Here is a 71,867-nt window from a genome sequence, read left to right on the forward strand (position 1 = left end):
CAGGGTGCGTTAGGTGGCCCAGTTGCCTTGAAGGAGGGAGGGCACGCAGGTGGGCCTGACAAAATCAGGTGAGCCCTTAAAAGGGACAGGGCTCTTCCAGGTATGAGAGATTCAAGTATGAGAGGGAAAGGACAAGAAAGAGGCTCTCCACTGCTGGCCCTGAAGATGGGGGTGCCACATGGCAGCAGATAGCAGATGACCTCTAGGAATCAAGAGTGACCCCTGGCTGACAGCCAGCAAGAAGACTGTTCTCAGTCTTCCGGCCTTAAGGAACTAGATTCTGCCAACCACCAGATCGAGTTTGGAAGTCGGTTCTTCCCCAGGGCTTCAGCTGGAACACAACTGGCGATGCCATGAATGTGGGAGACCCTGAGCAGGTAATCCAGCCAGGCCGTACCCAGACTTCAGACCCACAGAACCGTGAGCTGTTGTTTCCAGCTATTAAACTGCGGTAATTTGTTATGCAGTGAAGATGACTGATACATTAAGAGATGTCCTGTCCAGGTGGGAAGGAATAAATTAGGAGTTCGAGATTTGCAGATACTAACTACCATATATAAAATAGATAAACAAGTTTCTACTGTATGGCACAGGGAACTATAGTCAATATCTGATAGTAATCTACAATGAAAAAGATTATGAAAACAAATATATGTATGTATATGAATAATTGAAACATTATGCTCTGCACCAGAAATTGACACAACATTGTAAACTGACCAGACTTCAATAAAACAAAAGAAGAGAGACTTCCCATCCACCTAGAGCGAGTCCCTTGGCCCCACGCTGGTCTTGATACCTTCACTGGGAGAGTCAGAGCCGACGCCTGACACTCAGAGTCGGATGAGCCCCTCCCAGCCTCCACACACCCACAGTTGGAGCAGGAGGCACAGAAAAACTCCTCAGGCCCTGAGCAAGGCCACCCCTCTCCTGGCCTCCTGACCCCACCCCCAGACCTCTGCGCCAGCCCTGTGAGTTCCCAGACTTTCACCTGCTTCTCCACCTTCGGGCTGCTGGGACCCGCGTCACCACATCCTTCTCTGTTTGTCTGTCCGTACCCAGGGCTCAGGACTGCTGTCAGTCTCTGCCCCCCCAGACCCAGATCTCAGGAAGTTCTCTTCACCCTCCTCTTCTGATCCTACCTCCTGCCCCTCCCAACACCCAAGGCCGTCGACTGTGCCTTTGAAGCCCACGGTCAGCCATTGACCAAGTCTCCTGAATCCCCCCTTTCTCCTGAATGGAACCTTCCTTCACCTTTGAATGTGTACTAGTTCTCCCTGGGTGACCCTGACTCCCCACCAGGGCATCACCCCGAGGCTGGCAGACGGTTCTGTCTCTTCCTTTTCCTTGTCTCCCATGCCGGCCGTCTGTCTCCCTCTTCCCTTGAAAACCCCTTCAGCGGACCACTCCCCCTGCAGCCTCTGCCCTGCAGACCCCGGACCCCAGCAGAGTGCCTGGGCACACCCCCGCTTTCCAGGGGGCTGTTTAGCTCCTGGCTTTCTGTCCCTCTCTCCAGCGTGACTCTTGTGAATTTTGGTGATTGTCATAGGTCTGGAGTAGGTTCTTGAGTGCCCCCAGGAAGCATGTCCTATTTTCCCGAGCCACGCACGTCTCAATTCCCCTGGTCTTTCTGCATCCCCCTCCCTCTTTACACCCGCAGCCCTTCCCTCAGAAGTCACTCTCAGCTGAGCATGCGGCTTCCTATATCATTGAGAAAACAGGAGAAAGCAGAAGATTTTCCATGTCCCCAGCATCACCCCCGCCCCCCGCCCCCTGTGTCTGCCTTTCTTCCCGCGCATAACCCACGTCTACTTCCTTTGCCATGAAAGGCTGGCTGTGCTCCGAGCAGTGACCACCTGCCCTGGACCAGGTCCCGCCCTCCCTCTGTACCTGGACCCCCTTCTCCTCTGCTCACGGACACGGCTACAGACTTCCTCCCCACTGCCAGGTGGCACAGTTTCGTCCCTTCCTTTGGACTGTTTCTCTTCGCACGCAGACATGCTCTTTCTTCTCTCCTCTTAAGAAGAACCATCTCTTGATCAGAATGCCCTTTAAGCTACTGCCCTGCGCCTTTCCTTCTCCACACAGCGAAACTCTTCAAAGGAGCTGTGTGCACTTGTCCTCAAAAGTCTCCCCGCTGCAGCTCTCTCCCGAGCCCACTTCAGTCGGCTCTGGCCCTCCCCTGTCCCCGGAATCGCCCCACTACGGCCAAAAGTCAACTGTGTGGTGCCGAACGCAATGGCCAGTGGGATGGTTGATTTTATGTGTTAACTACACTGGCCCTGGGCGCCCAGATATGTGTTTAAACATTATTTCAGGTGAGATGAGCACTGGAATCTGTGGATTCAGTAAAGAAGATTCCCCTCCCCCCCACTGACTCCCCCCTCCCTTCTGCCTGACTGCAGAGCTGGGACAGCAGTGTCCTGCCCTCGGACTGGCACTTGTACTGTCAGCTCCCCTGGTTCTTAGGACTTTGCCACTAGCTTTCCTGGATGTCCAGCCCACCCGTGACTGCCTTTCTTACTTTCTGCAGATCATGTGACTTAGCCTCTAAAATCATATGGACAATACCTCAAGTATGTCTCTTTCTATCTCTTGATAGAGATAGAGATTTGTAAAAATCTATCTGTCTGTCTATCTATCTGCCTATCTATCTATCTATCCATCCATCGATCCATCCATCCATCCATCCATCATGTCCTGCTGTTTCTGCCTCTGGTCAATAATCACGCAGTGCTGAACTAAATGCTGTTTTCAGTCTTTGTGTCTCTTGATTTATCAGCAGAGCTGAATTCAACACTGACTCTTCTCTTCTGAAAACACTTTCTTGACTTGGTTTTCAGAACCAGTCCTCTCTTGGATGTTGTCCCCTCTTGACCCCTCCCCACTTCCCTTTAGGTTCCACCCCCTCCTGACGGCCCCCTCCCTTTGACTCTGCCTCTGGGACCTCCCGCGTGGGTCCCTCCTTAGCGACGTGACCTCTTATCACTTGGGTGACCAACACCCAGACCGGGAGCTCTCCTCCTCCTTTTTTCTATTTATGCTCACTCTCATGGTGCTCCCATCGGCTTTACGTAACATCTGTGTGTTGATGACTCCACGTCCACGTCCCCAGCTGGACATCTCCAGAACTCTGGACCTTTCTGTCTAGTTCCTGACTTCTCATGTCTACTTGGATGTTCAGCAGCTGTCTCAAGACCTGAGTCCTGATCTCCGTTTCCATCTATAAGGACTGTTTCCCTTTATTCTGTCATTCAGCTCTACCCTCCCAGGTTCTGCGGCCAGTGTGTTTTCCCAGGCTGTTTTACGCCATTTGACACACCCCCTTTCTGGGATAGGTTCTCCTCACGTCTTTTGTGGCGCCCCGTGCTTTCCCCTTTTCTGTCTTCTTTGCAGGCCCCCTTTGTCTATCCAGAAATAAAGGTGGGAGGGATTCCCTCATGGTTCACGCTGGCCCCTCTCCCCTTCTCACCCCAGACAGTCTTGTTCATCACCAGCCATTCAACCCACACAACATCCCAAACCTCTCTTCTCAACTTCAGGCTCTCTAACTGATCACTCCTTGAAATGCCTCCTTGGGTGTTGCCAAGTCACCTCACCTCCAGATGGAAGCTCGTGATGGGTCCCTCCCATTCTCATTTTCTTGCCACTTCTCTTCCCGTGTTAAAGGCACCTCAGGGGGTCCTGGGAGTCGTCCTTGAGAACGTCCCACCCCATCCTCCCTCTCTAACCAAAGTTCAAGTCCTGGTGGATCTGCCCTCTAAATGTCTCCTGAACCTCTCATTCCTCTCCAACCCTACCAGCACCTGTGTCTAAGTGGCCATCCCATCTCACACTGGCCCCCCTGTAGACACCTGCACTTGGCCCCTTTCCATGTCTCTCTCCATGTGTAACCAGTGGGATCTCTTTAAAAAAAACTCAACTCTGATCTCATCTGTACAGCCTGAACCTCATCAGTGGTGCTTTACAGTGAAGACAAAATCCTCTCCAGGCTCCTCTCCCACCTTGTTCCCTGGCTGCCGTGCTCTGGACGCACTGGACTTCTTTTCAGGGCCCTGGACTGCACATCTCCCACCTCAATAGACCCCTCTTACATGCTGACCTCTCAGATTGCACCTGTTTCCTCCCTGCTTTCCTAAATCATGCTCACTCATCTTCCAGCTCCCACGCCTCCTGCCCCTTCCTCAAGGAAGCTGTGTTATTTTCTTAGGGCCACTGTAGCAAAACACCATAAATTGAGCAGCTTGAACAACAGAAGTTGACTGTCTCACAGCTCTGGAGGCTACAAGTCTGAGATCAAGGTGTCGGTAGTAGGTTCCATCTGAGGCTGGGAGGGAGAATCTGTTCCAGGAGCCTCTCCCAGCTTCCGGTGGCTTGGCTGCAAGTTCTGGCACTCCTTGGATTTGTAGAAGCATCACCCAAACCTCTGCCTTCATCTTCACAAGAGGTCCTTCCTGTGTGTGTGTCTGTGTCCAAATTTTCTCCTTCTATAAGGACCCTAGTCATTGAATTAGAGCCTGCCCTCCTCCAGCGTAACCTCATCTTAACTTTCTAATTACATCTGCAACAACCCTATTTCCAAATAAGTTCACACTGGGAGATACTGGGGGTCAGGACTTCAGCGTGTGAATTTGGAAGGAAGCGGGGGCACGATTACACCCATAGCAGAAGCTGACCGCTGACCACTCTGTCTGGGCTGGAGCCCTTGTGCCGGGCGCTCCCGGCACCATTTATGTTGCACGAGCACTTGGCATTATCGTCCTTGTATGTTGGTTTGTGTGGCTGTTTGATGCCTCGCTCTCTCTTCCAACTGGACCTGCCTGTTCTTGCTTCCTGCTGTATCCCTGTCACACCATAACAGCTCACTGAAGGTTTTTTCAAGTAAAAGTGATCATTTACAGACCTAGTCCCATAGTTTCTACTCTTGTCCCTTGAAATCTCTGTATTATTAGGTATTTAAACGTATGTCCATGGCACATGAGAGCACTGTGATTGTCCTAAATAGTTTTAGAACAGCACAGGGGTCTAGCCACAAAGCCAACAATGAATAATATTAATTCCTGCAGGAAACACAAGGTCAAGGAGTTCTTCTCTGCTTGAGTCTGTCATCATATCCCACTGACTGACGTGGAATTTGCAGAAAGCAGAGACAGGCAGTGTGGGCAGTGGGCATCTGCGTCCCCGCCCACAGAGTCCCCATGATGTTGCCCCCCAGGACGCACACTGGTTCCTTCAGGAACAGACACCGACATCACTGTACAGAGGCTTCAGCATCAAGACCTGTGCCCAGCTGGCGACCGACACTTCGATGTGGACTTGTTGAACTTGGTCCGCTTGGTCACTCCCATTCATCGCGAAGGAGGCAGAAATAAACACTCCCGGCAGAGGGTCCGCAGTGATGGTGGCTGAGGTGTTGAGGGCTTTCCTTGTGCTGTGTACCCACTGCCTGGTGAGAACACTATGATGTCAGTACTGTAAACTCACACGTGCATCCACAAGGAGACCAGGGGGTGGTTAAGCTGAGTGGCTTGCATAGGCAGCTGCGGCCAGTGGCCAAGTGGCGTCTTGAACCTGGTTCGTGTCCTCAGTAGACCCTGCAGTGTGCACGATGTGGTTTCTTTTATCATTGAACTTACCCTTGAGATTAAGTCTGGCTTTCTCAGCAAACCACCTCCTCCCTTGCATCATTGCTGAGACATGATAAACCCAACAACCGAAGACGCCACCTTTAATTCAACAGTTGTTCAGTGAGTTCCTGCTACATGCACGCCAAGCACAGCTCTTGGCACTGGGAAACAACAGCAAAGAAATCAACATCCCCATTTTCATGGTGTACATTCTAGTAGAGTTCAGCAAGCCATCCACAAAACAAATAAGCAAAATATATAGGGTTTTAGCTGCGGGTGCTATGAGAAAAATGAAACAGGGGCAGGGTTTGGAAGCTGCACTGGGAAGAGGGATCAGTTATAAGTAGGGGGGTGGGGTAATGCCTCACTGAGCCCAGACCTGCAGGAGATGAAGCTGTGCTGCTGGGCTAGGAGGGAGGTGGGTGGAGAGGGCTCCTAGCAGTGGGACCAGCAGGTGCAAAGGCCCTGGGGTGAGAATGTGCCCAGTGGTTTCACGTGGAGTGACCTAAGCAATGGAGGAAAGAGTAGAAGAAGTTTGAGGAGGAGTGAGGGGCAGGACCAATGGGGTCTTGTAGGTCACTTGGGACTATGAGTTTGGCTGAGTGAGATGAGAAGCTTCTGGAAGGTCTTAGCTAAGAGGCAGTACACCTGTCATCATGCTTGCCCTCCTCTGACCTGCAGAGCGCTCCGTCTGGGTCCCTTCCAGATTAACCACCTGTGCATTATTCACGTTTGTCTAACAGCTCCACTCAGAGGGCATGGGCTCAAGAGGAGAGATTTACAGCCACTTCAATCTGTACCAGCTGTGGCCGGGGCCACGTGTGGACATGGCCGTGGCATGGAGGGCCATGGCATGTGCAGTCACGGCAGCAGCAGGGAGGAAGCCTCATGCGCACCTTCTCCTTCTGTTTTCTAGTTGCTCTGTCTGGTTGCATCCCAGGCCAGCAGGAAGATGGGTCCTGCAGTGACGGAGGAGTAGAGGTGAAAAAATGCTGATCTGCTGCCATGATCCTTGGGGGACTGACTTTTTTCCCCAAAGAGAAATTGCACTCTCTCAGCCCACTCAAGACAGAATCTAGAACAGCAACCAGCTGGCTTCTGGAGATCTGCAGCTGGGAGGAGGTGCTAACTGCCCCTCAGGATTGAGTTTGATTTGAGAGGGCTTCTGGCAGCCAGATTCAGAGCTGCGGGCTTGTGCGGTCCCCTGAGGCTGTGCACAGCACGTCTGCCATGTCTCAGGGTCTGAGGGATGCTGAGACGGTCAGCTGTGCTCTTACAAGATGCTCAAGTGTATATTCATGAGCAAATTGGCCAACCAACCATCACATGCGCAACTTCAATGGAGACACCACACTGGGGAGGGAAGGAGGGCTGCAGGCGGGCAGGCCTGAGCATGGGGAGCTGGACAGAGCCGCGCGTGAGTGCTGCCGGGTCTACCTCCCAGCGGGGTGGAAACAGGGCGCAACTCAGGGCCTCGAGGAGCCTTTTCTGTAAAGCTGATGAAGATGCAAGCTGACTCTCTCCTTTGTGGAGTTTTCTGGGTGCTCGATCCATGCTCAAGTGAAGAAACTTAGGCTCTTCATCCATGATTGAATTAATCTCTTAGTTGCATTATCCCAACAATACGTGGGCTTTTCTGTCACAGCACATCGTCGTGTAACAGGGAAGAACAAACCTGGCTCCACGTTAGGTCTGCTCCTCTGGCTCTAACCCTGGGCTCTGTGTCCTGGGCTCAGTCCTGCTGGTGCTGCAGCTTTTGTAAAAGAACGTTGCCTCCAGCCTGAGATACACAGGGCAGCCCGTTCCCAGGGCTCTGACTTTAAGGGTGTAACACTTTTCCATTCATACAGAGATAAAACGTTGCAGAATAGAAAACAATACTTGTTTTGTTGGAGGTTTACAGGGATACCTGGCCCACGTGGACAGCTGCAAGAACAAAGGATTCTGACACCAAGAAGTTTGCAACAACCAACCACATGACGTCCCCCTTTTTAGTATAAAAGGAGCCTGAATTCTGACTTGTGTAAGATGATTCTCCAGGACATGAGTCCCCCATCTTCTTGGACTGCCAGCTTTCTGAATGAAGTTGTTATTCCATGCCCCAACACCTTATTCCCTGATTTATTGGCCTGTCATGCAGTGAACAGAATGAGTCTGGACTCAGTACCAGTTGGAGAAAAGCTTTGGTGGACGAGGAAGATGGATAAGGCCTGTGCATCTGCCTCATGGAGGCAGGTGGAGGATGGACTAGGCAGAGGCAGTGCAGGGCTCAGACTTCCAGAGCCACCAGGAAGCTCTCCTGGGTCCAGGAGAGGCCAGCATGAGTCAGGTGGGTCTTTCTTGGCAGGATGAGATAGGACCAGTGGGACCTCAGGGTCCGAAAGAAAGCAGAGATTCCGAGAAAGGTGTCTGGTTTCATGTGAACCACAGGCTGAGTCAGTTTGTTTGGGGAGCTGGTCGCCCCTGCTCAGCCCCAGGGGAGCTCCAGGGCCCTGATGCTTGCTTCCCAGGAGGGACACAGCGGACAGAGAGAGAGGCCAGAAGTCACAGTATCCCAGGTGGGGCCTCCTCGCGGCCCCTGTTTTTCTGGGAGGACAAGCACAGCTGTCAGGGAGGAAGGGGCCCCTGCACCTGCACGGTGGTGGAAGAGCAGCCGGGGCCCACTCTCAGCCCAGTTTTGTCAGTGCAGAGTGACAGGACGCGTGTCACTGATACAGAGTGTGGACTGTGGGTGTTGATGCTTCTTTCCCACGACTGGAAGTCTATCCAAAGACGTTAGCACTTGCATCCACTTTTCCACAATAATTAAGTTCAAAACAAGCCGGAGAGCCCTGGCAACGCTACAGACACCATCTCTCACCAACTCCCGAGTTAGGGTCGGGGCCCTCCCCAAGGAGACCAGACACACCCGTTGTCTTCCTCACGACATCAAATCATCCGCTGCCCTTGCTCCTGATCCCAAGTCCCCCCTCAGTCCTCACTCTGCCGTGAACCCAGCCGGCCTTGAGCCCATAGCATCCTCAGGGCTGAACCTAGCTCCCTCCCCACTCCTGACTTAACGCAGGGGCCCCAGCGTCCATGCCCTTTCTCTACCCCCCTCGAAGAAGGGCCTTTGTGCTTTCTGCGTGTTGTCCCCACTCCCATCTCTCACTGATTGTTATCAATTTCCTGCACACAGTCTCTTTTTACACATTGCTTTCATTATTGTTTCTCCCTTCAAATTATCCCCATAGGCCCCAAATATTTCTTGAGCACCTACTGTGTGCCAGCTGTCATTCTAGGCCTGAGGACACAGGCATGAACAAGAAAGATTAAACCCCCTCCCCATGCAGTGAATTCTCTCCTGGGGCGAAGGGGAGAGGAAATGACTGATTACCTATTAGACACTTTATATGAGCAACCAGATAACGAGGTAATACAGTGGAGCATCCGTGTGTATCATATAAATTATATAAATGACTAAATATAATACTGAGAATTTAAAATTATGTACATTTACATGTTTTCATATGTATAAAAATATGTAATATACCACATAATATAATAGTGTATCAATTATACATACCAATATATATTATAAAACTCAATATATCAAAATGTGTTATAGTTGATGTCAATACATGAATTATACAGCTCAGAAACTATGGATCATGTTAGAAGGTGATTTGGGGGTGTGGGTACAATTTCTAACAAGGTGATCAGGCACGTGCAATGTTGGCTGTTTACTCACTGTATTTTATTATTTATGTATGTATATATGTATTTATTTTTTATTGAAGTACAGTCAGTTACAACGTGTCCATTTCTGGTGTACAGCACAGTGTCCCAGCCATGCATATACATACATATATTCATTTTCACATTCTTTTTCATTAAAGGTTCATTACAAGATACTAAATATGGTTCGCTGTGCTATGCAGAAGAAATTTGTTTTTTATCTATTTTTATATCTAGTAATTAATATTTGCAAATCTTGAATTCTGAATTCATCCCTTCCCATTCTTGCAGTAACCATAAGATTGTTTACTATGTCTCAAGTATGTTTCTGTTTTGTAGATGAGTTCATTAGTGTCCTCTTTTTTTCCTTTTTTAGATTCCACATATGAGTGATATCATATGGTATTTTTCTTTCTCTTTCTGGCTTACTTCACTTAAAATGACTATTTCCAGGTCCATCCATGTTGCTGCAAATGACATTATTTTATTCTTTTTAATGGCTGAGTAGTATTCCATTATATAAATATACCACAACTTCTTTATCCAGTCACCTATCAGTGGACATTGAAGCTGTTTTCATGTCTTGGCTATTATCAGTAGTGCTGCTATGAACATTGGGGTGCATATACCTTTTCTAATTAGAGTTCCCTCTAGATATATGCCCAGGAGTGGAATTGCTGGATCTTATGGTAAGTCTCTCGCTGCATTTTAAATCATTTTTTGAGTAGTGTGTCCATTCCGTCCAATACTCCAGCACCAGACCTTTGGTGTTTGAATCTCAGCTCTGACTCTTGGGCAAGTTACTGGGTTGTGAGTCAGTCTCCTGATCTGTGAGATGGGAAGGATGCTTCACATACAGAACCAGGGCCTCCCTCAACCTGATGTCAAGCACTCGGAACACGGGGCCTCCAGGGAGTGCCCATGCATGCTGGCTCTCACACATTCTCTGCCTTTGTCCCTGCTGCTGTCACTCTCGCCCCTACTCCTCCGTGTGCCACTCTGTGGCAGGTGCTTTTCTGTGTGGGTACCGCTTCCTTCCCCTGCTTGTTGATTTGGGATACAGAGGTGCAACCTTCTCTCCTGCAGATCCCTAAACATCAACACCATCGACTAACTGGACATTGGCTGGTGCAGCCTGCAGGTCAGTTCCGACTACAGGAGAAGTTGGGACGGACAGAATGGGCTGAGGGCTTGTAGGCAGCTCGGCTGGGGAGAGCCCTGGTGCCGCCCAGCCTGACCTGAGGATGAGGGGCATCCAGCTCTGCGCGGTGGGACCCCTCACCCACCTGGGGCTGTTTGTTCTTAGGTGGCAAAGGCAGGTCCGAAGGGAGAGAGGGCGCTCGGGGACTGAGCAGAGGCAGGGATACTCAGGTTTCACACCCAGGAGCCCCCCCATGTACCTCTGTCACCCACCGCCCACCCCATCCTCCTGCCAGAATTATCTGCTTGGCCAGAGGGGACCTGGGATTGGGTGCCTGGGTTGAGAGCTCTGTGGCCGTCGTGTAAGCCAGCTTGGGACCCAACCTGGGCTGTCGTCGGGCTCCTTAGGGAGAACCTGCAGGGTCACCAGGCCCCAAGGGCACTGGGCACGGGTGGGGCCAACAGCCGGCCAGTGGACCCAGCGGGGCTCCAGAAGGGGGACCTGGGCAAGGCTGCTGGAAGAGAGTCTGTCACTCCAGACAGTCTTTCTCTCTGAGATTTAATCTTTGGTGATGGGCTTTTCTTATGCAACTCATGTGCAACCATGAGGCGGGCACACGCCCCAGGCCCTGTCACTGGCATCCGTGCCCTCAGGGCTGCTTTCTCTGTGTCCCCTGCCCACACCTTTGTCACACTGCATCAGGGCTGACGGCTCCTGCCCCCTCCTGCCCCCTCCCGCCCTCTGTGCTCTGTGCTCCTGGGGGCCGGGAGCACCTGCTCACCCTCCTTTCCCGAACCACTCGGTTCTCTTACTTGAACAGAAGAGGACAAATCTTCCTGTGACGGGCAGTGCCCCTCCCCAGCTGCATGTGGGGTTCCCGGAGAGCCCGCAACCACACTTCCTCCCCAGCAGACACCGCGTCCAGGACCAGAGCTCCATCCCCAGAGGCGGGTTGTTTATCTGCCCCTCCCCCAGCCTGCGAGCCTCACCCCTGGGGTATCCGCCATCTTTGGTCAAGCGTCTACCCTCAGTGCTCAGACAGTGTCAGGGGCACCGCGGGTCCTCTGTGTTGTCTGGATGAGGGCAAATCTAGAGGCCTGGGCTCTGGCCCAGTTCTGCAGGGACTTCGTGGCCTGGTCCTAGGAGGTCCCAGTCCCTCCCCCTGTCTTCTCACTTGCAAACCCAAAGACCAGGTGATGGATGGTCACATAGGGCTCTTGCTTCCAGGACAACCTGGGGAGGAGGTGCTGGGCTGGCGGGTGGGGCGCAAACCGCAGACAGCTGGGCAGGGAAGGGGACAAGGGAAACTTTTGTTCAGGGACCCCCTCCCTTGTCTCCACTTGCTGCTCTACAAGTGGGTGGTTCTCGGATGCCTTCCAGACTCCCTGGGGGTGGCTGGGGCTCGTTCCCCGCCCGCCGCTCAGCATCTCATGGGCATTGGGAAGCCCCCCGGGGTTTGTCACTGGCGTTCCTGGCCTTGCATTCTCGTGTTCTCCCCAGTCCCCCCTGGCCATTCCTGCATTAAATTACAAGTTCTCCATGTTCCCCGATGCAACTCTCTATCCCTTCAGAGCTCCCCGGCCTTGGGTCCATTTTGCACAGAAGACAGTTAAAGGATGTGCTGCCCTAATTGATTCCTCTTGGCTGCGTTTCCACTTTGATTTCACCCCGGGAACCATAGACCCGAAACGGAGCTCATGCACCTGCTGGGCATCATGCTCCGTCACCGATCTTTCTCTGAGCTGTCTGCATTTCACCTCTGGATGGAGATGCTGCATCTGCTTATTTGCTGACTCTCGTCTGCGACTCAAGGGCAACGGCCCCCGTTGGCCCATAGTCCCTGGGTCTGGCCACGGTGGGTGGTGAGGGGCTCCTAAAAACGCACGTGCCCCTCTGCAGCATCCCGCTCCTGAACCTGGTGTGGCCCTATTCCTTCCTCCCACCAGCTCCAGCCCTGGCCTGGCCTCTGCAGCTGTGGTGGCTCCGAATCTCCGTGTGCTCAGTTCTGCTTGGGGCTGGAGTGGGGCTTCTGCCCAAGGGACGTGGCTGAGTGTGACAGGATCACTGCAGCTGCCCCCGGGACGGCAACACTTGTCAGAGTCATGGTGCAACAAGAGGGTCCCCTAACCTTCGGTTCACTTGTGGGTAGAAGAATTGGGGCTGGGATTATGGGATGAAAATGGAACTACACAGCTGATCATCTGACGCCGACGGAGGCTGAGACGTGGGCTACGGGAGGGGTCAGCAGAAGTTGAGGGGACAGAGTCGTGAGCTTTGAGTGGATCCTTGATGGAGATGCTGTGTTGTGTTTTCCCCAAGTTTGTCTCCTTGGCTCTCAAGCCTTCTACAGGGGAAGCTCTGAGTGTCACGAGCTTATATAGCCTGCCCGAGTCCCCTCAGGTAGGGGGTGGGAGAGACAGGATTCACATCCAGCACCGCGGACCCCGTGTCTGAGCAGGAGCTGGCCGCCCTGGGAGACCCAGGGACTTACTGGAAATGCCAAGTCCATGGCCTTCTCAGGCAAGGAGAGGAGACCCCAGGACAGCTTCTAAGAAACACCCAGGAGCTGCTGTGGCGGTCTAGCCTGAGAGATGTCACCACACACGACTGAGTGACAGAGAGGAGAGGCTTCTGGGGGCGGGTGTGCACAGGTGCGCTCATAGTGAGGTCAGTTCTGCGTGTGGTGCTGGAGGAAGTCGCTCTGGAGAAACTCCAGGACTCTTCCTAATGAAAGTCATCACTCTCCTAATTGCTTTGGTCATTGGCATCTTTCTCTGTTAGGGCTCCTGAAGATGGGCCCCCAGCGTGGAAGTCCCCGCCCCCCGTTTCCCCCCTTCTCCCCCCTCCTCTTGGCTTCCCAGTTCCCTTGCTGGGCGCTCACTCCTCTGGCTCCGGCTGGGTCAGCTTTCCGGCGAGGTGAGACAATAGAAAGCCTCTCTCCCAAGAGGGCTTGCCCCAGCTTAACCTGGAGGATTCAAAACAGAGTAAGAACTGGGTCCTGGCCTTGGGGAGCATGGTATAGAGCTGCAAGGGGAAAAAAAGAGCACTCACAAAGCTGCGTGTGTGGCAGTCCTGGAAAACACCTGCACACGCAGAGTGTGGGATGACCACGGAGTCTCGCAGGAGATGGAGCAGCTGTAGGGGTGGCGAGCAAGCCCCTGGCTGCGTCCAAGGTCGGTAAGGTGTGAAGGGGGCATTGGACTTGGGTTTTGGAAAACAGTGTTTCCCCGATGATGGGGGTGCGGGGGAGGAATCTCATGCTAACCCCTGGTAGAAATTACCAGATAAAAAGTCAAGCATGAAGTGAACTCCCAGCCTGGACGGCTGTGTCAGAAATGTTCAAGGACCACCATCCTTCCCCTTCAAGGATGCCTTTTCCAAATGTTTGGGGACCTGTGCCCCCTGCCGCAGCCCCACCCCCATTCCAGGACCTGTAAGTAACTCCATGTGTATTATTACTCATTCACGTTGATAAATAGGCAATAAAAATGCACAGAGAACTCAGCCGGATCAATTTATTTCCATTCTCTTGACACAGTCGAGGTAGCGGTTGAGATGGAGACTGCCAGAGACACCACTTCCACGCAGGAGCGGCGCGGCATCGGGTGTAAATTACCCTTAAATGTCACATGCTAATGAGCTGCGTCTTCCATCATTTATCTCTTCCTTTCTTACCCGGCAGACACTCCCAGCCGGCAATCAGGCTGGGCAGCGATCATGACACAACCTTTACAGTATGAAAAACGTCCCGGAAAATTTATGAGAGACGCTGCCTGATGGCTTCATGAGGGCTCTACGTTTACAGAACTTCCTTCTCGAGGTTTCAGATGAAGAAAGGTGGGTCTGCAAAAAGGGGTAGAAGTGAGTGTGGGGCTCGGGGAGTGACAAGGAGGCTCTCGACATCCCAGGGACGGCATCTGTGCTTCCAAACCTTTTATGCGGACTTTTCTGCTGTTGGCGGCATGTCCACCTTGGTTTTCCAGAAGGGAGCAAGGTCCCTGGGAGCTCAGGCTGTAGCCGGCTGTGAAGTGTCAGCAATGAGATTCCACTCTGGAGCTGGAGGTGGAGCTGGTCGCAAGGCTAGCGGTGCAGCCTGGCGCCTTTGGTGTCATCGCGTCACCTCCAATGACCAATAATGCCACCTGCAGTGCGGGGTGAAGCCAGCTAAGAGGAGGCAGCAGGAGCCCCCACCCCAACCTCCACTCCAGCCGTCTTGCAGGGGGCCTTCCTAAGGCCACACCCCGTGGACACCTGCGATGGTTGCGCCAGCTCTGCAGGCGACACAGAATTGTCTTAAACTCTTCCCTCTGGCTCACAGCGGCGCACACCCTCACCCCACGTCTGGGCTTCTCACGTCCAGCTGACCCTCCAGCAGGGCCTCACTGCTGTGATGAGCAGATCACCTGGGGTTGATTTGGGGGCGGTATCTAAGCCAGCAGCACCAGGCTTTGCAGGAAGTCAAATGGACAATGGACTCAACGTTCGGCGTGAAATGTGCTTCCTGCGAGCACAGCTGGTGTCCTGAACATCCCAGGCTACGGCGGTTCTGGAAGGCTCTGCTCCCCCGAGACAGAGCAGAGCTCTTACACCCCCGACTGGTGACAACCCAGCCACGACTCCGTGGAGGAACATCAGTTCTCACCGTTTAGGGCTGCCATGAACCTGCCGTCTCTCCTGAGCAGGGGCATTAACTCCAACACAAATTGAAATCACCGTTCGTGTCTCTTGGTGGAAATTCAACAAGCAGAGAGCTGTCTGAAAGTGAATTAGCTGTCCACTGAGAAATCAGAAAGCTCTGGCTTGGCAAAGTGAGAGGAAATGTCTGACCTTTGGGGGACGGCTTTCTTCCCCACTCTTCTGGGGGCCTCCCCCCTCCCCGCCCCGCTGGCGGAGGGCTGACGGCTGAGAGCCCTTCTCCACCTGTGCCGTTAATGGGAATTCCCGGGGCTCCCCTGTCCATTCGGTTTGCAGTGTCTTCATCTCAGAGGGAAGTTCCTTGATCTTCTCCTGACCTGTCTGTGCCCATTTCCCTGGCTCATTCCCACCAGGGTTTCACCAGTTGGGGGGTGGCGCTGACCCCCCTGGGCTCAGGCTGGAGGCCACTGAGGACCATTTGAGGGGATGCCTTGCTCCCCTCAAGCCCCACCCCAGGGCTGCTTCTCACCCACACTCAGCCCAGTTTGGGGAGGAAGCGTGCAGCCCTGCTGTTCATTTGTGCATCCATCCTCTGAGCCCGCACGTACTGTAAGAGGGAAGGACAAATCTGACTCCTTATTAGATCTGTTCCTTAGCTCTCACTCTGTGCTCCATTTCCTGGGCTGGTTCTGCACCTTTTGTAAAAAATGTTGCCTCTAGCCTGACAGGAGAGCCCATTCTCAAGGCTCTGCCCTTTAAGGGTGTAACACTTTCCCATTCATACAGAGAGAAAAAGTTGCAGAACACAGAATAACATTTGTCTTGTTGGAGGTTTACAGGAACATCCTGACCTGACCCAGGTGGACAGCTGCAAGAACAAAGGATTCTGACACCAAGAAGTTTGCAACAACCAACCACACCCCCTCCCCTTTTTAGTATAAAAGGAGCCTGAATTCTGACTTGGGGAAGATGTTTCTTCAGGACATGAGTCTCCCATCTCCTCAGTCTGCCAGCTTTCTGAATAAAGTCATTATTCCTTGCCCCAACACCTCGTCTCCCAATTTATTGGACTGTCACGTGGTGAGCAGAACGAGTTTGGACTCGTTAACAATATCTATTGGGTGCCTACTACTCGCCATGCGCTGGGTGGGGAGCTGGGTCTGTAACAGCGAACAGAACAGACAGAACACTTGCCCTGCAGAGTTTACAGTCCAGCAGGGGCCTGGGCAGGAAGGGAGTCACCAAAAACATCGTTGTAGATGATGCTGTCATCTGCTAAAGGGCTCCCTGTGTGTTGTGATAAAGGACCCCGGGGAAGTGAAGGGACCTCTTCCTCCCAGCCCGCCTTGGACACCTGAGGGCTGCATATGTGCCTCGGGAAGGTGGTGCTCCCTCCGGACGGAGCGCCTGGGACACTCACCGACATGGGCAACTGATGGGTCCTGTCTGTCCTGCGCTGCAGTGGTAGCTGGCTCTCCCCGGGCAGGCACTGCTCCGGGGGCCTTGTCACCCCTCCTGTGAGGGAGGACTTACGACCACCTCCACTTCTCAGGGAAGCTTCATCCACCGGAGCTTGGCCACAGGGCCGGTAGGGAGCAGGCTGGGGCCACACCTGCCGCCCCCCACTAGGGGTGCAGCCAGTGTGTATTAGTTTCCTGCTGCTGCTGTAACAGATGACCACATGCGGCTTAAAACATCACACACGTACTATTCTGTGGTTCTGGCGGTCAGACGTCAGAAATGGGTCCCACTGGGCTGTATCAAGTGTCAGCAGGGCTGGTTCCTTTGGAGGCTCTGCAGGGAGCACCCACTTCTTGCTTTTGCCAGCTTCTGGAGATGCCCGTCTTCGTTGACTCGCAGCTCCTTCCTCCGTCTGCAAAGCTGGCGGTGCGACACCCTCCAATCTCTCTCTGACTCCGACTCTCCCGCCTCTCTCTTATAAGGGCCGTTGGGATTGTACTGGACCCACCTGAACAAGCCAGGATGGTCCCCCTTCTCAAGGTCCTTAACTCAATCACACTGCAAAGTCCCTTTGTCCTATAAAGTGGCACGTTCGCAGGTCTGGGGATCAGGATGTGGGCGTCTCTGGGGGCTGTTTCTCTGCTCACCACTGTCAGCGCTCCGTGGTGCCTGCTCCCTGTCCTGAGCCGTCTGGGGCTCCCACCTGCCCCTCTCTGCCCCACGCCCTCCATGGTGATGGGCAGGGGCCGTGGGGTCAGGAGGCCCCCACTCTGCCATGAGCAGTTGTGCGACCTGATGTCAGTCAACCTTGGTTTCCCCACCCATGACCTGGCCATGACCACAGGTGCTCTGGTGATAAATCCACGAAGACGAAGCACTCACTGCAGGATGTGGCCCAGAAACGCCCGCGCTTTCTTCAGCATCACGACCACCTTCCACGCCCGGAACAGGAGGCAGCCAGTGAGGCGAAGTGCGGGGGCCGGAGCCTGACCTCCCGGGATGACACGGAGCTGGTGGACGCCGAGGGGCCGCTGCCCTGTTTTTAAAACAAACGTCATCACCGAGGAGCCTTCTGTGCCTGTGTTTAATTTTCCTGCTCAAATGTGTGTTTGAGAATGTGCTGAATTCATTTCCCAGTCAGCCCTCCCGTCGCCCCTGGGGGTTCGGGCTTCTGCGACCCACTGACACTGGGACCTGAAGGAGGAACAGCCGCCCTGCCTCCCTCCCCGCCGCCCAGCAAGGGCAGCAGGCGCTGCTGGTTCTCGACCACAGGGTGATGATAATCGACTTTCCCTGAAGACTCTACACTGGGCGGCAAATGTCCTCATTACTCGACGACAAGGACATAGAACATTTACTGGAGCACCGTCCAGCCCCGTCCGCACAGTAACTCACTGGGTCACCTAAGGCACAATCGTACTCACGCATCACAGCAGTGTCATTGGGTAACAGAAAGAGACAACACTCCAATCTTACAGCTCAGAGAGCGGGAGGGACCTGGTTGAGGTGGCTTAGCCCCCAGGGGTCAGACGAGGACGGGCTCGGTCCGTCCAAGGCTGGCCTGGGGTTGGTGCAGGAGGAGGCTTATTTTAATAGGTCCGGATGGATCCTGCCCTCATCCTGAGGCAAGAAATCCCCTTAGAAGGAGCAAAACCTTCCCTCCCATTGTTAGGACTCTGGGTTTAAACTGAATGTCAATTTGCACATGAGCTAGAAGAGTTCTGACGCTGATAACAGGGCCCGGATGAGGCGTAAGCAGAAAGGCAGGTGACGGCCGCCGTCCCCAAACCTTAACCTTCCTCTGTGTGTCCGCTCAACTCCACGGCCTCCCAACCTCTGTTGATTTGACTTCCTTTCCAGAAAAGGAGGGACTCTCCAGGTCGTGTGGGGGTCTTAAGGGGAGCAGTACAGCCAAGACCCCCTCACCTGGGGTTGCGCCCCCACCCACAGGTACCTGAGCGTGCAGAGCGGCCCTGCTGGGCTCACTTCCGCTCAGACTCCCTGACGCACCGTTCCTCTGCCCCGGCGGTCCGGCACGTCTCTGGAGCCTCGCCCCCACACCCTGCCCTCCCTCCCCACACTGTCTGATTTAAGGGGTGCTCAGTGCCCCACAGTCCCCGGCCCCCACTGACCCGCATCGTGCCCTTCGTCACATCTCACTCTAACATCGCGTCCCCTTGTCGGTCTGTTCCGCCAGCCGCCGAGGTCTCTTCCATCTCTGCATCCCCAGGGCCCCGCGGAGGGATGTTTGCCCAAAAGCGCTCGGCTGCACCTTGCTGAACGAAGCCCTTTCCACACAGAGTGCGTCCCAGCCTGTCTGCGGCGGCCGGGAGCCTGGCCCTCGGGAGTGACTTCTGCGGTGGCTCACATGAGCTTGCTGAGGACTTCCAAACAGAGGACGCTCTGTTTGTTCCGTACCTCAAACAGATCAGAGAAACTGGGGTGAGAAGAGTGAAGCTGGAAAGAGCAGGCGTGTCAGCACCCCCAGACCCCCCCCCATCAGTCCCTCCCTGCTGGTGTCACCCCTCAGACACGTCCGGGCGCAGGGAACGCTGCGCGTTTAGGTCTTTCCTGCAGTTTGGGGCGAGGAGTTGGCCTCCATTGCCTTCACGGTAGCAGCTCCTTCAGAGTAACGTGGTGCTGACGAAGGACGTGGGCGTGACACGTGAACGGGCTGCCAGTGAGATGTCGCCGTTGAGTCTGCCGGGATGTGACGGGTGCCAAGCGCTGACACATCCTCCCTGGGGTGGACCGCTGAACCCAGGGGAGGAGACGGAATCTGCCCTCTCCTCTGCTCCTGCGTCAGGTGCCACCTGGGAGAGTCTGGCGCCGAGGGCCGAGCCTCCCCTTGACAGTGTTAGCAGAACGAGGATGCACTGGGTTGACTGGAATGAGCCTGCATGTCTGGCCGCAGGGAGGCGTTCGGCGACTCTGCTTCAGGAAGGAGGGTCCAGGCAGGTGTTCGATGCCCTGGCTGCCCTCTGGCAGGTCCCACCACACCTGGAGAGGGGGCCCAGGTATTGAAGGCGCTTTGATCTGAGCGAGTCCGCCTGGGTCGGGGGGAATCCTAGCAGGGCTCTGGGCGCTCCTGACCTGGGCTTCGGAGCTCCGCGGCAGGGGGAGCTGCCCTACCCGGGAAACTTCCCGGAAGCGAGCGGGGCGCGCGGGAAGCCTAGGGAAGGACCGCAGCCGCCCGTGTGTGTCTGCTTGTGTCTGAGTCCGGGGAACTCCCAGGTACGAGGCATGGACGCTGCTCACGCTGGATGGCAGAGCTCCAGCCCTTCCTCCTTCGAGTGTTTTACAGACACCCTGGAATGACTTTCTGTCAGCTTCCCAGCCACGTGCTCACTTGGGATTTCCAGCGAGTTGATATTGGTTTTCCATCATCCGGGAGGATTTGCCACGTTCAATACACGGATGGAAATCCGAGCTGCTGGTCGGCCCAGCTGTGCATGAGTCACAGCGATGTCCTGTGCTGGTGTTGGGGTCTGCAGTCACTGGGTGCGTTTTCTGGCCGTGGGCCCCTGGCTACGCTTTTCCAACCACCTAGATTCCATGTCAGACTTGCTGTTGACATGCCTGTTAGGCTCGGTGCCGGCACAGTCTCCTTGAAGAGATCCGAGCAAGGGCTGCTCTTTATCTCCAGTGCACACCCACACCTCCCAGTGTCGGGCTCAAAGGCACAGACCCACGTTCTCAGAAAGGCGTCTCAAGACAATTTCTTAGTAACCATCTGCTGCCTCTTGGGATAATTCTCCAGGCAAAATAATGACAATGCTGGTAACAACAGCAGTCATAGCCATAACAGCAAATGTTTAAAGGGAAATTTAGAAACATGTCAGGGCGCTGAGCCTCTAATAATGATGCGAGATTCACTTTCCCCAGTGGCTCGCATCCAGGGTGTGAGAGGCATTTATAGACAGTTGTAAATTGTCAGATCATCAGAAGCATTTTATTTTGCCCCTCTACTTTGGTTTTATTTTCCATTCATTAACAAAGACAAAATTGTTACCTAACTGACATGCAAACAATCCAAACAGAACCCAAAGTTCAGCCTGCTGTGTGTGGAGGCATCTTGAACGTGTCAACCCTGCTTTAGTCGGGTGCTAACCAGAGTCGCCGGGGCAGATCAGACACAGGTCCACAAATGCACGTACGCACGCACGCACACAGGCATGCACGCACACACATGTGGGATTGGTGTGCACTCCAAATGGCTGATGCACGGAAGACCTCGGAAGTCCTGCTTGTGAAGGTCAGCCCGGACGCTGGGGGGGAATCCAGCTGGCTGAAAGTTACCAGCTGGCCGGTGTGGAGCCCCCTGACCTTCAGAACAGTGCGGGCTGGCTTCGTATCATTGTGCTATTTTTGCAAGAGCGTCCATCCCAAGAGGGGAAGGCGCAGGGGGCAAAGGCCTCTAGAAGCTGGAGACTTTTATTTTCTTATCCCTATTCTCAGATGTTGCAGGCTGAAAAAAGGCAAGATCTGAGATAACATCTCATTTTGAATTGAGGGGGCACCGAGGAGGAGAATTCAAGTAGGCAGTAGCATATGAAAAATGGCAAGATTTTCCCCAAGTAGTACGTCTAAATTTCAGTATGTCTAAAGAGCGACCGTATTATGCTCCATAATGATCTGTGCGTGTGCGTTCCGCCTTCTGATTTGTACTTTAACCACGAAATTACTTTGTCAGCGAGAACGGAGGACTTCGCTAGTTTCGATCTATTTAGCGGATACTTTATGAAGGCACTCCCAGGAAGTCAATTAAACCCTTCCAATGGACTGCAGATAATGATTTAGAAGCCATAAGAGTTTCTGAAAATACAACTTTGAACACATCTAAATGGTGGGGAACTTCTGACAATATCATTGTCTTTTCACGAATATGAATGCTCCCAATTCAGAAATCAATTACTGCCCTGCTACAAAGAGTTTCATTTAAGGACCTCGCACAAGGAGTTATTTGGGACCTCCACGGATCCCAGAGCCGGGCGCGAGCGAAGTCTCACCCGTGGGGAGCCTGGAGGGAGGAGGGCGGGGCTCGTGCATGAGCAGGTGCATCCGTGGGCAATGTGGAACTCAGAACAGGCAGCATCGTCAAGGTCGGCAGAACTCGTTCTCTCTCCTTCCTGACGTTCAACTCAACAAACCGTAATTAGGGACCTACTGTGCGCTGGGGAGGGGATACAGTTTAATGATTCAGAAGGTAATTTCTGGAGCCCAGATGCCTGTGCTCAAATCCCAGCCCTGCCACGTAGCTCTTTTTTTATTTTTCCAGCTTTATTGAGATGTAATTGACATATTACATTGTGTAAATTTCAGGTCTATAACATGATGATTAATATACCATCTGTTATGAAATGATTTCCACAAAAAGGTTAGTTAGCTCATCCGTCATCCCACTTGGCTATCTGTGTATGTGTGTGTGTGTGTGGTGACAGCATTGCACTTTCTCATCAGCCTTCAGGTGACGATGCAGTATTGTTAACTATAGTCGCCCTGCAGTGCATTGGACCCTCACAGCGTATTCGTCTTGTAACTGGAAGTTGGGACCCTTTGACCAACATCTTTCCATTTCCCCCACCCCCCAGCCCCCCAGTAACCAGCGATCTACTCTCTGTTTCTGAGTTCAGCTTTTCCAGATCCCACATGTAAGTGAGATCGTAAAGTACCTGTCTTCCTCTGTCTGACTTGGCATAATGTCCTCAAGTTTCATTTCTGTTCTTGCAAATGGCAGGCTTTCCTTCCTTTTTGTGGCTGAACAATATTGCATTTCATATTCCATACGCACACCACATTTCTTTGTTTATCAGTCAGCGGACACGTAGGTTGTTCCCTTGACTTGACTTTTGTGAATCGGTCTGCAGTGAACCCAGGGGGGCAGACATCTCTTCCAGAGGCTGATTTCATTTCCTTCAGATCACTGCCCAGAAGTGGGGCTGCTGGCTCACAGGGCTGGACTGTTCTTGATGTGTGTGTGTATTTTCCTTTTTCTTTGTATTAAAGTGTAGGCAGTTACAATGTGTCAGTTTCTGGTGCACAGCATCATGTTTCAGTCATATATATACACACATATATTCATTTTCATGTTATTTTTCATTATAGGTTATTACAAGATACTGAATCAAGTTCCCTAGGCTATACAGAAGAAATTTGTTTTTTTAATCTATTTTATATACAGTAGTTAATATTCTTGATTTTTTGAGAATCTACCGTCCTGACTTCCAGTGGCTGTGTGGTGTCATTGCTCTTTGACACTGGGTGGCGTATACTCTCTCATTCTGCCTCAGTTCCTTCATGTGCAAAATGAGTTGATTAAAGAAGCAGAAGGGCTATGGAGAGGATTAGGACCCAGTGCACTGAATACTAGGTCTTTCTGCTTCTGGTGTAGAAAAGCAGACAGCGTGTCACTTTTCCTGTAATAAGATAAAACCAGAAAAACTGCATGGAGGTCACAGGGAAACCAACTAGCCTGAAATCCCAGGGCAAGCAAGCCCCCAAGGAGGTCTCCCCTCCCCCTCCCCCACCATCCCCTCCACTGTCCCCTCCCCCCTGCCACAGTCCCCTCCCCCTCCCCTCCATTCCCCCTCCACCCTCCCCTCCACTGTCCCCTCCCCCTTCCCCTCCATTCCCCCTCGGTCCTCCCCTCCACTGTCTCCCCTCCACCCTCCCTTCCACCCTCCCCCAGCCACCTCTGACCTCCCTCCTTCTGTGTCTCTGCACAGCCCTTCTCATCATCTCACTTGCTAATATAACTTACTTACCCGTTTCTTTTTTGCCTCCTCCCCTCATGTTCTCCCCACGAGAGGACGGGGAGAAGTCCTTTCAGCTCGCTGTGTACCCAGTCGTAGACCAGCCCTGCCCTTGGTGGATGCCATCCGTGGCACCTAAAGGAATGAAGGCATCTGCATCAGGTACTCAGAAGTGGCTGTCATCACGGCTGTCACAGAGGAGGGCCCCGAGGTGGATAGTCCTGTGGAACAAGCCAGCGATGGGCGTCTCGGCCCCCAGGGAGACAATCAAGGGACAGACAACTATGTGTGAATAAGCAGAGCGACAGACTCTGCATCCCCAGCCACCTTTGGAATACTGGAGGCAACCCCAGGTCAGAAGTGGGGAGACTGAGGGTGAGCGATGCTGTCTGCCCCTCCAGAGGCGGGTTTCTGCGGCCCCGGGCAGCCCTCCCACCTGCTCCTCAATGCGTGCGGGTCAAGACGTCCCAGCATGTACGTCCCAGCATGTGCACGGTCAGCAGCTCAGGGACGGAGACACAGACACAGCCAACGACACGCGGGCAAAGCTCGGCAGCGCTTTCCTGCTGTCGGGCAGGAGCTGCAGTCTCACCAGTCGGAGGCGCCCGCGGACAGCCGGGCTCCGGGTGGGGGTGCTGGCGGGAGGAGCCGGCTCCTTGTCACCTGGGCCTCTAACTGGATGTGGTCCACGGGGGTTGGTGCGCGTGCGGCCAGATCCGGCAGGCGGAAGGGGGGACGGTCTCAGAGGGTGGCACGTTTATTCTGGAGGAGGCTTCAGGGCCGCGCTAACTCCTTAACCCCCGTGAGGAGCAGCAGGCCGCGCGCGCACCCCTGCTGGGCCAGTGTGCCACCGGCTAAATAATGAACAGCCATTCACGTGGTCACTCAGGTCCCCGGCAGCCGGGCTCCTTGACGCTGGCTCCCACCTGTGTGGCCCCTTGCACAGGGCTCCGGGAAGCTCCTGAGCCAGCTGCCTGGCAAGTCCCCTGTGCCTGCTCTGCCCGACTCCCAGCCATCCATGTTCTTGCAGGAAAGACCCTCTAGTTTCCAGGGTCTCATGTGCAGTTAAAGGGCCATTAGGACTTTGCTTCAGTGGGCACTTTGCAGCCCTGTAAAGGGCGCCAGCATCCTGCCCTGCTAGGTGTTCCCCCCTGGGATGTGGAAGGAGATGAAAGAAGTTTAGGAGGATGATTCAGGTGACTTTCCTGGCTGGATGCAGGGCACTGGGGTCTCGGCTTCAAGGGGGCGTTACGCGAAGGCCAGCCATTTGCACTGCGTCAACTCCAAAGGTGTGCAGGGAGCAGGGCCGGCCTGAAGCTGGCTTTTCAAGGGCAGGAGAGGACAAAAGGCTTAGAAGTCAGGGGTCGGCACTTTGAGAAGCACAGAGCCAACCCGCCAGCCATGCTCACCCCTTCCTCAAAAGAACAGGCCTAGGATGGCCCAAGGTGCTGTCTTCCGAGGAGCAGGAGCCAGACTCCAGCTGGGATGATAGAGGATAAGGATGGGACTCGGCCCCAGCCCGCTTTGATCCTGAGCAGGCCTTGGGTGGGGACCCAAAACAGGGCCTCTCCTTGAGTTTCAGACTTGCTCCCCCTTCAAGCTCGGCAAAGATGTTAAGGCATTGTCGGTTTCACAGCATGTCTTTAATTTTTCCCTCCTTTGCATTACAGAACTGTATTAAGAAGTCAAGTTCTCTGAGAGAGCTGAAGCCAGCAGAGGAGCCCTGCGGGAAGGTAGCTGTTGTCGGAGATGGGGGGTGGTGACGGGAACATCTCCTGCTCTTCTGTAATACTGACCCTGGGCAGAACTTTTTTATTAAACTAAATTACCCCTTAAGGGAAGTCTTTATCCAACACTCAGCTTTTGCAGTAAAATTACAATTATTATCCAGACACAGAAATCAAAGCCCAGGGTAACCCGTGTAATCTGGAACAATTCTCCGGCAAGACCGTTATCAGCATTTTCCCTCCCTGCCGTCCCCGACTTCGCGCGAGCACTTTCCTCCCCTCGCTCTCCCAGTTGGTGTGTCATCCCCAGAATGCAATACAATAAAACTCCTGATCTGTGATATTAAGTAGGTCATAAAAATGTCAGCAAGAATAACTTATTTTTCGAGCTGTCATTAAAAATGATATACAATTAAGGTGGACCGTAAACAATGATGAAGATCGCACATCTATAAATCCCAGGGGTTGTGTTCTCGCCGTTGTGGGCAGACTGGTAACGGCAGACGTGCGTTCCGCGAGGGGGGATCATTTCAGAAGGGACAAGCTGGAAACATATTATGAGATTCTGCATAAACCAGATTTGTCTTTTACAAGATAATGAGGAGCATGTGGAGCTGCTGGGAGGGGAGCACTTAGGGGAGAAACCCCTGCGTCTAGCTGAAGGTTCTTCTAAAGGCTGGAGACTGTGATTCATTCATCTGGCAAACTTCACCACCCCCACCCCAGTCCATTATGGGACTTGCATGTGACAGGCGTTTAGTCATCTGTCCAGGCTCAGAAAGCAGAGGCCACACCGCTTTGTGAATCTGAGGGGTCTGTACAGGGAGGGAGGGGCTTTGTGGGCTGAGGCATCCCAGGGGGTGACTGTATGAGGTGCTCAGAGCACAGTGCTGAAGCCCCTCCCTCCGCAGAGCTGTCATGTCACCGCGTTGCACGCGGCCTGACCATCCGCCAGGCTCGTGCTGGCTCCGTGGTCTCCTTGGGCACCGTGATGGGCGCTGTGCCTGCCCACATGCCTGCAGGCAGAGACAACACAGGCGGAGCACGATGACACAGCAGGGACAGCTCCCCCAGGGACCCCAGGCTGGGCAGGTGGCTCAGTGGAGGCTCCCGGCTGAGAGACCAGATCAGCCGGGAAGGGAAGCTGAGACATCCAGACCAACATCAAATGCTTTTGGAAAGACTGGCAAAGAAGAAGTAAAACTACGTCCACCTGCAGATAGCATGACCTGTGTACTGAAAATCCCAAACACACACACACACTCTTACAGATGATGAACAGCTGAAGGGCAGTTTCCGGGCACCGAAACAACACGCACAGGTCGGCTGTGCTTCTGTGCGCCGTCAGTGAGCAGCACAAAAGGGAAACCGAGAAAGCAATTGCATTATGTTGACACCAGAAAGAATAAAATACCTGGGAATACATTTAGCCAAGGAGCTGAAAGTCTTCTACACTGAAAACCGTGAAACGTTGCTCAAGAAATGAAATACCTCGCTGGGAAGACATCCTGAGTTCACGGATTGGGAAACTTACTGTGTGAAGATTACCCAGCGAGATCTACGGAGCCAAGACAACCCCTATCAAAACTCCAGCAACCTTTCTGCACAAAGGGGAAAGCTCACCCTCAGCTGGCAGGGACTTGCAGGAGCCCGAATCGCTAACGTGACGTTGGAAGAGAAGAACAACATTGGGAGAGTCATGCTTGCAGATTTCAAAACGTACTACAAACCGACAGCGATCAAAGCAGTGCGGTGTCAGCGCGAGGACAGGCTGGTAGACTAACGGGGCAGAACTGAGGGTCCAGAAATCGACCCAAACTTCTTGGGTCAGCTGCCTCTTGGCAAGAGTGCCAGGACGACTCAGCAAGGCTGGAGCAGTGTCTTCAACAAGTGGCCCTGGGACAACTGGACACCCACACGCGGAGGAATGGAGCTGGACCCCCACCTCACCCCGTGTACAAACACTGAGTCAGAAAGCACCAATGACCTAGATATAAGATCCCAAACCATCTGATTCTTGGAAGGTACGGTGGTAAAAAAAAAAAAAAAAAGTCATGCTCTTGGATTTGGTAATGAAGTCCGTGATCGCCCACCAGGACCACCACCACATCTCCTTCTGGGGACTCTGTGTTGTACACAGGCTTTCACGGCCGCTAAGAATCTGGGGCTCAAATCTGTGCTCTGCAGAGATCAGTGACTCAAACTGGTTGAAATCTTCGCTGCTGACCCTGAAGCTTGTGAGCGGAGCTGAGAGGGGAGCTATTCCTGCCGGCTTCTGTGTGCTACCCCCTCCCCATGCACCCAGCCCCAGCCCCACTGCCACTGAGGGGCTGGGCACATGGGGAGGGAATCTCAGCCAGAGGACAGACCCTCAGAGGAAAGACCAGGGACAGGGGCTCCAGGGGGCAGAGGGGGCACCTCCACAGAAAAAGACAGAAGGTGCCTCACTGAGGGCTCTGGAGGCCAAGGGAGGCTGGGCGCCCCAGGAGCCCCCGGCTTCCTGCCACCTTGAAGCTGCTTCTCTTGTGACGTTTATCTGTCAGCAGGAGGGGACATGGGGTGGGGGACCTGCCACACTTGCCCAGTGCTGTGGACTGAACGTGTGTGTCGCCCTCAGATCCACGAGTTGCATCCCAGCCCCAATGTGATGGAGCTAGGAGGTGGGTCTTTGGAGGTAATTCAGGTTAGAGGAGGTGGTGAGGGCAGAGCGCCATGATGGGGTCAGTGCATTTTTATGAACAGACACCATGAAGCAACAATAAAGTTGGACTTGGACTTGGGTTTAAATCAAAACAAACAAAAAAAAGAGAGAGAGAGAGAGACAGACACCAGAGATCACGCTCTTACCCTCAGCCACGTGAAGACATGGCGCGAAGGCAGCCGTCTGCAGGCCAGGGAGCGAGTCCTCACCAGAGCCCCGCGTGCTGGCCCTCATCTCCAACGTCCAGCCTCCAGAGCCGCGAGAAATGCACGTCTGCCCCTGAAGCCACCCAGTCCCCGGTGCCTACTCCACTATTTCTTTCCATGAGAGTCGGGTGAGGAATCCGAATGGCAGGGGGCGCTGAGTGGTAAGAGCAGGGTGACCTCACACGCCCCAGGCACAGCCCCAGAGGAGAGGCCTGACATCCACTCCGGCTGCTGTGACCCCCGGGAACAGGTCTGTCCTGGAGCAGCTGACAGGTAAGAGTCACTCCAGGATGCTCAAGGCACAAGAAAGGCCACGGCTCATGATTTTCTAACTCAGATAAAACATGACTGAGTTTCCCGCGCCAGAGTCTGGAGGAAACGAAATCCCAGTCACTGCCAGGCCCCACCCAAAGCAGGCCCCATCCCCTGTCCCAGCTTTGGCTCAGGGGTCCTTCCTGGGTCACTGCCCCCACTCAAGAGCCCACAGCCCTGGGTTGTCTCATACAAGCAACCACTGGCCATCCCGCCTCGGCCTCTGGGAAAGCAGATGGGGGTTCCCTGCCTTCCCACCCTACCCAGAGCCCCCAGGCCTACGGAATGGAATGTGCATGTTTGCAAGTCCCCAAGACTGTCCCCACCGGTGGCATCACGTGGATTCCGGGGCAGGGAAGCGATGAGCCAGCTGGCGGGTCCCAGACGAAAGCCACGCCTCCAAGGATGGACCCCCAGGTAGAAGTTCCTGAAGGCGGGGCTCTGCCCAGGGCCCAGCATGGACGGCACTCCCTAAAGGGCTGTGGTCAGAAAAAAGCAAATCGATAGGAAAGAAAAATGGGTAGTTTGCTCGAAAAACCAGAAGGGACGTCCCTTGGGGCAGGAATTGTCTTCAGGGCGTGTAGGGAAGAAGGGCCTCCGAAGTTATCACAGACAGACCTGAGGTGCGCCTGTTGTGGGCGGGAACGTGTTCAGACTCACATCCAGCTCTTAACGGCTTCGCAGCTCCCAGCGCAGCTCCCAGCCCAGCTCCCACTCTCCTGAGTGAACCCGGGTGCTGCCCCCTCCCAGGTCAGACGCGAGGCCGGGCCTCCCCCGCTGGGGAAGGGGCCCGGGTGATCCGGGGGCTGCTGGAAGGGAGGTCTGCTCAGGGCCCGGGCAGCTGCCTTTGCCCTGAACACCAGGCTTCCAGCTTGGCTGTCCTCCAGCCTCAGAAAGCTGCCTCTCCTTGTCTCCCGAAACCTGGGAGAGTGACGGAAGCAGGGAGGGGCCTTGCAGGCCTTTGGAAGGCCGGCCCGAGGTCACAGGCACCAGCTCTCAACTCAGACACCCCCCAGGCCTCATGATACTGATGGAAAACGGCAGCTCCGCCCGAGGAGACGGGAGAGGAAGGAGCTTGGCGGCCCTGGGAAAACTGGGTAATAACTTCAGGCCGAAAGGCAAATGAGGCCGGACAGTGACAAAGGCAATCTTTAGACAAACAGTCCAGCGAGGAGCTGGCCTATGGAAGTGCAATCCAGTCACATCCCAGGTAGAGGGTGGATCCAGGCACCCAGGTGGGTGGGGTCCGGGGGGCTGGTGGCTGCTGGGGGGAAGAAGAGGTAGAAATGTTGTGGGGGGCAGACAGCCCAGGGGACCCCTGGAACCTGGAGCAGCTGGGCCTGCCGTGGGGGCGGGAGAGAGAAATGGGTGGAGCAGGAGAGAGCAGGCCAGGGCCTGCCCCATGGAGATGCCGGGCTGGGTGCCGGCCGGAGGGAGGGCACCCCGACGCAGGTGCAGCAGGACCAGAGCCCGGCAGCCCCGCGGGTGGGGCACAGGGGCCGCGGAGCCTGATGGGGGCGTGCACTCCCCCCTCCCGTGGGAACCCGCTCCGCAGGACCCCTGGACGCCTTCGCGCTGGCACAGGAGGCAGCGGGCACTGCGGCCGCGGACGTTCGTTTCGGGGCAGCTTGCTCTCAGCCAGCACTCACTGTGCGCCAGGCCGCGTCCTAAGCACTCCGTTCCTCACCTCCCTCAACCCTCACGACCCCCCAGTCAGGGAGCCCCATTCAGTGCAAGAGCAACGAGCTGGAGGTGGTGATTATTCCTACTGTTTTTACGCACGAGCCCCAGGGGCTGCGCTGCCCTGCACGGGGTCAGCTCGCTTCCCAGAGCCCCCTTTGGCTTCTCTCCATCACTCCTGCCGCTGGGTCCCTGGACCACGCTCTCTGGTTTGGGTGTGCTTGGTCCAGTCTCTGTGCTCCACTGACCTAGGGTGTCAATTTTGGAAACTTGGCTCACTGAGCACTCTGCTGAATGGATCTCCTGGATACTCCGACAGAACATTCCAGAAGGTCATGCCTGGCATTATCCCAGTACCGCTTATCATGGATCAGTGGAGCTCAGAACATAACCAGGAACAAGGCCACACAGGTGACCAGTGCAGGAAGTTGGCAGGGGTGTGGGGGGTGCTTCTGAGGTCTGCAGCATCAAGATGCAGGAAGGATATTACACTGGCCCTTGGAGCGGGACATGGGCAGGGGAAAGATGAAAAGCTTTCCAGTAGCCAAAGAAACAACAGAGAGCGAGAGCCCCGGGCAGAGCTGGCCCCATGGAAGGGCAAAAGTGGCTGCCCAGCTCTGCTGCAGACTTTCTGGTCTTGTCCAACAGGCTTAGCTTCACACCTGCTTGCAATACTCTGAGCTACATCCTCAGATGCCCACAGGGTGTGGACATTCCAGCCCCAACCAAACTCCCAGCTGAAATCCAACACACGAGTCACCCTAGCTTATACCACTGGGCCACAGGGACAAACAGCTGTGCCCAATTGACAAACAGGGCCATAAGAATCAATAAATGGTTATCGTTTAAGCCTGTCTGTTTGGGGCTGGTTGTTATACAGCAGTAGACGACTGACATACCTGAGTGGAGAGGCTGCTGGTCATAAACAGGAGGAAAGAATGCAGAAGGGGGTGTGATCTGAGGCTGAAATCCCCCAGAGCCATGTCCAGATCGCAGAGAGCTGCTATATATAGAGTTTTCTCTCCTAGAGAGAAGTATTGAGTCCCCTTCTTTTCTCTACCCGCCAGCAACTCAAGTAGCCAGTCGTATGGGAGTTACATAAGCCTCTTTGTATAGAACAGAAATAACTCTCGTGCGAAGTGGCCAATTGAGTTATTTGTGGCGTTTTCACAGCTCGTTTGCATGGCTCTGCTGTTGATCCAGCTGATTATTCCTCAATCAGCTGCTAACGCAGGCAAGGAAAAAAATAAAATAAAATCAACGGCTGCTCTGCGGATGAGTAACTGCAAATAGACGCAGCCAGGCTGAACCCAAAGTGGACCACATGTGACTGCCGACGCCCAGGCAGGGCCAGCGGTTGGCCAGTGAGGTCCGAATTCGGACTTTTCCTCTTCGTCACCCGTGTCAGAGATCTGACTGTTCGTGCTGATATTTCTACCAAGAAAGAAACACCGGTGAATATAAAAAACTGGGGTTTTTCTTTTCCAATTTATTCAGAAGACAAATAAATGGGCACTAGTTCCCCCTTTTCCCTGAGTTTGGACCTCAGGTGCACATAGCTGGCCTATTACATGCTCCAGTTCCCTGCAGGCTGCCGTGATTGTCCCTTGCAAGGCACCACTCTTGGTTTATTTTATGTTAGTTTATTTTAGTGTTTTCTCCTCTCACTCAGCCTCAGTCCCATACCTGCCCCTGTAGGCAGTGACTCTAATGAATCTGTGTCTGTCCTGAGAAATCCCGCAGTGTGCCTTGTGCGCTCACCCTGCAGAGCCCTCATCTGGCTGATCTCCAGCCGCTGCACAGGGCACCTGGGAACAGAGTGCAGGATGGGGCGAGGGCGGGGCGGGGAGTAGCAGAAACGTATTTCTAGTCCATGCTGTATGTGGCAGCCGACATCCTGAAGGGGTCCTTGGCGGGGACAGGACATCCCACTGCAAATGCCCTGTCTATCTCTCCCCACCTCCAGGAAGGACTGGTTCACACCTGCTCGCTCCTTGAGCCCTCCTCTGAAGTTCTCTCCCGATGGTGATGACCTCCTTCGCTGCTCATGGAGAAACCAGAAACCCTGGGAGCTAATGCCGCGTGCTCCCCGCCCAGGGGTGTCAGTTCACCTGTGTGGACTCTGCCTTCTCCCATGAGGATGAGTGATTCATCCCTCCCCTTGCACCTGCTCCGGGCCCCTCTCACCTAGTCTAGGATGTTGTCCAACAATCACTACACTTCCCTCTCCTAGGTCATTTCCATGAGCACGAAAACACACAATTACATCTTCCGTCACTTATCAGAAAACGTGTTTATTTCGCACACAAGCACCCTGTGGTTTTGAGTGCCACTCTCAAGGTGAGTCAGCTGAAGAAATTATTCTGCTGTTATCTGGCTTCCTTTCTTTCCCCTGTTATAAAACCTACAGTTTATGCAACTGTGGGGGCACTCTCCTTATCCCGAGCTGACTTTCAGATTCTCGTGTTCTTTGGTTTCAACACGAAGTGTTTAGGTGTGGACTTCATTTAATGCTGCTTGGGATTCACTGTGCTTTCTGAGTCGAAGACTTCCATTTTTAAGTTTATTCTGCAAAATTCCCAGTCATTCTCACTTTGAATATCTTTTTCTTCACTTAAAAATTTTTTTTCTCCTTCTGAAACTCCTATTAAACCATCACCTTTTCATTCTACCTTCTGTGTTTTGACCTTTGAGCCTCTCACTCATATTTTCTGTCTCTCACTCTGTATTGCGTTCTGGACAATGACTTCAGATCTGTTTTCCGGTTTACTAAATTTCTTTAGCTACAACCAATTTTTAAACAAATCCATTGAATTTTAAATTTCAGGTATTTTGATTTTAATTTCTATCTGTTGGGTCTTTTTTCAATATTATGTCAGTGATTTGATAACTTGTTTATTCATGTCTTCAAACCCTTTATTTCATTTTGAACATGTGTTCTTCCCAGCCCACATTCTAACGTGTGAAGTCATTATAGGTCTAACTGTGTTGGCTGTTGTTTCTGTTGACGCTGACGGGTGCAGACTTGTTCCTGTATGCGTTTTGCAATTTCTGATTGTGAGCTCATGTTTAACTGAGGAATCCTCGGGAAGCTGGGTTGGGAGGAACCCCTCCAGAGAGGATTTGTGTTTACTTCAGCCTTGCACCTGGAGGCACTAAAATCCAGTTCAGTGTTTCCCCCAATAAAAATTTTATATAGAGCTTCCTGCCTGGCAGACAATATCCCATTTATGTCTCCTTTTAAAGATGGGGAAATGAAGACAAAAAGGGATTAAACAATTTGAGCCAAGTCACACAGCATGCCTAGGCAGAGCTGGGATTTGAACCTAGGCAGCCATGATGCGTATAGTCAAGTTCTCAACCACTCTGCTATAAAGCATCGTTCCTCCATGGTGGGTATAAATTCAAACCACAAATCCATGTGGGGCCAGCCTGTGGTCATTAATTCTCGTCTACAGCTGAGAAAAATGTTTTTCTTTCTTGCCTCCTATCTTAGTATATTTGGGCTGCTATAACAGGACACAGTAGTGGTGTTAAATGGCGTTTAGTTCTCACAGTTCTGGCGGCTGGAAGGCCCAGATCAAGGTGCAGCCAGATGTAGTATCTGGTGAAGACACAGCCTCCACGCTGTGTCCTCATGGGGAGGAAGGGACGAGGGAGCTCTCCAGGGTCCTGTATGAGGACACAAATCTCATTCATGCGGACACTTTCCTCGTGATCTAATTACCTCCTGAAATCTCCACTTCCTAACACCTTTACACTGGGGATTAGATTTCAACATAAGAAGGGGGGGGGGCACAAACATTCAGTTTACAGCACCTCTCCCTTGCCAATAGGCAGTGTTTTCCTTCAAGCTGACACCTTTCACTGAGTCCCTAGAAGGTCTGGCTTTTTGCAAGGGTCTCAGCTTCCAACTTACATCTCTCAGGGACTAAGGTCTTGCCTCCTGCCCCACATGGTTGTTAAAACCCACTGCCTTGTGTCCCCAGTGCTGGATCATCCCAAGGCGACCACTACTTCACCCCCACCATCTGCTCTGGTTTTAACCCCCTTTCTTGGTTGACCCCTAACAGTTTCCTTTATTCTTCCATGAACTCAGTTTCTTAATTTAAAGTTATGTGTGTTGTCACTCATCTGGCATTTCCAGGTGTTTTTCGTGGGAGACCTTTTAAGAATTTTTAAGACTGCTCTACTGGTGGAAACAAATCTTTTATTTTATATTATGTTGTTTAACGTCTGTTATTCACACATTGCGATGTGAGCATCTTTGGCTTTGGTGAGCCTCAGCATTCAATGGTCACCATATGGTAAAGTTCTGAAGGTTCATATGCTGCCTGCATTTAAAAGACCGCTGTCCAAGCGAAGAATCGCAGGGTTGTAGTTCTTTTCTTTCTGCCTTTGGCTGTCACATTCCTCAATAGCAGACGGGAGGCACACAGGCAATGTCTTCCTTCTTATTCTTCTGTCACGGCAGGCTATCTGCATTATCCTTTTGACAGTTTTTAGCATCTTCTCTTTCCTCTGATGAACTTTCATTTTACCTTAATGTGTCTGGGAAAAGTTTATTTTTTATTTTGTTCTTTATTTTTAATCTCTCCAGCTGGGCCCTTGGTGAGCCCTTTACAGCCAGGAACATCTTTTCCTAAGTCTGTGAAATTCTCGGCCTTTTCTTGTTTTTAAAAAAAAAAAAATTCCTTTCCGTTTGCCTTTCTCTCTCCCGGCGGGACTCCTGTTATGTGGATGTCTCGAACCGCGGTCCCCCAGCCCTTTCACCCTCCTCACCCCTTTTAAGTGGGCTGCTCACCTGAACTCCCACCTCCTCTTGTTCCCCCTGGTGTCTGGCATTCCACCCACCTACTGAGTTCACTGTTTTAAAAATTGTCATTTCAGACATGCTTTCCCTGCCTCTTCTTTGGAAATATGCTCGAACCTGCTTCATGTTTTTAATACCTTCAATAACTGCTCTGAGGACGTTTCTAAAAATTTTATTTTATATTCTTGTTCTGTCTGATCCATTACTTCTGTTTCGTCTGGCGCAGGCTGTCTGTCATAAAATAGCGCGTGTGCACTTCGAATGTCTCCCCACTTTCTCTTTAGGGTCCTCAGAGGCTTTGGCTGGTGGGTACAAGTACCAGATGGAGTGAAGCCTTCTTCTCTCACTTGGGCTCCGCACGGGGGGGAGGGGGCGGTTCCGGTGGGATGGGGATGGGGGTGGTTGGGAGGAGAGACCCTCTAGGGTTGCACTCTGGGCTCCACCCAACTCTTTTCTCTCCTGCTCCACAGGCTTGTCTGCAAATCTCTCAGTCTTCCGCCCAGACACTCTTTTAGTTAGAGAATCACCCCTAGGTTTGCAGTTTCCTGGCTAAGAGAGCAGAAACAGGGTGAGGAGGGAACAGGAAGGCCTGGGAAGCCCACTCAGCAGGCTGCGGGCACCCTCCCAGCTGGGCATTGCCCTGGGGACACCATGTCACCTCCCTGGGAGATGGCTGGGGTGGAGGGGACCCTGCTGCTCTCCACAAGGTGGGCAGTGGTGTGGGGAGCAGAGCTCAGAGGGCTCCAGGGCACACAGGAGCGTGTCATGAGCATCGTGCTGGTGGCTGGGACCCTAGTGAAGGGAATGGAGACATTGAGCAGCTTCCTTATCTCCCGGGCACTGTGGATACGCATCTCAGTTATACCAGACGATGGGGCAATTGGGACACAGTTTCCAGCAAGTGTGAAGAAATGGTGTGGACGTCATTTGGGTAAAGCAGAGAAGCTGTAACCCTCACTTAGCTGAGGGAGGGCAAGTAGGTTTGAGCTTGGGCGCTGGCTGTGATGAAGTAGGAGGGGCAATCCTTTTCTTACACACAGATCTCTGGAGGACCTGGCCAGCATGCAGACCCTGACCCAGCAGGTCTGCATTTCCAACTAGGTCCTGTGTGATGACCATGCTGCTGGCCAATGCCTGTGGATCACACTTTGAGTAGCAAGGTTCTAGGACCCTATGTCTACATGAGTGATGAGGCCTCCATGAGGTCCAGCAGGAAGGCTGTTTGGGTCACACGGTTATGTCTGCAAAGTGGTGAAGGAGGAATTTCAGCACGCGGCCATTTTCACATCTGATCTGGTCAGATCTTTTCCTCTACAAATAAATATTCCACAGAAACCTCCTTTTTTTATTCTGTAAATTCTCTCTGTGGCATTAGACCATCTTCCATCCACTTCACCATCTTTATTTATCTATTGATGATTCATGCATTAATAATTAATTCCTCCACTCATAATTGTGTTAGTGCAGTCCGTGTCTATTCATTCTTTAATCTGGCAAACGTTTATTTAGCATCTATTCTGTGTCAGGCATTGTCCTAGTGCAGTGAACACAGCAGGAGACAAAACAGACAGTCCCTGCCCCTATATTTTTGTAGGAGGAAAGAGACAAGAAATGGATGACTGGCTCCAGGAATGAGGGAATGCATATGTAAGAAACACATGAGAAGTCCGGAGGAAACACACAGGACGCACCGATGGAAAAGAAGAAGTAACGATTGTGTCAAGTGGTGGGAGGACGTGAGAGCCCTTAGGGGAGAGCAGCCATGGTAGGTCTGCCCTGTGAAGCTCACAGCAAACAGGAGACCCAGGCAGAAGGAAGAGGAGCCATCGAGGCCCGGGTGCAGAGCTTGGGGCATCTCTGGCCCCAACAGGGAACTCCTGGGGCTGGACTATAGCAATAAAGGGGAAAGTAGCGGGAGATGCGGTCAGATCAGCGGGGTAGGCAGATGACGTGGAGCCCTGATGGACATGCAAGGACTTCGCCTTCTACTCTGACAAATGGGACATGATGACTAAATGGGTTTGGACAGAGGAGTTCTGGGATGTTATTCACATTTTAAAGAGATCGCTTGAGCTACTCTGTGAATAGTCTGGCAGTGGGAGAGGAAAGAAGGGGGCGGAGTTTGTAGACCCGTCTGGTCGCCAGCGCCTCTCAAAGGAGATGTGGATGGGGTTTGTGTCTGGTGGCGGCAGAGCCTAGAGTGCGTTCCAGCGGAGTGGATGTGAAAGAAAGGGGGAGGGGTGTCAAGGGTCACTCCAAGACGTTGGGTCAGGAAGGGAGAGGACTGGGATTTCTACAGACGGAGAAGTGGGAAGAACAAGCTTGAGGGTGAGGAGTCGGTTAGACATGCACGTGGAGGGGTCGAGTGGGATGCCGAAGCAGCCCGACTGGAGTTCAGCACGGAGGTCCAGGCACGTGGGGAGTTCCCATGGTAGAGACGGTGTGAAAGCCTTAGGACTGGGTGAGATAGCCCAGGGCAGAGGTAGCTTGAGAAGAGAAGAGGTCCGAGAGAGGTGCTGGGCACAGCAACATCCAGCAAGAAGACAGAAAGAAACATCGCCCATAAGTAGTGTGCTCTGGCAACTGGACATATTTCCTTCCACGACTCTGGAAGGCCGGATCCTTTGGGTGTCGTATTCGGAATGTCTCATAGTGCTGGGCTGCAGTGCTGTGCCTTTGCCGACAGGTGGTGCAACTTGACAAAGGGAAATATTCAATCAGCCTACGTTTTAGACTGAAAGCTTGGGGTTCTGCCTTATCCGTGAAGATCCAGCTTCAGTAGTTCTACACATCTCAGACTCAGTATATGGAGTTTACCTAAAACAACAGAAACACACAATTACTTTAAAACAAGTCAACTTCATGTGAAAATCCTCAGTCTATATGTACGCAAATGCAAAATAGAAATAGCGCTAACATTTGTTTTTTCACAACAAATATTCTGCGTCTGAAAGGAATTAAGCTTCACCACATCTCGGGTTTTGGAACAAAATCGTGAGATGTTTCTTTGCTCCATTTCCAGCTCCGTTCCCTGCCATCTCTCTGTAATTGGCACCCCAGATTCTTTCTTACAAGGTGCAAATCTCTGTGCAAATCCCCCCACTTCTTTCCCTTCTCAAAGCCAAACTTTGAACGGATGGTATAGGAGTGACTTGGCAGGGGCCATGTAGAGTAGCTAAAACTCCAATGCTGAAATTCTACTCATTAACAAGTTGTTAAATAATTAATAGGTTCATGTTTAATTGCTTCTGTGTATACAATCTTGCTTTTTTTTCTGAAAACCATCATTAATTTTCAGTTAGTTCCACTCGAAGTAACAAGGCCTAATGCTTCCAGTTGGAAAAAAAATGAATATTTATGAACACTTACTCCATCTGAAGCTAGAAGAAAAATAGGATTATTCAGCTCCTTAATGCTTAAAAGGGGGGCGGGGTGGGGGGAAAGAAACTTGTTCGTTTTCGTCTCTGACAGTATGTTTATTTGGCAAGTTTAGATCTCTGACTGCAGCTAATTTCTCTAGAGATCTTGTTAAAATTTATTTTAAGTGGAAATTCTCTCCTGAAAAATCCGTTTTTTTCCTTTTCTTTCTCTTTTCTTTTTTCTTTCTTTAAATTCCACATATGAGTGATATCACATGGTATTTTACTCTCTTTCTGGCTCACTTAGAATGATGATCTCTAGGTCCATTCATGTTGCTGCAAATGGCATTATTTTATTCTTTTTTATGGCTGAGTAGTATTCCATTGTGTGTGTATGTATATACATATATATAAACACACATATGTGTGTGTGTATGTATGTGTATGTGTGTGTGTGTGTATGTATGCCACAACTTCTCTGTCCAGTCATCTGTTGATGGACATTTAGTTTGCTTCCCTATCTAGGCTATTGTATATAGTACTGCTATACTATATGGGGTTCATGTATCTCTTCCAATTAGAGTTTCCTCTGGATATATGCCCAGGAGTGGGATTGCTGGATCACATGGTAAGTCTATTTTTAGTCTTTTGAGGAATCTCCATACTGTTTTCCATTATGGCTGCACCAAACTGCATTCCCATCAGCAGTGTAGGAGGGCCCCCTTTTCTCCGCACCCTCTCCAGCATTTATCATTTGTGGGATTTTTAATGATAGACACTCTGACTGGTGTGAGTTGATACCTCAGAAAATCCAGTCTTCTAAAGGTCACACTATGTCACACGTTCACACATGTGAAGCTGTGTCAGTGCTGTTCTGGCCTGGACACCAGTGGGACCACATGTGTTACTTGGGCACAAGTGAATGGTTCTAGGTGTGTGAGACCATAGATGACAACCCACTGTCTCCCCGGAGTGGGGTCCCTGCAGCTCAAACTGTTGCAAGCCCTCTGGCAATGCAAATTTGTGTGCAGACCCACCCCCTTAGCTCTGCACCCACTCAGCTGGAAGACACTATTTGGCTCCAGATTGATACTCACCAGTCTTCAAAACAGAAAACAGTCCCCTTTCAGGGAGGTTTTAAAAAGATGTAAGATTACGGGCAATTTTATTTTCTCCCTTTTAGCATTTGTGTTTTCCAAATTGTGTGTCATTACCAGGTAACACAATAACATAGAAAAATCCACTCACTCTGACTCTTATAAGAGAAAGATGCTCAGAAGGCATCCCGAGGTATCTGGTAATGGGATCTGCTTAACTATTTCGCTGACTTTCTTTTGTGGCTGGACAGGAAGCAAGATAATTCCACATGTGTACCTTGAACCAGTGTCTTGCTTAGTTTTGCATGTTTCTGACCATTATAAAGATGGTAACTTACTGGGTGTGGTTTTCTGGAACTTACATTTTCATGCAACATTATGCTTCTAAGATGCCTCGTGTTGTATTTATCTGTAGTTCATTCCTTTTCAACGGCATATCACAGAGACCAGTTTTCTCACGCTATTACACTCCCAGAAGCACCGTGTTGTTGTACGGCTGGAGTCCATTTATGTTTAATGGTGCATGGTATCCTACTGTGTGGATAGACTACCTTTGTTTTTACCACTGTCCTGTTGATGAACCTTTGGGCTGTTCCCAGTTTTTGGCTAATCTGAACTGTGCTGGGTCCTGGTGCATCTTTGCTGGAATTCCTTAAGGCACCTAGGACTACAGCACCAAGTTCTCACACTTGTGTGTGTGTTCAGCTTTACAAGAGAATGCCAAATGATCTCCAAAGTCGCTGCACGGATTTACAGCACTGCTGTTTCATAAGCTTAGCTGCTGCCAAACGCATGAGGGTTAAACGGCCCATCTTGGTATCTTAATTTGCATTTGCACTTGTGTTTCCATGTCTATGAAATGACGGCTCATGGCCATGGACATTTCACTCTGGTTTATTTCTTTGTTTCGTATTGATTTAATGGACTTTGTAGAGATTCTAAATACTGAAACCTTTTTGTTTTCAGTTAACATGTATTGAAAATAACTTCTCTCAGGTTTTAGCTTTCTTTTTAGTAAGTTTCAGTACATGTTAAATTGCAATTTAGCCAAAATTATCAATCTTTTAAAAAGCTTTCGTATTTTTGTTTGGATCTATTCAAGAGCTCCTTCCATTTTTCAAGGTCAGAAAGATATTATTCTATATTTTTTGTAAACATTTAGGGTTTTTTTTTTGCTTTCAAAAAATTTCAAATTTATCTGGATATTTTTAAATAACATAAAGTGGATAACCCAGCTCACTTTTTAAAAATATGGGTAACCGATGGAATGGGAATTATTTATTGCAAAGTTCCTCCCCTCCCATTACTCTGCAGTGTCATAACTTTTCTCTGTGTGGGGGTCTAATTGCAGACTCTCCATACTTCATGTCTGGCCAGTTTATTACCTTCTCTGGCATTACCTCCTTGCCTGACTTGGGGCTGCGTTATGGCAAGTGTTGCTCGCCGGTGGTGCTGGCGCTCCAGTCTCGTCTTCACTTTTACCGTCACTCTTGGTCTTTTGGTCTACGTACACCTTAAAGCCAATTTGCCAAGTTCCACAGGCTCCCTATTAGGGTTTGAATTGGCAATGCATTGCATCTATAAATCAGTTTAGGGAGTGTTTTTGACGCGGAGTTTTCCTGGTATGAACCTGGAATATTGCACCCCCAAAAAAGCAGCTACTAAGAAATCACAGAGGAAAGTAGCAAAGACTGCTAAACAAGGTTTGTAAAAGGCATATTCCGTGGACAGCCAGGGAGCTGACCGAAAACGGCTCAGAACCATCACTGATTTGAGAGAGAAACCGAAGCAACTTCCTCTCACACAAGAGCAAGGATAGAAAGAGAGAAATAAGGAGGGAAAAATGAAAAGACGGGGTGATCGCTGCGAGGGGTTTATTACCTGATAATGGGTGATCCAGGAGATGACCAGAGAGAGGAAAGAGATTTAAAAACATTGAAAAACAGCAGCAGAAAATGAATATTTGAAGCAGAAAAATGAAGATTTGAGTCTTAAAGGAACCACTGACTGCCAAACAAACATGTAACTAACTGTACGTAGCCCTAAATGCAGCTGAAAGCTTTGAAATCCAAGTTTGAAAAAAGCCAATTAAAAAACGTAGAGAAGAAAGGCAGGCTGTTCTTCAAACATCAAGAGTTAGACAGGGATTAGCTGTCATTTTTCAACATAAAACTCTACAAGACCATGGGCCAGTATCTCCCAAATTCTAAGGGGAAAGGGTTTGAACATAAAATTGCGTAATAAGCCAAAGAGTCACTCAGAAAAGAAGCCCAAACTATGTTCCAAATCATGCAGATTTTAAGAAAAATGTATCACCTACAAAGTGTTCCCGGGAGGACCCCGTCCAGCATTCACACCCGCAGAACAAAACCTGGACCCAGGAGAGGGGGCACGTGGCCCAAGGAAAAGTGCAGGCCCAGAAAAAGAGAGGGGAGGGGAAGAGAGAAATAAAATGCAATAGTATTAGTCAAAACTTTCACAGTTGTGTTCATACAGGCTTTATTTTGAATAAAATTATTACGCAAGGTTAAAACGAGTCATTATCTGAAAAAATTCAAAACTGTTTGGAACCAAAATTTGACAAAGTTTAAATAATGCCAGGATTGCCAGGAGAGAGAATATAGAAAGAAATACCCTGTCTTTGTGGTGAAGAAGTTATGGAATCTGATTAATTTTAGACATTTACAAGAAAAAAAGTAAGTTTTTTGACAAAAATTTTATTGTAAACTGACTATGCTTCAGTGAAAAAATTAAGTCTACCCTTCACACTGTTAAAAATCATTTTTATAGATAATTACTAGTTTACCAGAAATAGGATGAGGATATCCCAAACCTTTGGGGAAAAAAACATGAAATAAAGTGAACACAGTAAAATTTCAAGAGGGAGAAAAACTTCAGCTAAAAGTATCAAGATGGTAGGAATGAAAGAAAGTGTAATTTCAATAATTGTGAAAGAATTAAAATTCAGATTAAAATGAAAAAAAAAAGCAAAAGGTTGATTTCCAAAAACATACCTGAAAAATGTAAAATGGCAACAGCAAAGGAAAATAAAGCAATAAGACAGCCATTTCAGGACAATAATGATGTAAAAGTTTGCAGCACGATTATCAGAGACTTAAGAACAACTAAATAACAGAATCCGAGGAGACTCCATTAGCCTCAGGGCAGCCGTCATCCAGGGCTCATTCGCTCTGCCTAAGTGCTTTGCATCAATTATCTCATTTAATTAATAGTCACAAGAAACCCATGAGTGCAATGGTTTTATGGCCATTTTACAGATGAAGAAATAGAGGTTCAGGGAAGACAAACAATTTGCCAAAGGTCATGAAGGCAGCAGTGGCAGAGCTGGGAACAGAAGGGCTGGAATTTGTACAGATAGGCAGCCTCTTGGGTAGGACCACACCAGCCGGTGTGTCTGCTTCCTGTCTGTTTCATCATCTCGTTCCAAAAAGAATCAGAAAGTCCCCTGCTAACCAGACCCCCAGGGAGAATCGCTTTTCCACGTCCCGTCCTCCACCGCTCCCGCCCTGTTGGGCCCTGCTCTGAAACCGGAGTCTCTTCTGGTCCTCCCGGAGATGCACCAGCACTCGGTGGCCCTTCTGGAGGGAAAAGTCCTGCTCTCAAGCTCATGGGCTAACGAAGTTTCCAGCTGATGTCCGAATGGACTTTCAAACAGGAAAAGATGGTCACATGAAAGCTGAATCTCTGTTTCCAAAGATATCTGGGTCTCCTGCCCAGAGACACCTCGAAAAGTGTGATAAACACCTGTTTGCATTGTGGGCCCATGCGGCCGGGGTGCGGTCCCTTGTCCAGGCGTCTGTCCCCTGTAACCTGAGGCCGGTCTCGTTCCTGGGCTGCCGGGCCACTGCTCTGGGCCCGCTGAGGGGGGCGGAGACAACGCTGTGCTCTGAGAGGAAAGAAGGAATCCCAGGGGTGGAGCCACACCTGCTCCGTTTAACCCACGGCACGGAGACAAAGGTGAGGCAGGGTGAGGTGTTGGTACAGATGCTGGGGGCTCCCGCAGCTGGGCCCCTGTGTGGCATTGTGGTTATTTAAGACGATACGTATCACAGATTCCGTGATGGAGACAGCGTGTCCCCAGGACGCAGCACTGGCTGGCTTGCCCTCTCTTATCCTGCCCAGTCCTTCTTTCCAGCCACAGTTCCCACAGAGCGGAGTCTGGATCCTGGGAGAGCCCACCCAAAGGTGTCCAGGGTGCTGCGGTCACTGCGGTGGGCCGTCCCGACCCAGAGGATGGGCACCGAGGGTCCCAGGTTGTGGCCCAATCTCACTGTCTAAGCTGTTCCACCCACCGCCACCTGCCCTGTCCTTTCCTCCCCAGACTTTTCCTGGTCATTTTTCTCCATCTGTATGGCCTTAACCTGTTCCCCATCCTTGTCTCTTTGGAACTCTGACCCAGGTGACAGGAGAGATCACAAAGTGCAGAGAATTTGGCTTAGAGTCAAAGGTCAGGACTCAGACTCAGCACTTGCTTGCTGTATGGTCGTGGGTCACTCAAGTCTCAGTCACCCTCATCACCGTCACCATCACCATGGCAACAGCAACAATCCAAGCGACAACAGTGACGAAGAAATATGAGGACAGGACACGGTCCACTCTGTGCCTGAGCGGTTGGTCCCTGAGCCTTCACAGCAACACGGAGACTATTATTTCTGCTCTGTGAGTGAGTTACTCCAATTCAAAAAGACTCCTGCACCACTGTTCACAGCAGCACTATTTACAGCAGCTAAGACGTGGAAACAACCCAGATGTCCATCGACAGAGGACTGGATAAAGATGTGGTATATTTATACAATAGAATACTACTCAGCCATAAAAACAGAATAAAATAATGCCATTTGCAGCAACATGGATGGGCCTGGAGATCATCATTTTAAGTGAAGTAAGCCAGAAGGAGAAAGAAAAATACCATATGAGATCACTCATATGTGGCATCTAAAAAACATGAGACAAACGAACTTATTTACAAAACAGAAACAGACTCACAGACACAGAAAACAAACTTAATGTTTACTGGGTTGGGGGAAAGAGGTAGGAAGGGATAAACTGGGAGTTCAAGATTTGCAGATCCTAATTACTATGTATAAAATAAATAAACAAGTTTCTTCTGTCCAGCACAGGGAACTATATTCAGTATCTTGTAGGAACCTATAATGAAAAAGATTATGAAAAGGAATATGTGTATGTATAACTGAATCACCATGCTGTCCACCAGAAAACTAACACAATACTGTAGACCCACTATATTTCAATAAAAGAAATAAAAATTCAAAAATTTAAAAAATAAAATAAAGAATAAGTGAGTTAGATGTGGACCCAAAAGTTCAGGGAAGGTGTCACGTTGTGCGATTCCATGTGAAACTTCCGGAACGGGCCAGCCGGGGGAGACAGGAAGCATCCGAGCGGCTGCCTGGGGCTGGGGTGGGAGGAAGGCGGGGAGCCGCTGAACGGGCAGGGTTTTCCTTGGAGGGTGATGCAAATGTTCTGGAACTGGACAGCGGTGATGGTTGCACGATACAATACAATAAGTTTACCAAATGCCACCTAATTGCTCACTTGAAGACAGTTACAATGGTCAGTTTTGTGTTATGTGTATTTTGCCACAAATTTTTTCAAAGTTCAGAGAACTCCTGCGAGTCTGAGTCCAAGGCACATGGGTTTAGCCACCCTCCTCCGTTGCTACCTGGGAGCTGGGGCGTGAATGACCCGACGGGCGTCACCCCATCTGCGGGGCTCAGGGTAGAATGCAAACCAGGGGCCCTTGTGAAGAATTCACTCAGAGTTTCAAAGTGACAATAAGAGCATGACGCCACGTGCTGGGGCTTTCTGAGCGCGGAGAGGGGGCCGGGTGTGGTTGCATGAGTCACGGGCCCTGAAGCCGGCCCCAGGCCCCGGGTTGCGGTGAGAGCAGCGGGGGTGCAGGGCTGCGTACAGGCTCCTCCCCCCTTGTGGAGTCCTCACATCACCTCCTGAGTGCCACTGCAGCCTCGTCACCCCCTTGCCTGGCGCCCAAGGCTACAGCTTCCCCGTTCATCCAGTGCATGCGCAGTCACCCAGGGGGCTGCAAAGCACGGCGCAGTGCGCTAACGGCCAGCCTCCGGGCCCAGGCCGCCTGCTGCCTGTTTCTTGATGTTTCCCTGAATTTCTCTTTGCATGTGTTCTGGCCCACGGCAGGTCCTCAAGGAAATGGAATCTATAAACTCTGGGGAGAAAAGCAAATAGATCCCTAACCCAGAAAGTGTTAAAATATGTGCCGTGATCACACACTTCCTCCAAGTGCCCCCAGATGACACAGCAGTGACACTGGTGCTGGAAACGTAAGCCGTTTGTGTGTCTGGGTTTTCCACCATTTGGAGCAAGGGTGAGAGTTTTTATAACCGCCTTCCTGGGAGCAGGGCTTACCTTTGGCCTTGAGAGGCGGGGGTGGACGGCACGGAAAACCTCGCTCACCATCTGTGCCGCCTCCAGTTCCTGCCGCTGAAGAAACCACAGAGACCGGCAGAGATCACTGCTGGTAACGCGAACACCAGGCTGCGCTGGGTCCCGGCCCAGGCTAAGGTCTCGGTAAAGAGCGGCTTTTTGGGTAATGGTTTCAAGTGTCAGGATGGGGGAATGGTCCCTGCCTCCCTGCATGAAATAGAGTGGACGCTCACACTGCCTGACTGTCACCGCCAGCCCATCTGCTTCCTGCTGCCCCCTCTCCCCCTCTGTCATTCCTTGTTATTCTGTCCTTACCCGACCCGGCTTTGTCGAGGGCCCGGCTTTGCGGGGCCACCCCTGAGTCCGAATCCTCCCCCGTCGGCCGGTCGTGGCTGCCGGGGCTGTGCCTGGTCCTCTGCCACCCTTCCTCGGCAGCCTGGCAGCCTCCCTCCCTCCCTCCCTCCCTCTGCCTGTCAATCATTCTTTCTCATCTGAATCTGATGCAGGAAAAACGGGTGTGGGGCGTGAGGAGGGCCGTGTCCCAGGCTTCGGCTGAGCCCCTGGGAGGTGCCCCGCCAAGTGTGGGTCCTTGGCTTCACGCAGGAAAGAATTCAAGAGTGAGCCACAGTTGGGTAAAAGTAGATTTATTCAGAGAGATACATCAAAAGGCAAGAGAAAGGCCACGGGGTGTGGGGGTTGGGTGCTCAGATTGAAAGTAGGTACACACTCCATAGACAGAATGTGGGCCTTCTCCGAAGAGGGAGAGAGAGGGGCGGCTTCCAGGCATCTTGTTGCCAGTTTTTATGGGCTCAGTGGCTTCATATGCTAATAAGTGGAAGGACCAGTCTAACTAGCCTGGGGAAGGGGCAGGGTTCCCAGGAAGTTGGCCATTTTCCACCCTTTGGCGTCCTGCGGCCAGCCTTGGGGCTGCCCTGGCGCCTGTGGGCGTGCTATTCGCCATGTTAATATAGTTCAGTGGGCGTGTGATGAAGCTCAAGGTCGGCTACAAGCAAGGCCTCCTGGGGGTTGAATGATTCATCATTCTGGTGTTAACCGCTGTGTTACTCCCTGAATGGCTGTGTCCTGCCCCCTTCCTGTCTCAGGTCCATAGGAGCCTGGTGTCCTGCAACGTTCCGACCTCCCCTCTGCTCTGCTGTTTCTGTCCCTCTGTTTCCAGTCTCCCTGCTTGTTTGTTTCTCTCCCAGGTGTATCACGTTACCTCGGGGGTTCTTTCTTCTCCTGTAGGAGGACTGAGGCTCACCCCGTCCATATAGACGGGTTACTACTCCCTAAACCGTTCCCTGCGAAGCCACGGGTCAGTCTGTCCCCTCCCACATCCCTAAGGGCACGCTGGCTCTGGGTCTTTCTGCAACAGCAGACCTTTCTCCACGTCACAGACAGCGTGTTCAGCCTTGTCATCGTCTTAGGGCTCCAGAGACACCTGGGCCCTCCCTCCAGGGCGTCCCTGCACCCGCCAGCGGGGAGCGTGCTGCGTGGAGCAGGGCTCTCCCCGCGTCGCCCCGTGTGACTGCCTCTAGTTTCTGCAGTGAGGGAGGGGGGGCCCATTTCCACGCGCTTCAGTATCGCACCCTGTCCCCGGCTCTCGGGCCAGCGCCACCCCGGCATTCCCCCTGACGCGCAGGCAAAAGCAGGGACAGATGTAAGCGAGACAGTGCTTTCCTAACGCCCGTGTTGCCTTCTCGGGAAGCTGACCATAGTCCCAGGGACTTCACGTGCAGGCGACTCTTTTCTCATTTTCGGTTAAGAATAAATCAGGAGATTAAGTAAGCTATTCCTGGGAGCCAGGCCCTTAACAACCCGGGAATGTCACTGGCCAGTTAGAAAACCGGCGCCTGGACTGGCCGCGGATAAGGATCGTCAGCAGAGTGGATTTAAGGCCAGCAGTAGTGACGTAAATAACAGTAACCCTGAGTGGGACACTCAGTAAGCGTTTCCTAAACAGGCATCTCCTAAATAAATCTCATCTAAGTGTTGAGGCACGAGGGGTATCTGTGAGAGAGAAATCTGACTTGTTAGAAGGAATCTTGCAGGGGATTCTTGGCAAGCAGAAGCGTCCTTGCGCGCTCGGGGGAGAGACGGCAGGACGGTGTCGGGTGGTCAGGCCCTGCTCCGCCGTGATCTCTGGATGCTCACTCGCATTCACTCTGCATCCCTGCCGGGGCTTCTGAGGGAGCTTGCGAAGGTGGGAAGGCATTTGGGGGGGTGTTTAAGATCTGGTGTTTGGGGCGTGGTGCAGCCGCTCCCGCTCCTGGCAGATCTGAAATGTCAAAGGCCAGAACGAGGGCCCTGGGTGGGAGAACCAGAGCCCCTCCAGCATACAATGCAAACGACGCAGCCGCAAGCTGACGCCGCCTGCCTCCCCACTGAATGCCCCCCGCCGGGCGTTCATCAAATGTTCAGAGTGCTGGCTAACAGGTCTCGGATGTTTCTTTTCATGTAAGCTCCCCAGGACCCCATTAGAGCCATGACTTCAGCCAGGGAAACAGAGCAAGGACAGAGGGGTCATGGTAGCCAGGACACTAAGCACGTGACAGACAGTAGATAATCCTGTTCTTGTGAGAACCCCAGGACACGGGGAGCATCATGAAGCCTACTTTACAGTTGAAGAGACTGAGACTTAATGAAGACATACAACCGGCCCACCGCCAGCGAGTTGTAGAGCCGGGGTCTGAGCCCAGGTCTGTCCACGCCAAAGCCCGCGCTGCTTGCCACCCCACCGAAGCGCTCCCGTGGGATGGCACGGTCACCGGGTAGCCACGGCTGACCTCCTGCTCCAGACAGCGGGAGACGGAGTCCAGGTGTCAGCCAGACTTAGCATCGCACGGCCCGGAACGCCCTCTCGGAGCGTTTAACCTTCGCCAAGTAAGTGGCTGCACAGAGCTCAGAGCAATTTGTTTCTCGCTGTGACTTCACACCTGCACCAGGAGCCCAGAGGTAACGCGGTTCAACCCCGATCGCAGTCTTGCAGATACTCGCCCGAACACTCAACAGATGTCTCTTGATTCTGCAATATTTCCAACTGTCAGAGCTGAAAAAGCAATAAATAATAATGCTCTCACATTTACATAGCAATTGAACACACTGCACAGTAGAATAACTTTGTCCCTTTCCATTTTAGTATTTTGTAATGCCTTCTGAATTCTCAGGACGTTTGCATCTCATTCCCAGGATGCTCGGAGGAAGCAAATATTTAGACTACAGGGATGTTATTCAGTCTTAGAGCATCATTTTTTTTTTTCTGGAAAGTAATTGTTACTTAAAGCAGATGGTGCGACTGGCTCTAGTGTGCAGCTCGTAAGCCTCCTTAATTTATTTCTGCATTCTTGGTATGGGGCTATCTTTAAAACATCCCTCATGGCAGCTGAAGGTGTGTGTGAGGTTTGGACCATCTTTTTTCCCTACTGAAGGACTGCACGGAAGTGAGCTAATCTCAAACTAACTGTGATGGGCATTGTCTTTGATTTAAAAAGTAGTGTCTGCCACACAGACATGACGACCGGTGCTCGAGGGTCTGCACTGACACCTCGCCGTGCTGGCCTGCGTCGCACCACCAGGTGCTCTGAAGGCTCAGACACACGCTCACGGCTGGGAGAACTTCTTATTGTTCTAAAACTTTTGCTGGCACCTCGCTGGTGACTTGAGGCTCTTATGGTATCATTCTCGGTGAATGTTGACTTTAGGTGAGGATTCCAACGGGAGGCACGGGGTGGGTGGTGTGACCTGTCTGCAAATCTCAATCTGTGAGCTTTCTTCTGTGTGGTCAAAGTTTGTGTCCCGAGACGAGAAACACAGAGGTGGTGGCCACAGAAAGGATTGCAGCCTGAGCTCCCATAAGGCAGCTTCAAACCTGCTCGCCTGAGTCCATATCCTTCCGCAAGAGCAGGGTAAGCAGAATGCTGTGCTTAATAGTTGCATTTCATTTACTCAGCTTCCCTGATTATTGAAAAATGGTTCCAGGAATACTGGGCTGTGAAAGTAACAGCATCGGCGAATAGCAGGGGGCGTGTGATCCGTTAGCCCTCCAGGCGCCGGGCACCTCCGCTCCCTCTGACCTGATTATTAATAACAATGAGCCATCACAGCAGGCCCTTCAGAGCAGCCCTTGCCCAGGACTCCAAGGCACTGCACCCACATTAGCTCGCTTGCTCGCAGACCTTCGCAATTCCGCAAATCAAGGTAAACGAGGGACAGAGGTCGGAAGAGGCCCACGGGTGAACGTGGCCACCAGTTGAGCTCTCCGGTCTCCTCTCGATGGAGACGCCCCCTCCCCCCGGGTGTTTCTGGGGCTCTGTGCAGGCCGCCCACGGCCGTGGCAAGAGTCAGAGCCCAGGCTCTGTCACCTCCTGAGTCCCAGCTGACCCGCCTGTGCAGTGGGGAGGAGGGTTGAGGAGAGATGAGTATCTTGAGACTGGACGAGGTGCAGCACATCAGGGGTGGAAGCCGTGGCACGTGGAAAGTGATCGATGATTCTTCATTTCATACTTTTTAACTGAGGTATAGTCAGTTTGCAACGTGTTCATTTCTGGTGTGCAGCCTAGTGGTTAATTACGCATATATATATATATATATATATATATATATATATATTCCTTTTCATGTTCTTTTTTATTATAGGCTCTTACAAGGTATTGAACACAGTTCCCTGTGCTACACAGCAGGACCTTGCTGTTTATCTGTTTTATATACAGTGGTGTGTGTCTGCAAATCCCAGACTCCCAGTTTACCCCTCCCCATCCCCTTCCCCCCTGGTGACCCTACATTTGTTTTCTATGCCTGTGACTCTGTTTCTATTTTGTAAATAAGTTCATTTTCGTCTTTTTTTTTTAAGTTTCCACATATGGGTGATTTTACATGGTATTTTTTTTTCTCTTTCTGCCATATTTCGCTTAGAATGACAATCTCCAGGCCCATCCATGTTGCTGCAAATGGCATTATTTTATTCTTTTTTTATTCTTGTATATGCATATATACCACAGCTTCTTTATCCAGTCCTCTGTTGATGCGCATTTAGGTTGCTTCCTTGTCTTGGCTACTGTAAATAGCGCTGCTATGAACATTGGGGTGCGTGTATCTGTTCGGATTAGAGTTTCCTCTGGGTACGTGCCCAGGAGTGGGACTGCTGGATATATGTTAAGTCTATTTTCAGTTTTTGAGGAATCTCCGTAATGTTTTCCACAGTGGCTGCACCAACTTACATTCCCATCGATAGTGTAGGAAGGTTCCCCTTTCGCCACATCCTTTCCAACATCTACTGTTTGCATCCCACACTTTCTATTTGCAAAACAAGCAGCCTAATCCTGCCCTTTCCGACATGAATACCCTGAGGACCAAATGAGGACCAGCAGGGATTTATCAAACAGATACTGACTCAGCCTCTGAAAGGTCTTTAGTACCATGATGGAGCCAAGTAACCTGCGGCCAAGAGCCCAGCCCTTGATACCCACGCCCAAGTTCCCAATAGAAGAAAAACACTACAACGCTGCAGCTGAGAAGGGAGAGGGTACAGGGAGCTCCACAGACCCAGAGGGGGCAGAGGGAAGCATCCTGGATCCTTTCATTCAATCATTCACTTATTCATTTGTTTATGTGAGAAATTTAATTAAGCACCTGCTATGCGTCAGACCTTATTCTAAGTGCTGGGACTAGAGAAGGAAATAAAGTAGCTCCTTCGTGTTGACTCCCTCCCAGCAGGGAGGCAGCACTGGAAGCGTGAATAGACCGGGGACGGGGATGCTAAGGTGTGAGAACGCCTTCCCCACCGCGGGGAGCGGGAGCGACCAGCGCCATTGCTCCTGGGCTCTGAAATCTATCCATCCATCGCTGTGTTTGTGCCCAGGTCACTCCTCCTGGGGACTGCTCCCCGAGGGCCGAGTGCAGGGGTCCTAGTGCCGACCCCCTGCTAACAACTGAGGGGCAGCTTCCTCGGCTCGCTTGGCTCAGGGACTCTGCAGCTGCTGTGCTGAAACCACCAGAGACCGCCCGGCGGTCAGGCTCTCGCCTGCCTTCTCGCTGCTCCACCTGGGACAGACCTGCATGGGCTCTGGCCGCTCTCCCACCCTCTGGGGGCTCCCTTCTAGCTTCTTTCATGGGTGTTTCTTCTGATGAAGTCCTGCCGGTTCCATCCCCTCCTGGCGGTGGCATCTGCTCCTGGAAGTACCCAGATGCACGCGGACGTTTTGTAGAATAAAGGTGGGAAAAGGGGAAGAGACGGATGACGTGTGAGGAGCCGAGAGAGCGGCCGGAGCGGAGTGAGGGAGGGGTGAGGGTCAGTGGGGGGACCAGCCCTGTTATGTTTTCTAGACCCTGGCAAGAAGCCTGGATCCCATCTGATGGAGACGACAGCTAGTCATTGGAGCCTGGAGAGAGTGGTGCAGACCTGATCTTAGCAGCATTTTAGAAGGTTCACTCCAGCATCTGACTGAGAATAAACTGTGAGGGGCATCGTGGGGAAACAGAAAACTAGTCCAAGTCCACTGCAAGAGCTCAGAGGGGAGGCAGAGATGGCTTGGAGCAAGTTGGAGGTGTCTGGGCAGGATCTGTCTGGCATGTAGAGTCGACTGCAGCTCCTGATAGCCTGGAGGCAGAGGGTACAAAAATGTCTCTGGTCCAACTGAGTTGGAGGGAGCCCCATTTATCAGTGTGGGGACCCTGGGAAGAAGCACTTTGGGGAACATCAATAATTCTCTTCTGGGGAGGCTGATGGAGAGGCCTCAGACATCAGATAAAAACGTCCAGAGGCACAGGAACATTCAAATCCAGATCTCTGGGAGATGCTGGGGCTGGAGGTACAAAGAAAATGCATGATCTTCGGAGATGAACCCTGACTAAGGGTGAAAACTTCTCACGGCGGCGACTCGGGAGAGCGCCAGTGGAGAGCAGGCCAGGGCACAGGCATGAGGCAGGTGCAGCGGCCATCTGCAGGGCACCTGGGAGGCTGCCAGGCCAGGTGAGACCTGACGGGGAGGAGCTTCAGGCGTCAGCTCTGAGACTGGTGGCTTACAGAAGCACTGAAATCCCACATCAGGAAAACCCACCATTGGAGACGGGCTAGGGACTGAAGGAAAAGGGGTCATCCTTGCAATGGTCCACAGTGGCAAAGTAAATGAAATGTGGTTTACTCTTGTACGTGGAAGGGTCTACCAGATTAGGCAGCTGCCTGGGAGTGAAGTCATGGGGACCAGACGAGCCCAAGAGGCAAAGACGACTGAGCGAGGGTGGCTGACGTGAGGCTGAGTCATGTGATCAAAAAGGAGGATTAAAAAGACGAGAGTCCTCAGAAGGACCCCTCCGGGACCTGCTCCTGTGTGGGCTCAGGAGAGTCAGAAGTCAGGTCTAGGACAAGACGGGAACTCCCAGACGACAAATCCAAAAGAGGGCTGCCTTTCCGGGAAGTGAAGCGTGGCTACTGTTAGATACACAGAGGTTAAAAAAGGTGAGAATGTATTCTTCATTTGACTCAATTTGTAAAGTGACAGCCATGCGTGGAGCCCAGCTCTGTGGAGACACCTGCCCTGAAGGATCTTTGGACTTCTCGGTCAGGTGCACTTATTTCTTCCCCCATATTTGATGTTTAAAATTTTCAAACATACAGAAGCTTGAAAGAATTATACAGTGAACACCTTGTCCTCACCATCTTAATTCTACAATTAAGGTTGTGCTATATTTGCTTTAGATCAATAAATCTATTTATCTATCTCTCTATTAAAATCCATCTCACCTTTTGTGCATTTCAAAGTGAGGGGAGCCATCAGTTCAGTACACTTTCTCCTAAATATTTCAGCAAGAATGTCATTAACTAGAACTCAATATTTATTTATGAATCATTCTCAAGATGAAATTTACACAAAGGAAAATAAACATATCTTGAATGTTTGTACCCATATTTCCTCAGAGAACATTTTTTTTCTTTTTTTATTGTGGTAAAAACACTTGACATGAGACCCGCCCTTGTAATGAATTTTTAAGTGCATGTGAATTATTAACCAAAGACAATACAGTAGATCGTTAGAAGTTACTCAGCATCCATAACTGATACTTGGCACTGTTGAAGAACAACTGGTGCAAAGCCTTCCCCGCCATCAACATGCCCCAGCAGATGGTACATTGTTACAACTGATGACCTACACTGACATGTCACTGTCACCCAGAGTCCAGAGGTTAAATCAAGGTTCACTGTTAGTGTTCTATGTCCTGTGGGCGGGGACAAATGTGTAACAACATGTGTCTTTCATTCGAGTCTCATACAGAATAGTTTAATGGCCTTAAAAATTCTCCTTGTTCCTCCTGTTAATTCCTCTCCCCTCCTTGATCCCTGACAACTGCTGATCTTTTTACTCTTTACAGTTTTGCACTTTCCAGAATGCTATGTAGTTGGAATCATATGGCAGGTAGCCTTTTTAAGTGGGCTTCTTTCATTTAATAATTGTCATTTAAGATTCCTTCATGTCTTTTCATGGCTTGGTGGCTCATTTCCTTTCAGTGCTAAATAATCATCCACTGTCTGGTTGTATCACTTTATTTATCCATCACCTGCTGAAGGACATCTTGGTTGCTTCCAGATTCTGGCAATTATGAAAAAAAGCTGCTATAAACATCCGTATGCAAGATTTGTGTGGGTATAAGGTTTTAACTCCTTTGAGTAAATACCAAGGGGTACAATTTCTGGATCATTCTGGTGAGAGTATATTTAGTTTTGCAAGAAACCACCAAATGATCTTCTGAAGTGGCTGTGCCACTTTGCATTCCATCCAGCAACAAATGAGAATTCTGGATGTTCCACGTCCTCACCAGCATTCCGGATCTTGGCCATTCTAATGGGTGTGCGGTAGGACCTAACTGCCATTTTAATTTGCATTTACCTGATGGCATACGATGTGGATCATCTTTTCAAATGCTTATTTGCCATCTGTACATCTTCTGTTGTGAGGTGTCTGTTGAGGACTTTGGCTCATTTTTACATCGGGTTGTTGAGTTTTAAGAATTCTTTGTATACTTGGATAACAGTCTTTTATCAGCTGTGTCTTCTGCAAGTTTCTTCTTCCAGTCTGGTTTGTCTTCTCATTCTCTTGATGTTTTCTATCACAGAAGTTTTGAATTTTAATGAAGTCCAGGTTATCAGTTATTTGTTGTGTGGGTTGTTCCCTCGGTGTGGTAGCTAAAATGTCATTACCATACCCAGGACTGATTGAGTTTTCTTCTATCTCCCAGTTTTATTATTTTGCATTTTACTTTTAGGTCTATGATTTATTTTGAGTTAATTTTTTGTGAAGAATATAGAACCTATGTCTAGATTTGTTTTTTGTTTGTTTCTTTGCTTGTTTATTTTGCATGAGGATGTCCAGTTGTTCCAGTACCATTGGTAGAAAGACTATCTTTGCTCCATCATATTGTCTTAGCTCCTTTGTTAAAGATCTGTAACCAACCAGGACCTTGTGGGACCTTCCTGGAACAGAGATCGCCCACCCCATGTCCTTCTTCTGCCTCTTGTTTGTAGAAAAACCTTAGCTTCCTAGGCCTTCCTTGAGTTCCAAAGAATAAATTTAATCAGAGAAGTGAGAAACCGTAGAAACAAAAGAAAACAGTCTTGCAGGAGAAAATAATAATTGTTCAGCCATCAAAGTCAAAGAACTTTAGTTCCTCCTCAAGGGTTGAGCTGTTTTGCAGACACTGGAACCCCACCAGGTGGAAGAAGTTAACTGCCTGCCGGACACAAGCACGGAGACCCCAGACCCCCGTTAGAACCAGAAGGTGGATGATGGTGACTCCTGATTACCTCAGCACCAACCAGACAAAAGAGCGTCCATGAGCTGATCACACATCCCGCAACCCTTTCCCTCACCCTGCCTCTGAAAACTGTTCCCTGAAAGCCACTGGGGACTTCGGGGTTTTTGAGCATTAGCTGCCCACACTACTTGCTTCGTGCCTGCAATAAATACTGCGCTTTCCTCTACGACAACCCAGTGTCGGCAGATTGTCTTTACTGCACGTGGGCAAGTGGATCCAAGTTTGGTTTGGTAATAGATCCATTGACTATGTTTATGTGGGTCTATTTCTGGACTCTCTATTCTGTCCCACGGAACTACCTGTCTGCCCTCTTGCCAGCATCGCACTGGCTTTGTTCCTGCAGGTTTGCAGTGAGTCTTGAAGTTGGGTGGTGCCAGTTCTTCAGCTTTGTTCTTCTCCTTTAAGATTGTGTTAACCTGAATTTGCTATACTTTAGCCTGTTCTAGAACATATAAATGGAATGCTACGGTATTTGCTGTTTTGTGTAAGTTTTCTTTCATTTAGCTTACTTTTATTTTTTTTTTTTTTGAGATGCATCCATGCTGTAGCACATATCAGCAATTCACTCTTTTCTAATTTTGAGTAGCATTCCATTGTATGAATGTAGTAAAGACTGCTTAGCTCTTTTCCAAGTGATGGATCCTGGGGTTATTTCTACTTTTTGACTATTATGAATAAGCTACTGTGAACATTCACACACGATCTTTTTGTGACCATATGTTTATACTCCCCTCATAAATAAACTCAGGATTGGAAGGTTTAGTGTTTTTTTAAGGTTTTTTTAAAAATGCTGGACCATTTTCCTAAGCACTTGCACCATTCTACACTCCCCTCAACAATGTGTGGGAGCTCAGTGACTCCTCATCCTTTCCAACACTTAGTGTTGTTGGTCTTTTTTAAATTTTAGCTGTTCTGAAAAGCTTTAAGTGCTACCACATTGCGATTTTAATTTGCATCGATAGGATATTGATCAATGTTGATATTGATGTGATAACTGATGATGTTGAGCACTTCCTCATGTGTTTGTTGACCATTCATATACCTTCCTTTGCAAAGTGTTTGTTCAAAGGTTTGTTTCTTTTTAATTAGGTTACTTTATTTTCTATCTTTGCACTTTTGAATTGTAGGAGTTCTATAGTCTATAATGAATTTATCTATTTTATGACTTGCCCATTTACTTTATTGAATTTCTATAAGCAGGGATTTTAAATATTGATGAAGTCTAACTTGTTCTTTTCTTTTTTTATGGTTATGTCCTGTCTAAGAAAATGTTGCTCACCTCCAAGTCACAAAGTACTATCCTCCAAAGTTTTCTTCTAAAAGCTTTATAGTTTTATGTTTAACCTGAAGTTTGTGTGAGGTATGAGGCAGAGATCAAGATCATGTTTTACAGTATGGATATCTGGTTGTTTCAGAACCATTCATCAAAAAGGGTATTGTTTCCCCATTAAGTTACCTTAGCACCTTTGAGAAATCTCAGCTGATCATACATAATCATATCTGTGTGTGTCTAGCCTAGGCTTTGTATTCTGTTCAATTTATCCATATACCAATACCACACTAGCTTGGAAGCAGGTGCTATCAATTCTCTAACTTTATTCTTTTTTTCAAATAGTTTGGCTTCTCTAGGTTCTTTGCATTTTCATATGAAGTTTGGATTCAGCTCAACAAATCTTACATAAATGTCTGCTGGAATTTAGATCATGATTAAATTGAATCTATAGATTGATTTTGAGAGGATTAATATCTTAACAATATTAAGTCTTCTATCCCACAGACATCTCTATTTACTTAGATCCTCTTCCATTACTTTCAGTAATGCTTTATAGTCTTCTGTGTACTGCTCCTGCACATCTTTTATTAAATTTGTGCTGGGCTATTTTATAATTTCTGAAACTATTAATGGAATTGATTTTTTAAATTAAATTTCCAATTGTCCATTTCTAATTTATAAAACTACAATTGATTTGTGGGTGTCTGCACAGCTTGTCTCCTGTGCCATTGATGTAGGTACTTCTTGGTTCTGGAAGTTGCCTGTAGATTTCTTAGTATTTCCTGTTAAAATAATCATGCCACCTGTGAGCAGATATAGCTGTCCTTCTTTCTTCCCAACTGTTTTGCCTTTGTTTTTCTTTTCTCATTACAATGGTTAGAAGACCTACTAACGCTGAATACAAATGATAAGAGTGAATGGCACTTTCTGTTCTCATCTTAAGAGGAAAGCAGTTAATAAGGTAGCATTTTGTGTGGAGTTATCTGTGTATTTTTTGTATAGGTCCCTTTTCAGATTGAGAAATCGTATTTGGTGAGTTTTAACATTAATTGGTATTAAATATTGTCAAATGTTTGTTTGAATTTATTTAAATAAACATTTCAGTTTACCTTTAATTTGTGCAAATATGGTGAATCCTGTTGAGTTTCCAAATATTAAATCCAATTGGAATTCATATTATCGCCTAACATAATGTATTATGTTTTTTTGTGTGGCTGACTATGATTTGTAAAAGTTTGGATTTTTTTTTCTTTTTTTAATAGGTTTTTTCATGTGTTGGTATCTGGTGTGTATTCCCCACTTCTCTATTTTCTGAGAGAGTTTATGGAGGATTGATACAAGTTCTACCTTGAACGCTTGATGGAATTCACCAAGTGCAACCAACCGTCTTGGCATAAAGCTTCACTTTCCAAAAGATTATTGAAAATGAAGTCAATTTGTTGAATAGATACTGGGCCTATCTGGGTTTCTATTTCATCCTGTATGAGTTCTGGTGAGTTGTATTTTTCAAGAAATGTGTCCATTTCACCTAAGATATTAGACTTATTAGCAAAGAGTTGTTCTAGTATTCTATTGCCATTTCTGCAATGTCTGTTGGATTTGTAATAATACGCCCATCTATGATCCTGGTATCGATTCGTGTTCTCACTCTTTTTTCTTGATTAGCTAGTTTCAGATTTAATATTTTCTTGGTTTTTCCCCAAAGTCTAAGCATGTGGTTTCATTAGTTTTTCTGTATTTAGTTTTCTATTTTTCTGATTTCTGCTGTTATATTTATTATTCCTTCCTTTCCTTTTATTCTTCTTTTTCTAGCATTTTTAGGTTGAACCTTAGACCCCTGATTTTAGACCTTTTTCCTCTCTGGCACAAATAGTTAAAGCTATGAATTTCCTTGTATCACTTGGCCTTAGCAACATCCCACAGATTTCATCACAGTGTGTTTTCATGGTCACTCAGTTTCTTTCTCTGTGTAGTTGGTAAGCAGGTTGAATCCCTGCTCAGTCCCCTTGGACTTAGCTGGCTGCTTGGAGTCTGCCCTGCACGTGCATAACTCAAGGGTGATCCGGAGGGTCTGTCAGCATTTATACGAAGAATGTTTTGCTCCGTCTTTGTGGCTCTCTTCTTTCTAGGATCGCCCTTTCCACCCTCCTTCTGGTTGATGATATTGCCCCAAACACTTCCTCTGGTTTTTCAAGTTTGTTGGATGTTGGTCTCTTAACTGAAAGTCAGTGGATTAATGAGGACTCTTCCAAGCACTGAAGAATGAGATTTCTAGTGTTGTTATTCCTCGTCCCACGGAAGCCACTCTTTGCTAGGATTTGAGGAGTCTCGCCCTGTGTGAGTGTAGCCCAGCCACTGGCCAAGCACCCATGGGAAACCCCTCTGTGCCTCCACTGCACCCCCTTGCTCCCCAGTGTCCCGTCTCACAAATCCCAGCGGCTCCAGCAGCACCAAACTCCACATCAATGTCTTCAGCTCAGCGAGACCACTGCGCTCTGCCTTGTCACCAGGAGGAGAGCTGGGGTGAATGTCGGGTTCACTGCATGTGTTTTCCTCTCTGAGGTTTTACTCCTTCACTATTTTTTGATGCCTGCAAACATTTGCCCTACATATAGTTAGGGTTATAGATGTTGACAGCAAGAGAGAAAGTTCAGTACCACTTGCTCTTGCCGGAAGCAGAACATTCTTAAAGTGAGCACAGATAGACTCCTTCCGTTCACGGTTCCAAACTGAGTCTAGGCCAGGCGGGCACTTGGTCATGGAGTTCAGGCTGATTGTGTAAGACTGCACGTTGCACCCATGGAAACCACTCCCATTCTCCTTCCCACTTTTCCTTCCCCACTTTCCCTATGATATTCTCTGCCACTTAAAGGGGGCGTCTCTCAGAACTTGACCTCTTGAACAAGAGGCCTGTCACGGTTACCCTCTGGTTCCCATCTTCCTATCCAGCCTTATTTCCAACATCTCCCTCGAGAAACGGATATTAAACTCACTAACTCACTGTCCCTGTCTTGTCTCCACATTTCTAATTGTAGGATGATACAACCTTCCTTGATTACTCTTGACTGAAGCAATCATTCTCTGCTCTGACCCCTTGTCATTACTGTCTGCACAATTCACTGGGCAATTAATCATGTCTTGCCTTAGGTTATCTCTTTCTCATTGTCTAGAACTGACATTTGACTCTCTTATTATATAATTGTTCACGGAAATATCTTGCCTCTCCATTAGCATGTAAGCTTCTTGCTGGCGGGGCGCACGACCTGCGGCTTATCCTCCACCAAGCACAGTGATGGTGCATGTAAAATCAATATGTATATATATATGTATTGATTGTGGTCACGTGCTTGCTAATGAGAGTGTTAGCTCAGTCTGGGACACAGTGAATTATACTTGCAGAAGGGCCAAGTCAGATGCTAATGTATTAATTTTATAGGCCTAGTGCCCATTTAGTCCCAAATTACTTGTCCTTTTGGATCAAGAAAAGAGGCTTGTTCATTGCCCCTACTCTTGAGCCTATGTTCAGACAGAGGCATTCTTTTACTTTCGGGACACTTATCCCAGGACATTAGAGAGTACCACAAACCACCTGAGCTGGATTCCTTCTCCACTTTTCTCCTTAAATGGTTACGCTTACGACTCGCATAAGGCTCAACCCAAGTGGTGAAGAGCTGATCTCTGCCTCCTCCTTTCCATCCGATTTTCAGCTGCCCCAGGATGGAGTCTCCAGTGATGGCACAGGTGCACGATGTGACGTTGGAGGAGGCGAGTGGGGAGCATAAAGGAGTCTGTTTTTCCAATCTTGTCTGGGGTGGAGATTTCAGAAGATGGAGGAGAGGTTAGGAGTGAGTTAGCTGGAAGTTTCAACAGCTGATGGAAAAAGTCTTTGATTCATTTTCTTCTCTTTTTTTTCCATTTTTTTAATTGAGTTATAGTCAGTTTACAATGTTGTGTCAATTTCCAGTGTAGAGCACAATTTTTCAGTTATACATGAACTTACATATATTCATTGTTGCATTCTTTTCACCATGAGCCACCACAAGATCTTGTACATATTTCCCTGTGCTCTACAGTATAATCTTGTTTATCTACATATACCTGTCAGTATCTACAAATTTTGAATTCCCAGTCTATCCCTTCCCACCCCTTCCCCCTTGGCAACCACAAGTTTGTATTCTATGTCTATGAGTCTGTTTCTGTTTTGTATTTATGTTCATTTTTTTTTTAGATTCCACATATGAGTGATCTCATGTGATATTTTTCTCTCTCTTTCTGGCTTACTTCACTTAGAATGACATTCTCCAGGGACATCCATGTTGCTGCAAATGGCGTTATGTTGTTGTTTTTATGGCTGAATAGTATTCCATTGTATAAATCTACCACATCTTCTTTCTCCAGTCATCTGTCTGATTCAATTCATTTTCATTTGTTTCTATCCACTGATTCCAACATGGCCATTTCAGGACAGTTAGTGACAAGTGTGTATAAGTCCCAAATATACTCCCCAGATTCCTGAAGGTTTTCCTCAGCTGATCAAGAAATGTTTTCTTTGAAATTTGAAAGACATTGTGCAAATGTAAGAGGGGTTAACAAAATGTAAGAACTGACCTAAGGTAGCACTGTCCATCTCGTTCCCCCAGCTCCAAAACCCAGCTGAACTGCAGGTGTGTTGGTCCTTGCAGTGGGAGGGACGGTATGTTTCCTCGTGACCTAACAGGTATTTGAGTTTCCTGCAACACTTTTACAACCAGTCATTCTCGCCCTTCCCCTCTCTCTCTTCCTCTCCCTCTCTCTCTCTCCCTGTCTTCCTATATCCCTCCCTCTTGTTCTGTCTCATTTAAGAAAACTTGAAGCCACAAGCCACTGACAGGGCTCAGGCCACATGCACGTGTGTCCCAGCTCACAAGAATCCTGGCAGAAGTCAGTGCCAGGGTTAGGTCAGTGCTTGGCAACGTCAGGGTTCTGGCCAGTGGTCTCTGTTGACACTTGGACTTTGCCTTATGGTTTCAAGATGGCAGCCCAGTTCCAAGCGTTGTAACCTTGGGCGCTGTGTTCACCTGGGAGAAAAGGGTAGAAAGAAAAGGAACAAAGGATCTTCCCTCCTTATTTCTCTCTCCTTTATCAGGAAGGAGACCTTTCCCAGGAACCCCAAACAGACCTTCCTTTAAATCACGTGACATAATGGTGAGAGAGAAGTTGGAGTCCCAGGATTGGCTTAGAGCAGCATGATGCATTCTCAGGCCTGGGGAGAGGACCCCCGTCTCATGAGTACATGAATATCGGTGTCCTATGTTGAATAAATCTGCAGTTTCAATGGCAAAAATTGATGGAGAATGACTGATGGGGAAGAAGCTAATGCTTTATATCTCTTTCCCCTCCTACCCCAGGGAAGGCTGAGAATCAGGTTTAACACACAGAAGACAACTCTACTTGGTTTAAAGTGGGTGTTGTATGGAGGAGAAATGCAGTGTAGAATGAGAAGACCAGGTTCAAATCTTGGTGTTGCTACTGGTTAGCTGTAAGATCTTGAGCTGGTTACTCAACCCAACTCAGCCTCAGTTTCCTAATATGTCGTAGAGACAACGATGACACTGATGAGGGTGCAGACAACATAGCTACCACCTGTTGAGGGCACCGTGAGAGGCAGAATTCTAGAATGTCCCTCCAAATTCCCACCTTCTCTGGGAATTACAGCCTGAATAATCCCCTGCCCTAGACTGTGGGTGAGATGTCATTCTAGGTGATGCTATATTGCAAAGGAGAAAGGACTTTATTGAAGCCCCTAATTGGTTGGCTTTGAGTTAATCAGAAGGGAGATTATTCTGGGTGGGCCTAACCCAATTAGGCAAGCTCTTTAAAATAGGACCTCGACCTAGGCCCTCCTTGAAGTCAGAAGCTCCAAAAGACAGAGACTCTTTCTTTTGCTGTCATGAGCCTTCAGGAAATGCATTCTACCAACCTCCTGATGGAACTTGAAAGTGGATGCTTCCTTGGTCGAGCCTACAGATGAAAACACAGCCCATCAACACCTTAACTTCAGCCTTAAAAAGTCCCGAGTAGAGACCCCAGCCCCATTGTGCTGAACTTCTGACCTACAGAAACCATGAGACAATAAAAGAGTATTGTTTTAAGCTTTTGTGGTGATGTGTTACCCATTAGTAGAAAACAGATGGTGCGCTAGACTCCTTATTAGACCTCGCCCACGCGCCGCTTACCACACCCCAGTAGGGTTGGGACTGTCATCTCTTGGATCTGTCAAGGGACAAAGCACAAGCATGTGACATCAATTGTGTAACGTGCAGATTACCCAGGTGCCTGTCTCTCTTTTCCTCCTGTTACCCATATTCAGGTGTGTCTCTGCTTCCTGGCTCCTTTAACTCAGAGAAGGCAGTTGGGGGGAAGTAGGTGGAACTCCATGTTGCCAATTGCATTTCTTGTTGAGCACAGTGGCAAACAGCATGGCTGGTTACAGATATATTGGCCTCACCCTTTATGTTACAAGATCCTTTAGGACTAAGCCTGCAGCCTCATCTTGGCACCCACTAGGTGTTCAGTCTTCATGGATTGAATTGCATTAGGGGAAGTGAACTGAGAAAGCTGGTTGAAATAAAACTTTTAAATGGTTTGAAGTTGTCTCTTAGCCCATGTTATGCTGAGCTCCAATTGCAGCGTGTAATTGGGTTTAGATGGTGCCCTCCTCAGCATGAGTGTGTAGATTTGTAGTTCCCTGTCTGGGATGGCAAGGACAGAATTTTCCTGTGCACTGAACTTCTTGCTGACCTGAGAAGTGTGGAATCTCATCTCGTGCCCCTGCAGTTCAGGGTCATTGGGATTACTAGTGCATAAACGAGGAGAGGCTTGTGGTTGGCAAGGTCTGGGCACTCGGTCCTTGCTACTTGTTTTACCAGTTTACAGCTGGGGAGATTTGGAGTGGACTCAGGGGCACATGTGTCTGGATCTGACATATTGTAATCAAAGAGCATTTCACCCCACCACCTCATCATGGAAGACTTGATAGTATCTGATTTGGAAGTGAGTACATAGCAAAGCACTTTTTGAGGGAGAAACAAACAAAATTAAGGCAAGCCAGGGAGGCTGGAGCCCAATGAGCTGAGTCTGTGGAGCTCAGAACATTAGCCCAGCATGGAGGCGATGTCTTCCCGAGTGGTGTCTGCACAGGGCTCAGAGCCATGTGGCCCAGAGGAAGTCTGTCTCTTGCTGACTTTGAAATAGAAAGGATTCACTCTCCTTCTCTGAATATTTGCTTGCACTGTAAATCATGACCTCTTCTCTGTGGTCCAAACTGGCAGATTTAAAGGGTATTTGTCACATCAGCTCATTCAACTATCCTAAGAGATTCTTGGCTCTGTGAATCTGGTGAACTGGCCTCAGCTAAACAGGTGGTGCTGGTGCTTTTGCAGAGACATCACCTGTGGTTCCATCCATTCTCTAAGTATCCACACAGCCCTCACCCTGTTCTGAGTTATATTTTAAAATTCCCCCATCAATATCCTTTCTGGTATGACATGCTTGCTTTGGCATCCACCCTTGTTAATGAGGAAGACGCTTCATCCGTCAGCCAGGTGAACTCAACTTACATTGAGTTTTATGCAGAATTTTTTGACATTTATCATTATTTTTAGTTCAGATTCATTTTTTTCTAGGAAAAATTTCATAATTCTATTTTTTTTGCATTTAAAAATATTTAATATGAACTTGCTAGAGGTATTCTGGTTTAAGAATCATATTGTTATTTATGACATTTCTGGAAACAAGAGAGTGGCATCCAATTGAGTTGCAAGTTAAGGACACAAATGGCATTTGAAGGTGATGCGTTTGGTTCCCAACCAATGGCTCCCCATAAGTGCTGGCCTGCAGCAGCAGCAGAACGCGGCAACATTACCCAGTTTCCATACAACCAGCCTGTTAGCATGCTGGTGGCCTCCAGGAGCCATGACTTGCAATTCCAGGAGAATATAATGCTGAAATCAGTGGATAGGAAATAAGAGCCCTTCTGAGAATTCCGCAGAGCCTTGGACCGTGTGCTCCGGCAGAACATCTGTTTCTGTGCCTGTGCTCGGGGAGGTCAGAACCTCCCTGCAGTCAAGGTGGTGAGGTGCTCTCTCCAGGTACATCAGCATCCTGGCTCTTTGTGCTGGCTGAGTCCAGGCCACTGGGCTCCCATGTGCAAGAGTGTGGGCTCCAGTTGGGCCCCACCGGAATCTCCCCGCATAGAGAAGGCAGCAGCTGGCCCTTTGGGGCTCCCTTACTCTGCCATGGGCCGTGGGGTGGAGATGCTGACAAGAGCCACAGTCAAGTAACATGGAAAGAAGCTGTGCTTCTCACAGCAAGTAAGAAACTCTATGGAACTTTTCGTTGGAAAGGCTGCAGGATTGACTAGCTCTTTAAACAGGACAGGCAGAAGCACAGACAAATAGCTTAAGTTAGACCTTAAGGGGACACTGGGTGATGGGTGGCTGAGTTTTCTTGAAGCTTTGAGGTCTCCTGGTGCTCCCACAAGCTCAGCACCCCAGACTGGCTTGCAACATGGGTCTAAGTTGGAATTCTCCTTCCTCTGTCGGTTCATCCATTTTCCTTGTTGTGAAGTTGCTCTGTTCTCTTCAGAAAGATCTCTTACAGGCATTGTGGCTTTAGGACTCTGAATTTACTTAGTGTCCCCCCACTTTAGCCCATAAATAGTCATCAAGTGCCTACTGTTTGTACTCCAGTGTATGGCATGGGGACCAGGCAGCAGGTGTGTGTGATGGAGGTAGGGCAGGGTGAGACTCCCAAATACAGTGAGTGTAAGACCCAGCCCCTTGGCGGGGGGGTGGGGTGGCAGTGCAAGCTCTCACCAAGGAGACAAGGCAAAGACAGTCACGTGAGTGAATCCAAGGCATTGGCACTGGCCTGCTGATGTCGTGGGTTATTCCAAAGGCATCACTCAGACAGGTGCGTGGAGTTGAAGGCAGTGAAGCTATGATGGGGTGGAAGCTGCAGGTTGGGGCGTTCAGGACCAGATTTACAGGCAAGGTGAGGCTTCAGGTCTTGAACAAAGGGTGAAACTCGGGAGTGGCAGGGGGTAGATTATATCAGCAAGGGGATAATGTGTGTGAAGGTATGGAGTGAGCCAGCCTTGGAATCAGGGTGAAATGACCCAAGCTCAGCCGTGCCAGTACCCCCGACCCTCTGTGATGTCGGTGTGCCGTCTCATCGCTGTGGGGCGATCGATCCAGGCTCAAAAGTCCCTGGACACAGGGAGGCCTTTCCCAAACCTGCTGTTTGTCTGAACAAGGGTGTTGCTAGATTAGAAGCGTCTGGGCCCCTACCTTCCGCATCACTCGGGCTTCCTTCCCCCTGGGTTTGGCCAGTGGACGGCACTCGTAGGAGGTCAGTGGTAAGAGATGAGGTGTGTTTCCCACCTCTCACTCCCGGCTTCAGCAGCACAGCTGCTCTGGAAATGGCTGTGACCCCCACACGCTCACCCCCTTCTCTGAGTTCCTTCTTTCACGGGGCTCCGATAGCACAAGGCTGAGGTTGGTAGAGACTTCTGCTCTTGCTAGCCCTCGTGGGTTCCTTTACCTTAATTTGTCCCCGTGTCTTGTTTCATTCTAGGACCTGACTGATACACCTTCCTTTCCCACCTACTTGAACACCTGTCTCTGATAAGTGCTTTTCCCATGAAAGTGGCAGAAACTCATTTTGAAGTGTCTTAACAAGTAAAGGGAATTATTGCCTAACAAACCTGAAAAGCTCAGGGTGTCCAGCTTCAGGCACTGCTGAATCCAGGTGCCCTGTGTTTCTTTTGACTATGCTGGCATATTTCTTAGCCAACCCCTTGCCTTGTGATGGAAAGATACAGGTCGATCATTTCAAGCTGATGGCTCCGCCAGCTGAGCAACCACAGTGCAAAGATGAGATGTCTGTTCTTTCCAGTGGAGTTCTAGCAGAAGTTCTGATACTCTGATTGGTGAGACCTGGGTCACATGTCTACTCCTGGAGTGGGGTTTAGGGGAGTGGAAGTGGGAGAAAGGTGCACAGTAGACGTCCCCTTACCCTCCACATAGACTGAGAATGAGGGAAAACCAGGGAGGAGAGAATGCTGGGCAGGCAAGGATAAAAGATGTTTGCCATGAACCTAAGCCTGGTTTATCAAACTGTCTCAACCTCATGGAAATGGTTTCCCCCCAATCTCCTTCATTAACTATGCTATGTCGTACCCTCCCTTCTTTTACTTAATGATGTCTTGGCTGATTTAATTGAAATACTTAATTTCTAGTCACTGTCACTTATTAAAATCAGTCCAGTCCTATTTAAAAACACTCTTTTTGTGAATGTTTCAAAACTTTTTCCTACCCTACCTGTGTGGGCCAGACCTTCACCTGAGGTGCTGCAAGAATGAGTTGCATTTTGGGGGTGGGGGTGCAGAGCTCATGCTTGCTCCTTTGTGCTTTTCTAGGCTCTGACACTTTTGGAGTCCAGGGTGTAAGGGAAAAGAGATGGGGAACCAGTGGTCGTTTGTTGCAGGGAGCAGCGGTGGGTAGTGGGTGAGCTGTCCCTGGTCCTGAAATGGTTCCATTGCGTTTTGTCAGCTGCTGGTGTCCTCTGTCCGGTGGCTGAGCGTGTATAGTGTTCACTTTTATGCAAGAACCTCCATCACTGAGGAAAGGGGTCTTAGTCTCCATGTCCCTCTCTTCCTCAGCTGCAGCATCCCCACAACTTCTTCCCCCTCCTCTAATCTTTTGCATGAAAACCCAGGTTTCTTGGTGCACTCTGAGGGCTGTGGACGACCAGGACAAGGTGGAGTTTCCCCTGCTGCCTTTGCAGACTTGCTGCATGTCACTTCCAACCTTCCCTGCTGGAGCTGGTATTTCATCAAGCTTTCTGCTTTCAAATAATAATAAAAAAAATAGCATGGATCTATGTCCACATGTGCTTCCTCTTCAAAACTCAGGGGACTTGCGCCATGTTTGCACAAGGATGCCCTTATGATGTCCCTCAGGATCCCAGCAGGACTGCAGGTTTTGGAGCTCAGGAGGACCCATCCAGGGAATGTGCAAGTGTTTAGTCATAGTTGACCGCGGGACCAATTGCCCAAACCAGGACACTTATGACAGCAAGAGGGACACTTTTAGTAAGGACTCTGGGGGCAACAAATGAATCTCCCCCAGGCAAACAAGGATGTGCTGCCATCCTATAATCCATGTGATTCTTCCTACACCCCACACTGTGTCTGGTTTTAACGGGAGAATGGTGAAACTCCCACCGCCACCCCAGAAGCGACCTCTCCCCATAGCCCCACATTCCCCTCCAGGAACCCAGCCTGGCAATCCCAATGGCTCTCACTCTCTGTCCTCTATTCAAGCCTGGGACGAGGGGTTGGCATGGCTGCTGATGAGAGAAGGGCTGTGCTGCTTGAGTAAGCTCAGGCGATGTGTCTTTATGGCTTCCCAGCTCTCGTTAGATGTGCTGGAGTCTCTTTACCCAGCTCTGAGGTCTTAGCAGCAGTTCTGGGACAACAGGCGTGGTCCCACTTGGTGTGTACCAGCCATGCTTCTCAACTGCAAGCAATAAGAGAAAGCCTTTGGCCAATTTAAGTAGAAAATGAATTTATTGAAGAACATTGCCTGCCAAGGGCCCCTGGGAGAGCCAGAGAACCAGGCTGTGAGTTCCGTGGTGAAATCACACCCCAGACCTGGTCCTGCAGCACCAACATGTCAACCATGGCTGTGCTGTCAGAACCCCTGCCACTGAGGCCACTTAAAATGCAATGTAGCTGCTGCCTCCCCTTGCTAGAATCAACTCCTCACATTCCTGATTTTTTTTTTCATTATCAGCTGCAAAATCAAAACTTGGGGTTGTGTATGCTGGTGCTGGAGCCTGAGCCCCGTGCTGAAGTCCTGGTGCCAGGGGAGAAGGGAAACCAAGGATGGTGACCCTGAATCTTCTGTCTCTCGGGCTGGGAAGCTGGCTCTGCATCCCCAGGTGGGTGTTCCCATGAGCACAGAGAGAAGTTTCAGAAGCTGTGTGGTCAAAAGGTTTGCAGTGTCTACCCGCCCAAGGTGGTCGGCTGAAGGGTAGCCCCCAAAGGCATCACGTCTTGTCCCTGGAAGCTGTGAATATATCACCGGACAGGGCAAAGGGACTTCACAGGAGGAATTGCACTGTGATGAGGAGGTTGCCTGGAGTATCTGGGTGGGCCCTAACGTAATCACAAGGGTCCTTGTAGGAAGGAGGCAGGGGGAGACTCAACAAACACAGCAAGAGGTTGGAGGGATGTGGGGAAAGGGCCGTGAGCCCAGGAATGCAGGCGACCTCCAGCAGCCAGACACGGCAAGGAGGAGGAGTCTCCCCTAGAGGGTCCAGAAAGCACTGTGGTTTTGGCCCCATAAGACTTATTTTGAACTTCTGGCTCCAAGAACCGTATGAGAATGAACTTGTATAAACAAAGAGAAAAAAAAAAGCCACCCAGTTTGTGATCATTTGTTACAGAAGTTGGCAGTCATGCACCTGGGAAGCAATTGTGGACTGAACATAAAGCAAAAGAACATTTTCCACCCATTTGCAGGCACACAGGAGCTGAGAACAGCGGGGCCTGGGGCTTCCGGCTGCTCCTGCTGGAAGCAGAATGCTTCTCTCGGGCTCTGTGGCCTTGGAGTTTCAACGGTAAAAGAGAAAGTTCTTTCCAAACCTCTCCTGGAGCAGCCAAAGAAAACGAGAATTGTTTGAAGTTTAGAAGCCACTTGACGGCCCGTGATTAAAAAATAACTCACACTCCGGGGTGTGAGGTCTCCGGAGGAAACAGCAGTGCTTCGAGAGGAATTGTTGAGGAAGTAGCCCTCCTGGCAGCTGGACGCTCCCCACACAGAGTTCCCGCCCTGCTGGCAGCGCCTGGCCCCTCTGTGAGCCTGCTCTAGGGGAGGGAGCGTCCCCTGTGGTCAGCAGAGTTCTCACTGGGGACGCCGGGCAGCTAACGCCCAGCAGCCTCCGCGCTCAGGAGGACGACTCCCTCCCCCACCCATCCCCGAATGTTCTCGCTGCCCCAGGGGCTGTGGGACGAATAGTGCGATGAACGGCTTGTTCTGAACTGTAGGGTGTGTGAGCGGTGTGGGGACCAGGTGGGGGCCGCAGACACGGCCCCCTTCTCAGCCTCACATGGATTAGCGTCAAACATCAAGGGACTAGTAACATCTTTCTCCCACTGCTTCCAGAGCAGTACCTCTTTCAAAAGCATCTGATAATCTGGTGGTTCCATTCTGGCAAACTGAATATTTGAAGAAAATGATCTAGTCCTGCCTGGGTCTGGAAGGAGAGTGGGCCTGGGAGCTCCCAGGTCCCTGGACCGCGTCTGACTTCGCCGCCGTCCCCACCCCTTTAGCGGCTTGGCTGGCGCCACGTGGTTTTGCACAGTACCGCTTGTCTTAGTCGTAACGAGGTGGGTAGCTGTACCATCACTTGCGAGTGTCCCGGCCCTACTGGCGTGGAGGCTCTGTGGGCAGGCCCGCAGCTGCCTTGTCCACATCCGCACCTGCCCCTGACTCGTGCCCACGCCACGCCTACGTGGATCACACTGCCTTGTTGTCTGCTTACGGCAATGGGCCCTTTTCTAAATGTCCAGGTTTATTTGCTTGGTTGTTCATTGTTTATACCCCTTGACCATGAGAATCCGAACACCCTGTAAACTCAGTCAGTGCCCGTGGGTTGTTTTGCTCGCTGTACAGAGGGTGAGGAAATCCCCGTCCTCTGTCCTTACCCTTCCCCGTGAAGGCAAGTCCGATGAGACGACACACTGGCCTCTCCTCCCCGCTCACTGGGTGACGCCTACCGTTGGTGAGTGTGCGGAGGGAACTGGCCCCGCAGGGCTTCCCCTGTGGGGTCTGCCTGCCTGTGCCGGCTCCGCTGTGAGGTCTCTGCCCTGCGGAGGCTGGGTGCTCCGCTCCATCCATGCCTGAGACTGGGTCCTGGGTGCTGGGTCCTGGGTCCTGGGTCCTGGGTCCTGCCCCACTCTGGGTTCGGGGTCCCAAAGCCCATTGTAGCCGTGCTCCTCCAGGCCGGCCTCTACGGCCTTCACCTGTCTCGTCCTGTGTCTGGGTCCCTGCAGCTCCAGACTCGGTCAGAGGACAGAGGTTCCTCTGCTGGATCCCTTGAATCCCCTATACACAGCTCCATCCCCAGAGCCTACAGCAGCACCTGACACATAGTAGGTACTCAGTTTATTTTTACTTCTTAATTACATGGATGCATAGATGAATGAATTCAAGGGTAATTACAATGACTTGCAAATAGCAGGCCTCGTAAATGTTGGTTGAAACAGCCTGTTCAGTTAAGCAGTTCTCTTTGGATCCCTACTAAGTGCACGGTGTTTTTCTAGGTCCCGCCTGGGTTCTCCAGGCTAGAACAGCTGGTTAATGCAGACCCCAGGACGAGCTGCCAAGTCTGAAAGGAGTGAATTAGGTTTGGAGTCATTGGTGTTTATTATTTCCACAAATGCCATTACCAACTGAAATTTCAATCCTCCAAGCCAACAAGCCGATGAGATCCATAAATCTGCCCAGGACTCGTGTTCATCAGAATTCTCAGCTGAAGTTACTGATGAAAGAAAATGAACTTCGGTTTTCTCTCATTTTCTTTCCTCCATCTGGGCTTGTCAGGGCCAAAAACAGAAGTCTGACTCAAAAAGAAGAGTTTTCTTTACTGACTTTTAATGGCATAACTATACTTGACTTCGATTGTCTTAATGACTCAAGTCTGACAGGGATTTTGGAATCAGTTATGTTGGTGGGTCAATCAACCTGAGTTAGATTATTTTAAATAGCATGATAGAGTGTGTGCACGTGTTTGTGTGTGTGCAAAGCTTTCTTGATTTACAGGTTTGGAGTTCTGAGCGAGCCCCTGGCAGAACACCACGGAGAGGACCTCCATCCCCCAGACCCCTGTCTCAGTAGGTACGTTTCCCAGTTGGCGGGTGGGTCTTGGTGGTGCGATTTCCAGGGACAGGCTCTCTTATTGGAAAGGATCCAGATGTGCCCTAATCAGATGCTCTGGGTCATTTCCTTGAAGAGCTCTTTAGAATTTCAGAAAATGGGTGTTTAGGGAAGTGGAATTAAGACGTTAAAGAAAG

This window comes from Vicugna pacos, chromosome 13, assembly GCF_048564905.1.
Source record: "Vicugna pacos chromosome 13, VicPac4, whole genome shotgun sequence".
NCBI classification, from domain to species: Eukaryota; Metazoa; Chordata; class Mammalia; order Artiodactyla; family Camelidae; genus Vicugna; species Vicugna pacos.